Source organism: Mercenaria mercenaria, chromosome 6, assembly GCF_021730395.1.
Source record: "Mercenaria mercenaria strain notata chromosome 6, MADL_Memer_1, whole genome shotgun sequence".
In the NCBI taxonomy this organism is placed as follows: Eukaryota; Metazoa; Mollusca; class Bivalvia; order Venerida; family Veneridae; genus Mercenaria; species Mercenaria mercenaria.
In genome coordinates, this window is record NC_069366.1 from 69653636 (window position 1) to 69725724 (window position 72089).

The 72089-nt window shown below is 34.7% G+C and overlaps 2 protein-coding genes across 2 annotated transcripts; both read left to right on the forward strand.

Moving 5' to 3' along the window:
* The first annotated feature begins 12199 nt into the window (after positions 1–12199).
* Positions 12200–24000, forward strand: LOC123548680 (protein unc-93 homolog A-like). Its single transcript, XM_053546263.1, has 6 exons — positions 12200–13785; positions 14272–14406; positions 15124–15275; positions 15912–16139; positions 21569–21704; positions 22440–24000. Exons 1-6 carry the CDS (start codon positions 13341–13343, stop codon positions 22562–22564), a joined length of 1221 nt encoding a protein of 406 aa, XP_053402238.1. The 5' UTR covers positions 12200–13340; the 3' UTR covers positions 22565–24000.
* A 3629-nt stretch (positions 24001–27629) lies between these two features.
* Positions 27630–38723, forward strand: LOC123550073 (protein unc-93 homolog A-like). Its single transcript, XM_053546264.1, has 7 exons — positions 27630–30782; positions 31765–31899; positions 32539–32690; positions 32864–33091; positions 35485–35620; positions 37747–37878; positions 38344–38723. Exons 1-7 carry the CDS (start codon positions 30338–30340, stop codon positions 38550–38552), a joined length of 1437 nt encoding a protein of 478 aa, XP_053402239.1. The 5' UTR covers positions 27630–30337; the 3' UTR covers positions 38553–38723.
* The last annotated feature ends 33366 nt before the right edge of the window (positions 38724–72089 follow it).

Genomic DNA, 72089 nt, shown 5'->3' on the forward strand with positions numbered 1-72089 from the left:
CTGCGGACAATTAAGGAATTGATTATAACATGTTATGCATGTTCGTAATACTAATATCTTACGTTAATTGTATGTTTATATAAGATATCACGGATAGTTGACTGTAAATATACATGTACAATGAATTGTCGAAGTATCGTTTAAGCAGACATATCTCAGAATAAAATGATGGCTTCTGTTTAAAAAATATTGTTTAAGACGTTAAAAAAAAACAAGATATCTGCAAAGCAATATAAAGTACACATATTTTCATTTAAATAAATAAACATAAATTTACTATATATACAATTGAAAGACAAGAAAATAAAAGAAGAATTTTTCCACAATAGACATATGAAAAACAAAGAAAAATATCAAACAGGGATGCCACGTACCAAAAACGCAGCCTCCTCAAAACGAAACCCCCAGCACGCAGACGCGTGCACCACACACACACACACACACACACACCCAAAGCCAACACATAAGGACAAAACGAACAACACACACGCACACAAAGCCAACACATAAGACGAAACGAACAAACAAAGGAACACAGTGGGGCACCGCCTTGGAACGGTCGGTGGCAAAAACACCACTGGGGAGCTTAAACCGGTTTATGGTGCACCTAACCTCACTCTTACCCCCACCATGTTCCAAAGACATGGGACAGTGTAAATAAAAGTAATCCCCTCCAGGTGAATCTCTTACACACGTAATGGAAACAAAAAGGCATGGCATGTAAAACACAAAAATGCTCGTGTATAAATATATAAAAAACAAACCTTAAGAACCAAAAACGTATGTACTCAATGCCTTTTCAGAAGACAGAGCAACAAGAGAAACACCCTTAAGGGCCCGACGAAACAGGCCAGAAGACAAATATCAAAACAGTTCAGTCCTGGTAGGATTTAAAAACTGCTTATCATAGAGTCCTCCCCCTCTTCCGTCAGACGCAATCAAAGAGGGAAGCGTAGTGTCCAACTGTAAACGGGTTGAACACTAAACAAGCGGTATGTCTCAAAACAGTTGGGTCGTAACCTCTTTTAATAAAACGTTTGATAATCTTTCCAAATACATTTGGAAAATTACCGTGACCCAAGATCTTACGAAGTTTGTAAACCACATCCCCATAAAAAACGGGTTTAGAAATACCTTCTCGCAGAAGTGTCTTTAAATTACTATTGAATTTTAAAACTAAATCAGAATTACGATAATAAAATTTAGCAAAATATTTACGCAAATAATTATTACATTAATTATAAGAGCATCTTTCAACATGATTTTTACATTGAAGATACTTCAATAACTAACATGAAATCTCGAAACGAAAACTGTTTGGAGCCGTAATACTGATAATGTTTTGATACTAATACTTTTCTTTAACTTGACAAACTTCTCGTTTTCAAGACAAGTTGATTCGTCATCTTTGGCTATGCTACATGTATAAATTTACAAACACACTGTATGAGTCTTTTGTGGAGCAGATCAGCTATGCTTAATATATCAAATAAATGAACTGTATAGAAGGTGCTCAGTTCAATACTGTATTTTCTTCCAATACAAGAAAGAAGGGTGGGAAATATAACATGCGGTTCGAGTAATCTTGAGTTCTGATTACTGAACTAAAGTACAATAATTTAGGTTTATTGTCGAAATTTTCCTGTGGCAGGGGAGTGGTTTCAAATTATGGCGTCGGTCAAGATGTTTTTTAAATAGTTGCTGTGTTTGTATCAATATTAAAGTTTTACTTACTAAAAGTAAATTATTCATCATCGGCAAATGTGAATAAAACACCTAAACAAAAAATTGAACTGAATACCGGTGGAGTGGGGAAGGGATCTAATGATCCCATTAACCGCTACAACCGGTTTGAACATCTAGCAATAGATGTAGATATGGAGGAGGAGGATGATGGACGTTCGTCTAAACCTACAATCATACCCACTAAACCTTCGACGGAGAAAAGGATTACTAAAATCCCTTCTGCTGGGAAGGCTGATTAAAGTGACAACCATATCTCCAGATTAAACATTTTTATGGCGAATAAAATAATCCAATGGAACTGTCGTGGACTTCAAGCTAATTATAATGAAATTCTCCTTCTTCTGTCAAAATATAATCCCTCTTTGATATGTCTTAGTGAAACCCTTTTGAAAGAAAGTGACAACTCATCTTTTAAAAATTATTCAATGTATAACTTTATAAATAAAAGTTCAGAAAGGGCTTCTGGCGGAGCATCAATTTTAATAAATAATGCATGTCCACATAGATAAACTGTTTTGGATACTACTATTCAGTCAGTTGCATTACATGTTACTATACATCGACCTATTACATATTGTTCAATATATATATACCTCCAAAGTGTAAACTTAATCTTGAAGAACTTGATCACCTTATCAAGCAACTACCACAGCCTTTTATTTCAATGGTTATCAAGAATTCTGGGGCTGTTCTGACAGCAATACTAGAGGTCAAATTATTGAAACCTTTATGAGAAAAAATCTCTCTCCTTACTAAATGATAAAACCAAAACACACCTTCATCCTGCAACAGGACACTACTCTTCTCTCGATTTATCAATTTGCCAACCAAGCTTTTTTCTTGACTTTGAATGAAGGGTGCTCGATGACTTACATGGAAGTGATCATTTTGCGGTTGACTGATCAAGTATCTTTCACCAAACGTTAGATCACCTCTCTTGTTTTAAATTTAATAAAGCTGATTGGCAACAATATCAGTCTTAATGTAAGAATGATTTGTCTTTGGAGAATTTCACAACTTTTTATGATTCTGTTGATCGGTTTTCTTTTATATTATCAGATATTGCAGACAAGTCCATTCCGAAAACTTCAAGAAATGGTAAAACTAAAAATAAGCCATGGTATGATGATGATTGTAAGACCGCTCTTCGAAAACGTAGAGCGGCCATTAAAAAATTCAATATACGTCCGACAAAAGACAATTTACAATCAGTTAAGGTTCTGAGAGCAAAAGCTCGCAGAACTCTAAAACAAGCAAAGAAAAAGCCCTGACATTCATACGTTTCTAAACTTAATTCTAGGTCGTCGGTTAATAAAGTCTGGGAAATGATTCGTAAAATAAGTTGAAAAGGAAAAACTTCCAATGTTTCTCATATTAAAAGATCAGACCAGTTTATTGCATCTACCATAGAGGACATTGCCAATACTCTTGGTGAAAATTTTTCAAAAAACTCTTCATCAAACAATTATGACCAACGTTTTCAAAACATTAAATCAGCTAAAGAAAGTAAACCTTTAAAGTTTGACTCAAATAATGAGGAAAATTATAATAAACCTTTATCGCTCACAGAATTACTGGATTCCCTAGACAAATGACATGATACTGCAGCTAGTCCAGACAAAATTCATTATCAACTTTTAAAACACTTACTACAAGAATCATTAGACCTCCTGAAAACTGGTATTTTTCCAGACTCCTGGAGAGAAGCTATAGTTATTCCCATACCAAAACCCGGGAAAGATAACAAGAACCCCAGTAAGTGTAGACCGATTGCACTTACTAGTTGTTTATGTAAAACTCTAGAACGTATGATTAATTCTAGACAAGTTTGGTATCTTGAATCTCAAGGCCTAATTACGAACTTTCAAAGCGGTGTTCGCAAGCAGCGCAGCGCAGCACAACTGACCATCTTGTCCGACTGGAAAATTTTATTCATGATGCATTTGTTAAAAAAGAGCATCTTGTTTCTGTCTTTTTCGACTTGGGAAAAGCTTATGACACTACATGGAAATATGGTATTATGAATGACCTTGACGGCTTAGAATTAAAAGGTTGTCTTCCAACATTTATATCACAATTTTTATCTGATCGTAATTTTAAAGTATGTGTTGGTTCAACCCTTTCCGACTCTTTTGAGCATGAACAGGGCGTTCCGTAAGGTTCTATTTTATCTGTCACACTTTTTAGCATCAAAATTAATAATATTGTAAAATGCTTGTTACCAGGTACAAATTGTTCACTATATATCGATGATATTTTGATATGTTATCGTTCGAAAAATATGCGTAGAATTGAACGCCAATTACATCAGTGTTTGAATAAAGTTCAAACTTGGGACATGAAAAATTGTTTTATATTTTCCAAATCGAAAACTCAGTGTGTCCACTTTTGTCAATTACGGAAACAGCACTGTGACCCTGAGCTTATAATGGTACAAAAATACCCGTTGTTGACGAAGCAAAATTTCTTGGTGTTATCTTTGATAAAAAGTTTTTTTTTTATACCACATATAAAAGATTTGAAAGCCAAATGTCGGAAGTCATTGAAGCTTTTAAGGTAATTTCAAATACTGATAGGGGAGCCGATCGAAAGGTTTTATTAAAACTTTATAGAGCTTTAATTAGATCTAAGCTAGATTACGGTTGTGTTGTTTATGGTTCAGCAAGAAAATATTATTTACCAATGTTAGATACCACCCATAATCAAGGTCTTCGTATTGCTCTCAGTGCATTCCGAACATTGCCAGTTGAAAGCTTGTATGCTGAAGCAAACGAACCCTCTCTTTACACACGCCGAGAAAAACTTTCATTGCAATATGCTTTGAGAGTGGCTGCAAACAAATCATTTTTAAACCCAAGTACTTCGATTCATATAAGAAAAAACCAAAACAAATCAAACCGTTTGGATTTCGCACAAAATCTTTTATGAATGAAACTGACTTTGAATTTGACGGTATTAAAGAAAATTCAATTCCAGATACACCACCATGGACCCTTAATTCTCCTATAGTTCTTTTTGATATGAAAACCGCCTTTAGAAAGTCTGAAACACACCCTGAAATATTCAAGTCCAAATATAATGAAATCAAGTCAACTTACAAGGACTACTTTGCAATTTACACAGACGGTTCAAAAGATGAATCAAAGGTTGGGTGTGCTGCTATCAGCCACCTTCATCAATCATAACGTTTGCCAAATAATGCAACAATATTTTCAGAAACATTTATTATCTTTTCTGACCCGCTTTCTGTTTTACAGTCAATTCATAACCGAAATATGTAAAATCCTTTCATTCAAAATATTCTTTTCAGGGTTCATGAACTATCTTTAAAAAAGTCTATCATATTTTGTTGGATTCCCAGTCATGCCGGTATTCATGGAAAAGAGGATGCTGATACTGCAGCAAAGAAATCCCTTTCATTATCACAATCTAATTTGAAATTACCACATACCGATTTTAGGCCAGATATAAACAAATACATTTTATCTAAATGGCAATCGTCATGGAACAATGCTTCATTCAATAAATTTTATGATATTAAACCTACTCTAGGGGAATGGCACCAAGGGAACGGACTGTTCGCAGGGAAGAAATTGTTCTTTCTCGTTGTCGAATATTTGTCTATACCTTTATCTAAAATGTTTGTGAATCATTACGTTTGGAGGCGAATTTGAACGAAAATGTGTTTTCCATAGCAAACTGTCAATAAGTGCCTTTGTCCTGCTTAATCTCCTAAAATTGCTGCTCAACAGACTCTTTGCTAAGCAGGGCTTTGCACTCTAAGGGCTGATTAATATGAACAACGTCGTCTAATGATACTGATGTATGGCATTTGAAATCAGGGAAAATGCCAACATTTCCTTGATTCTAAGGGGACAGATTTGTATGCCTACGTATAGTGGTGATCCCAGAAGTGTAAATAGTGTCATTTTGAAGCTCACACTGCTCCCATATTTCAGAATAAAGCATAAGTGTCACTTCCTTGTTTTGGACGGATCCGGGACGTGCTTCAGAATTTCGAAACACCCGCTTCCGTAAATTTTTCGTCGCTCAGTAATTATGTACCTTAGAGAGAGCATGCTTAACCAAATGCAAGCACTCTCACTGTTCATACAATACATCGTTCTATTTATATATTATAAGTGAAAAAAAAGCTGTATGCGCAATTATAAGGAATACAATAGTGCAATCACCTGTTAGATCTGGCAACTCAGTAGTATCACATGGTTAATTACATTTTTAATTGATGTTACTCGTAATGCTATCCCTCATCCCAGTTAGATAAAGATGGCAGAATGTTGAATTAATTCAAGGACACACGTTCTAAACCTTTCAAAATACTACTTTTTCGGCAAATGCCGTACTAAAAACGAATCCGTGACCTGGAATGATCAATCCCACGTGACTGGAGTTCTTGATAACACAGTATAGATAATTTATCAAAATGAACGATTTATACAACACTTACTGATTGGACGAGGCTGTCTATTTTTTCACTGCTGATTGTGCAACGCTGAGTGAAATGACAGACAAAGCGGTTGTCCTTAATGGCTCTCTTTTTAGTTTTAAAGCTTCTTCACTTTAGAAACTACGTGTCTGTAAAGTCTAGGTTTCAATTTCAGACTTCATTTGTGTGTCTAATGGCAGTTACACTATCATGCCAAGGTCATTTGACTTTCCTGATTAAGATATAATATGATAATATGCATACATATAAAGATATCAAACAGAGTACCCTTACGGTATGGCAGATGAATGAATATTTAAGAAAGAATTTATTTAATATTTTGAAAGTAGGTGAAGGATATGAGATGTTAACAGGAGTAAACTACGGTCCTTATTATAAAGAGGATTCATGAAACGTGATTCATTGATTGATTGCAGTACGGAAAATTATGCAAGTCCTTTTATTTTGATTCTTTGGTTGCCTACAAATGTGTTTAAAAAGCGTGAATCATATACCAGCAAATCCGGCAGGGGACGTTTATTGCCTGGCAATAGTCTTGTTTCATAATGCTTTCTACTTGTTAAGTTCACATTTACTCGTTAGCATAGAAGTTACCAATCATGCCAATATTTAGCATTTTATAGAATAAGCCGGGTCTCCGAGCGAGTAAAATGCTTTAGAAAAGTCAAGTAAACGAATGCAGTAAAAACAGGCTTTTTATTTAGAATTGTTTTAATTGTGTAAATTTGATCTGTTTTCATATTAGAACAAATAGGAGTGGGGGCAGTGGATAATTAATTTAAAAAAGCATTTATACCGATGCGATTCCGTTGCGAGGAATGTTACCGAATGGTAAAACAAATGTATAACATACATATGGTGGCAAGTTTCTGCCACGATATAGTTGGGTAGCCATTGTGATAATATCTCAAAAGAAAGTTTCATGGAAATATTATTGCGATAACTTAAATTTGTTGTCTGGAGACGTTTTTCGTAAGTGTCCCAGCCCACAGCTGCCATTTATTAGTTAGATAGCTACCTTGAGTCCGTTAGAAATTCTCTTGATACTTTGAACTTTACTGAAAAGTTTATCTCACTAATCTAAAGGTTCCTGGAAATAAAAAAGCATATCGAATATAAAAGAAATATTTCGAAATTGATTACACAATTTTGCTGGAAAGCTTATATCTACCAACCATCTCGCGGCAGTTTCAAGCATTAACGCGATATTTTGCGCTTAATCATTATATCACAGGAAATAGAATATCTAGAATATCTGGAAAGTTTACAATTTTAACATGATAGCTACCTATCTATCTCATGGCAGACATATGCCACCATACATATACTTAGCAATTTAGGTAGCAGGGTACACTTTGAATTTTGGCCACGTCAATATTTGTAATAATTAGAACTTCGTAATTTTGGATGTCTGTAAATTACTGTGACAGATAGCTAATTCTTTAGAAAATCTAAACAGCTGATACATGTAAAATTCTGATATCAGTTGTAAAACTAACTGCTGCTATATTTGTATGAACCGATGAGTCATCTTCGGTGCATCAAAGAGTTCCATGCTTGTTGATTGACACTATAGGGTACACTTACGCTATTTTGTGGAAAAAAAAAACGAGATTCCATTAATATCCTGTAGTTTAGTAGGACTTACTAAATTAAGAAATGCAAAATTATTGGACATTGTTCCTGCTACGGAATCATAAACAATAGCTGGTGAGAAAATCGTTTCATAACAATTTTCTTTGATCGCAATTTGAGTAGAATCTAGATGACTTGTTTGACTGACTTCCAATACTTCAGGTATGATTTTGGACCAAACCGTCTCTCAGGAAGTAGGAAATTCGATCGAAGTGTTCGTTTGTTTTACTCAACAATCACTCATTCGGTAATGTAAACAGTATCTATTTTAATCAAGTAAAAATAAAATAAACATCATTGTAACAAATATAGTTAGGATAAGGAAAAAGGTTATAAAGTAGCTTATCTGAATCCTTTTCCTGGCAATTTGTGTACACACAATTACACTTTATTGTTATCACAATGGCCGATTTTCTAACATTTTTGTCAAACATATTTCGAACTGGCAACACAGTCTGGTAAAATCTGAAATACGTAGTATGCTCAATAAATAGCATCTGGGCATGGCTTGTCACAATTTACAAACAGTCGTTGTAACAATCTAACGCCAGTTTATTTCAAATATAAACAGTATTGGTATCGGGCGTGTATCCGAACAGTACCAGTATCCGAATTCTCGTAATTTCTCCTTTCATGTAGCCCTTTATAAAGGGAGTTCTATATATTTTGGAACGCTGTTTCACAAGCAAGCATCGAGCGAAATTTCGTTATCAATGGCAAGTGTTTACAGAGAAATTCTACCTTCTTTATTAAACAAAACGCCTATATACCGAGTGTACAATGTATACAGTAATCAAATAAACTACTGTTTACAAGCTAGACAAATACACAATGTGAAAGGTGCTTGTCTAAAGTGTTGCAAAATATGATTATACAGGTGCTGTACGGTACCGTACGTAACGGAACGGAAGATAGCCACACCCTGTACGATTTATGGGGAAAAGTAGTAAAAGTTAATTACATAATTTAAAATCAAAGTTATAAAAGATTTTCAGTCATAATAATTTTAAAGCTGCTTACAAAACCATTTATCGGAAACTGGTACTGTAGATAAACCAATTAACGTTAATTAGACTGCCCTTTCGGAGCGCCTGTTTTAGGACGCATGCGCAGATAAGGCCGGTATTGTTTACATCCTTGCAAAGAGTAAAGACTAGGGTTTAACGATTTGTAGATTATTTTTGTAAACAATTTGTATTTAAAAATAAATATAATGAAAACCCGCATTTTTTATCGGAAACTGGTCTGAAACCAGTACATGTATTAACAAGGCTTTCTGATTATGTCTGGAAGAGGTGGAGGACTCTTTGATGAGCAGTTTTTAAATCCCACCTTTCGATTCTTGTCTTCTGGCTTGTTTTCTCGGGCCTTAAGGGTGTTTCTCTTGCTGATCTGACTTCTGCAAAGGCATTGAGTCCATACGTTTTTGGTTCTGAAGATTTGCATTTTTCATATAATTATACAGGAGCATTTTTGTGTTACATGCCATGCCTTTTTGGTTCCATTACGTGTGTTAGAAATTCACCTGGCGGGGATGACTTTTATTTACACTGTCCTGTGTCTTTGGGACATGATTTGGGTAAGAGTGAGGTTGGGTGAGCATCATAAACCGGTTTAAGCTCCCAAGTAGTGTTTTTGCCACTGGCCATTCCAAGGCGGTGCCCCGCTGTGTTCTTTTATTTGTTCGTTTTGTCCTCGTGTGTTTGCTTTGTGTATCTGCGTTCCGTTCCCGGACAAGGAAGTAATGTCTTTTTTGCTCAAAAAGCTTTTACATACATATGCCGTTTGTTTTGAAGCAGAATGAAAATAATTAAGAACTATCCTTGCCTGATTATTGAAAAACAAATAATTGTCAAAATATGCAGTACATAGGTACCATCACTGTTTTCTTCGTCCCCATTGGTGATTTTTAAGAATGTTATTTGTTCTACTGATTCAGTCCTTATAGTTTCCTTCAGGGAAGACTGGAGTAAGCCCAATACACTCTCCTTTGCTCTGAAATATGACGTAGATCAGTCCGAGCCGATAATGCACCTCAGTAAATGTAGATTTGTATTATTTAGTGCAAGCTACCCTCACACAGAGCATCTTTCAAAGACCAGTTCATTAAAATATCCCGGAACTAATTAAGACTCATTTTTAAATTAATGTTAATAAAAAAAATGCCTACAATTAGTGATGTCACTATAAATCAAAACCGTTTGAGAAGAATTGCTAAAGATTGAATACCCCGGATTCCGTGGCGCATTAGTGTCGGACATCGAAATTTTCCTTCTGTTTCCTTAGTAATTCTGAGAATGGTCATGCTTTAAGGACCCGGCTAGCAGGTGTTGTTCTATCAAGATGTATGGCAGGTACAGGATCCGGATTTACTGCAGTAGGCTGACAATCAACAAAATGCTGAAGATCAAAGAAAATATTAGCTTTTCGTCTGTCAAGTGAGGGATAAAGAAGATGGAATAAATCCTAATTTAACCACTTTAAATTCAATATTGCATAGAAAAAAGAAAACATTACAATGTTTAAAAATGATTAATCGTAAAATTATGAAAATATAATAGTTTGATATATCAGATTTTGACTTTTTGAAATGTTTTTGATTTCCAAAAAATGTGTTTTGGGTTTCATCAAAGAAGTGTTTGTTCCTAGTGGACTGAAGTGCAGATTGCATGTACATTAAAAAAAAACTTGACCTACTTGTTTTGCAGACATTTGGACTAGGAAAAAAACATGTTTCAATCCATGCTTTTTCATCAATGAAACTTTCAATATTATTTGTATATCTTTATTACTTTACATTCTGAAACAAAACACTTAAGATTACTTTTTTCGGTTTTTTCTACATTTTGTACATGAATACATAAACTTAAAAAAGAAAAAAAGTTAACATTTTTCTGCCATTTTTAAAGGAAATTCTGATAATAAGAACACTCCGCCATTAAAAAAAAACATTTTTCTACCATTTTAAAAGGAAATTCCGATAATAAGAACACTCCGCCATTAAGACAACATTTTGAAAGAACCGTAGGTGGTCTTGTTAGCTGGGTTCTGCTTTATTTGACCGTCTTGAAGGTGGCGACATTTCAATTATAAAGTTTTCGACTTTTCATAACCTTGGTTACGAGTTTTCTTTATCGTTGTCTCTCTTAAACATTGCACCATTGTTTCCACATTTCAACATCGTAGAATCACAATTTCATTGTTTCCAGTGTCTATGTACGACCGAGGCCCTTTGGTCTTTACTTAAACTGCCATTTCGCGATATAAATGGCAATGTCTCACAGAATAAAGGCATATCGTCAACTCCTCTGAAAGTTTCGCGGCCATGATCCCAAGTCACCTACTGCTAACCTTGGATTCAGCTTCTTATTGCCCTTTTCTGCGTTTTTACAATAATGCCAGTCACAAGTTAACACTTGCATTTATTACAGGGTACACTATTTGTGCAGTTGCTTGCGAGATATATCCCAGGTATTGAAACCAGAAAATCAGAAGTCTGACTTTAAGCGTGCTGGTATATACCTACTAAATAAAGAAATCATACCAAGACAGGACTTTATTTCTGCTGAAATTTACTGTAGTGACAGTGACTCTGATGCATCTATTGAAGGTGTTATTTGTATATAGGATATTTGCAGGTAAGGAAAATGACCTTAAAATGTATAAAGCAAAATCATACTGCTAAGAAAACAAACAGGAAATTATGTAAGTAACATTGTAGCTAGCAAAAAAATTATTGACAACACTGTGCCTGCAAAATCAGCTACTTATGAAAATGACAATCTGTGTCAAAACCTGTAAAAAGGTTAAGTCGAACTTCTAGCACGTGACCTTTGCTAGCTCATAGTATTCTTCCCATTAACTCAGTAAAAGCAGACTTATTCTCTTGATGTAGTAAAAACGGGATTATTCAACTTTAAGTAACATACTGACGGATTTTCATGAAACAAAATAAAATTGCCCAATCGTCAGGATTTCTTCAAAAACTACGGTTGTTGCCCTTAAATAGTTTTACAAATCATAAATACCTACATAATTAAGTGATCCGTTGATGGATCTTGATAGTATACATCACTGTAGGGCAGATGTGCACAGAAAACTTTTGTCAGGATATCTTAACTAACCTTATAGTTATTTCCCTTAAAATGCTTAATTCTAACATTAACCAAGTAGCCAATAAATAAATGTAGTATTTAATTAGAAAGTTTTTTAGGACGAAAAAAAGAAACACATATCTACCGATCGCGGGTCGTGACTTCGATTCCGTGGCGAGGCGTTTGTTCTTCGTGACGATTTGATAAAAGACATTGTGTCTGAAAACTCTGGTTTGTAGTTACTTCCGGAGGACAGGTTTGTACTGGTACTAAATCCAGGAACACATGTTAGGTTAACTGCCCGCAATTTGAGAAACGACGTTAAAACGAGGACATTGGGGCCTCCGTGGCCGAGTGGTTAAGGTAAAGACTTCAAATCACTTGCCCCTCATCGATGTGGGTTCGAGCCTCACTCGGGGCTTGAATTCTTCATGTGAGGAAGCCATCCCGCTGGCTTACGGAAGGCCGGTAAGCCCGCCCGCTTAGCTCAGTAGGGAGAGCGTTGGTCTTCGGATCACGAGGTCGCGAGTTCGATCCCCGGGCTGGGCGTATGTTCTCCGTGACGATTTGATAAAAGACATTGTGTCTGAAATCATTCGTCCTCCACCTCTGATTCATGTGGGGAAGTTGGCAGTTACTTGCGGAGAACAGGTTTGTACTGGTACAGAATCCAGGAACACTGGTTAGGTTAACTGCCCGCCGTTACATGACTGAAATACTGTTGAAAAATGGAGTAAAACCCAAAACAAACAAACAAAATACGAAAGATCAGTGGTTCTACCCAGGTGCCCGCCCGTGATGAAATAATGCACGGAGGGGCACCTCGGGTCTTCTCCACCATCAAAGCTGGAAAGTCGCCATATGACCTATAATTGTGTCGGTGGGACGTTAAACCCAACAAAATAAATAAATGAAACGAGTACATGACGGGCGGCGAATATAAGTTTATTAAATTTGCTTGCTGATAGAGACGATGTATTAAACTGCGAGATGTCAGTGAGACTGAGAACAGTGAAAAGGGAGAAGAGTAATGAAATCGGATTCTGCTGACTGTATGTATTTTATTTAGATTACTGCATGCTATATGACCATTTGTGTCGATTCGCCGTAAAACCCAACTCAGTCACTCACTCACTACTGCAACAGATACTGTTTGTAGTAAACCATGGGACAGATTAGACATAATTAGGTCATAATATTGATAAAGTTTAAGACGACTAGCTGTTATCGTAAGTCGTTGTCCGATCCTAGGTGCTATTTATCTACTTCAGTTCACGTATTTGTGTAAAAATAGAGTAAGAGGATACAAAAATATTTAACAACGTTTAAAAGCTAAATCCCAGACCTACGCGATACTTCAAAGAAAAAAATATCTCACTGCCACGTATAGCGTTAAAATGGACAACAGAAAAAAAGCTGCAGAAGCGGATACGGATGCTGAAGAATTAATGTTGGCTAATATATCTACGAATAATGATGACGTTACTGCGAAAACGATAGATGTCACAGCAAACCAAGTGTTGAATAAGATGACTAAATTCGCTATCTTTAGAAATCTTCTAACCGTTAGTTTCGCATTTATGCTTCTTTTCAGTGCTTTTCATTCCTTTGCAAATTTGCAAAGTTCATTGAATAAAGAGGACGGACTTGGAACTTCAGGGATGGCTGTAGTGTACGCAGCTATGGTATTAACTAGTTTGTTTTTAACTCCTTTTACAATGGAGCATTTCTCTTACAAATGGATAATGGTCGTATCAATGAGCACATACATAATTTATGTATCGACTGGATTTTATCCCGCCTGGTCTACCATCATTCCTGCTTCACTCATATTAGGCATGGGTAAGTATAAAAATGTTGACCTCAGTTATACTTCTTAATAATTATTCATAGAGATTGTTCTTTGCTGTTTAAACAATTATAAAAAAAACCTGAACAGATGAATATCATGATACAAAACCTTTAAAATCTATGTTTCTTTTGATATTCTGAAGTAACATTAGATATTCTCTATTGATACGAGAGGTCTAGTATAACATGGTACAAACCGTCAAACATCATTGCAAGTCACGATACTTGGCGAATATGATCTTTTTATCGGATTTCAATATATCATTTAGGGATGTTTCTTAGATAACATTTACCAAGATGTCAAAAACATATCCTCAAGTAACAGAGCTTTTTCTACTTGTGTGCATATTTTCTTGCATAAAACTGTTTGTTTGATTTATTTCCGAGGGCGATGTAGTTAGCGCCATGTTTATTTTTCTAAAATCGTTGACGCCATTATATTTATATGAGCTGTGAATCACGACATTAAATTTACAGGTGCTGCGCATCTTTGGCTAGCGGTGCAGGCTTACATCACTGATATTGCTAAACGGTATGCTTACATCACCCAGACAAATGTTCAAGATAGAGTGTACCTGTTCCTAGGAATATTTTATGCTTTCCTTTATACAGGTAAGAAGCAACAAATGTTTTAATTGCAACATCTGTTTCATGATATGTTTAGATCTGTTTACATATTTGATTAAGTACTAACATGACTAACAGAGATATTGTTTCTTTGTAACATAATAAGGTTCACAGTTTCTGAAAACAGTATTTGAAGCGCTAAAATGTAGCAACTGTTGCTTTGTATATGTCATGCTTTCAAATATACTCATGTTATGCTTTTGAATTTGTAACGACTCCATGTTTAATTGTAGAAACTGATGCGCTATATTCAGATAACATATTCTTGGTCCTACCAAGTCCCTGTCCATATAGATAGGGGGTTGTGTGACAAAAGCATTGTTCAGTGAAACCTTACTTTATATCAAACTATTTGCTTCTATATCTGCAATGAGAAAAGGACCCAAACTGGAAAAACCATATTCAGAGAACTCAGTCGCCCATACAGAACTCCATACGGAGATACATATATGAATATGTGTAAATGTATGCAGATAGCAGCAGATAAATGCATGTTAACATTAAGACAAACGAATGAAATAATAATGAAATAAAAGTAACAAACGAACCAAAAAAAACAACAGCAACGCACTGTTTTGGAGCGGTCAAGAATAAGGTACTTACACATCAACTGTCAGTGAAATTCGACAGAAGTGTGAGAAAGGTGCACAAATGTGTTTTGTGCGAGGTTTTTATATCTGCATGACATGTTTTTTTTTTCAGGCAATATCTGGGGTAACCTAATATCGTCTTTGGTATTTCAACGTAAATCTGTAAACACCACATCCAAAGATACGCTTGTCTTGTGTGGATCAAATTTTTGTCCATATAAAGAGATGAATGATTCCATTATAACACCGCCTTCTCGGAGACAGGTATGACATCTAATCGAAATATAAAAAACAAGGAGCTGCGTTCAATAAACGCTTGATGCCCCCGGTGGCATTCTTGTCGATACAAAGCAACCTAAGTCCAAAATGAGGTCAAGGTCAAGGTCAAACTGAGGTCAGGTGATGTTTGAAGATGAGGAATGGTCACAGGTTACATCTGTATTAGTATCATTTCATTCTTGTAGGCGGGATTGATGCTAGACGAAACGGTCCCATTTGGTCAACCAAGAGATGGCCCATATAAAGCAACCTAAGTCCAAAATGAGGTCAAGGTCAAAGTCAAACTGAGGTCAGGTGATGTCTGAAAATGAGGAATGGTCACAGGTTACATCTGCATTAGTATCAAGTCATTCTAGTAAGGGGTATTGATGCTAGACGGAATGGTCCTATTTGGTTAACCTCGTACGGACGGACGACGAACAAACGAACGGACGGACAGGACATCACTATATGCCTCCCGCATCAGTAGATGCCGGAGGCATAAAAACGTGCTAATACTGTATAACAAGGACACAAAAATAAACATTTTATAATCATATGTTGATAAAAAAGAATGTGAACGACAACATTGTTTATATTAATATATGATTGAAATATAATTGAACGTTTTATATCTTATAGGTGTACATATATACTGGATTTTGTTCAGGAATGTGCTCTCTTGCTCTACTTCTTATGCTATTGTTTTTGACCGACACATCCTCTGGTGGGCAGCAAATCATCTCTATATGTAAAAAGCTTCGCCAAGTTACAGTGCAAATATTTACTTCTAGAAACCAGATGCTGCTAACGTTTGCAACATTACTAAGTGGTTTAGGAGGCGGCTTCACAGCAGGTGACTTCACTAGTGTAGGTACATATATTGAAATGAAATCAATCTGAAACAGTACAAAAAATTATAGAACAGTGTATGTATTTTTATTTGTGTCTGCAAATACAACTCTGAAAATTGTACCAATTTTTGTTAGCTTGCATTGTCGTGTTTAGCCGCGACGACACGATTAGATCATACGGGATAAACTTGATGCATATTTAGGAAGAAATTCTGCTTAAACTGATTCCTTGACTGGTTATGAACAGACCCACTCAAATTGAATTTGCATTTATTTGTTCTGTTCAATTCTATGCTTCAAAGCCCTTTCATGTTGACGTTTGAACGTTCTAGGCGCTAAGGGAGTTCTTTCATGAATATCGTAAATTGATAAGTTAGAGTAAACAAAATCGATTAAATATGTGTAAGAATTGTTGTGAAAATTAATATAAGAGGCCCGTGAAAAATGATGATGCCATTGAATTTGTGTACAACAGTATGCTGTAAATTTCACTATACATGTATATTACTTTGTTTATATATTTATAAAGGTATATTGATCATTGTGGCGTCGTTAAATGTCGCACCACCGTTAAATTTCACAAAATCATCTGCCGCTATATGTCGTACCTTTAACGCTAAATGTTGCAAGAATTTGTCCACCGTTATATGTCGCATCTTTAACGCTTAATGTCGCAAACCAAAAGAATTGCAACTTGGATATTACTTTCAGTTAAATGTTAACTTATGCACACATGACATATTTACAAACATACTAGTAATAAAGTGAGGAAATAGACAGACACAAGAGATAATTACATGCATCATCTCAACACTACCATTTATTCATATGCAAAGTTTCATGCGTCTTCGAGAACATATTCAGCTATCACAGGATCCAGTTTTCCGCATGATTACAGACTGATGAAAGGGCAAACCTTTAGTCATCTTGTCACAGACCGTTAGGCGATAAATGAAAAGAGCCAAGATGGCTGTTTATCACATACTTGGTTTCCAGTTGACCCATGTTATGAAGACTGTTGACCAAGTGACATCACATCAATTTGAAGTTAAATGACCAAAATTTAAATGTAACCGTGGTCCTTACTTATTAAACCATTATAAAACTTGACCTAAGTTTTATCTAGATAGTTCTATTTATCGACTCAAAACTGAATTTTCACTTACATGCATAAGGGGTTTCCGTGATCTCTACTGAATTCAAAGCAGTTCACAGTTTATACTTCACAGTTCACACTTCACAGGTTATACTTAATAGTTCACGGTTCAAAATTTACATTTCAGGCTTTATAGTTCACTCTTCACAGTCCATTCTTAACACTTCACAGTTCAGACTTTACAATTCACACAATACAGTTCATACTGCACACTTCGCAGTTCATACATGTCTTAATTTATATATATGTATTTACTTTGTGAAGTATGAACTGCGAAGTATGAACTATGAATTGCGAACTACGAAGTCACTGCAGGGCTTTCGTAGTGAGGATATCCAATTACTGTTTATGTTGCTTTTTATTCTATTCATTACTAAGCCCTATACATTTTCTATTTTGAATATAAAACAGATCATATATTTAGACTTTATAGTTTCTTGTGTTACTATTTCGTAATATAAATAGCGACTACGAAATTTCAACAGTTTGCACTAAGTCTTGCTTTCGAATTGTTATTAAACGATGGAAGTTTTCCGATCGAAATAAGACATCTTGCACTCAAGATAAGATGCCGAGTTCTAGAGCGCACGAAATAAGATAACCACTCGAAATAATATCTCGAGCACTTGAAACATTTTTTCTTAGAACAAAAAGGCCATGATGGTTCTAGATCGGTCACTCTAGTTTCATAGCTCAGACAGATATTATATATTCATATGTTAAAGCAGCAGTCATCTTTTATCACAGCTTTAATAGTGTGAACAATCTTAGTAGAAGGTTCCATGAAGAATCATTTGCAATACATGGTTTTGACAAAACTTAAAAGGAATATAAGTCACGGTCATGACGACCATACTTTAAATTTTAACATAACAAAACGACAGTTACAACACAAAGAAAAATTATCGTTTGCAATTATTAGCACGACATCTTATTCCTAGCGTGTGTCGTCTACACATACCATCGTGCTTTTATGTAGGTGTCACAAAACTAAACATTAATATTTATATTTAGATAGTTGCCGACAACTTCCCCACACGATACCAAAGATAGAAAACATTGATCTTTTGTCAAAATTTTAGGCTTAACTAGCCCAGCACAGTCCAGTCTGACTCATTTGAGTAATATCTGTTACAATATATATTTTTGTAAGAGGAAATGTATGCTATATACGACATAAAATGGCCTTGCCACCAAAGGATCGAACCACGATATGTTGAAATACAACCAGTCGCAAATTGATGCACATGTGAAGTGCTTAAATCTTGATAACGCCTGTTCATATACAGGGGTGCACATGAAAGACTTAAACATGTTCGTGTCACTAATCATACGCCCGCAGCCAGTTAACATAAACAGTGCTTTTGTGTGTTGTACTGTGCAGCTGTAAAAACCAATGTTTTTCCACTAATTGGTCAGGGATTTTATTTCTTTGCTGGAATTTTACAGTTAATAACATAAGGCGACTATCAAGCTTTTGTGGCGGGGGAAGATCCTATGTGCCTCTCCTTACATTATTTCAGGCATGAGCGGGCACCTTGATACATTTTTACTTTAAGTTTCTTGAATGATCTCTTAGTATCACATCATCATCATCCCTGCCCACATCATCCCCCTCACTCTTCCACCCCACCCCACACATTAACGCCCCCTCAAAGAAAATGATTTTTCTTTTTATTATTTGTTGGTATTTTGTCGTGTGTCTTCATTCACCCCCTTTTCAATCCCTAACCCATCTCCACAAACACACAATTTTCTCACAAACCCGTATTTATTTAGTGGGAACTTTTAAATCATTCCTGTCAGAAATTTCAAAATAATTTCAAAACTATTTTTGCATGATCCTCTGCTTAAACCCTCCAAGAAAGCTGTGATACTCAGGTTAGCGATATGGGGTCATCATGGCCCTGTTGTTTCTATATGAACCTTCAAAAAAGTATACACGACTGCCGTCGGGCTTAAATTCAACACAATGTCATTTTGCTGTTGAAGATTCAAGTTTATTACAAAAGATACTATTTAGAACAGAATACACAATGACTTGTAAATATATGTCTTAGATTTAAATACCCTGTGTGCGACATTTAACGTTGGTGTTGCGACATTTAGCGTTATAGGTGCGATATATAGCGGCCGATGATTTTAACGGTAATTGCGATATATAGCGGTGTTGCAAAATTACACGGTGGCACAATTCCACATGCACTGCAAGACTGTTGACATTTGAATGAGCTCCGTTCTTGAAAATGTGGCAATTGCTATTGGATATCTGAAAGTTTTCTTACTTCAGACTCTTTTGAAGTCGCAAACCCGGTAGGTTTAATAAAGTACGTTAATGAAAGATAACGGCCAGTATTGCTACTATTTGAAATTTACGTCTTATAAATGGAACAGTATTATAAATATACATTGTGTGAAATTCATGATCCCAAAATACTGTAAATAAAAACAACACTGAGCCGAAAACAACAAAGACAAAAAATAAAGAGACGCTAAAACAAATCTTCGTAGCATTTTATAACGGTTATGTACAAGACTTAAGATAAGTTAGCACTGTATAACTACTGTGTACACTAGAGAAATACGTATACATAATATAAGTTAACATTGTATAACTATTATGTACACGATAGAGATACAACAAGCTTAGTATAGCATGTAGACAACGTCCAAGACTAATCGCTTTGAATACTGTATCAAGTAAATCTGCATTTATAGAGTATCTGCTCCACCTGAATAATATTTACCTTCAACAATTTATAATGCATTTGCAATTATCTTAGACCTTACTCGTGGATCTGGTCTATTGCGTCTTAATTATCTTGCCTTTTCGTTTGTACTTAGAAATGCAACAAATGTATAAGTTTTACAGTGTTCATCAGCTATATACAATGTTTTATGGCAAATTTGAAATTTGTGATTACAACTTCTAAAGTCGCGCTTTAGTTGTTTGTCCTTTTTTGTTTAGGCAAAGCATAGTTGGGCCTAATACTTGGACATTTGACGTTCACGATGAGTGTTTTGTTTGCTGCTTTTAAGACCTACATCTGCTTTTCATGTTTTTGTTAGCTCGACTATTCGAAGAATAAGTAGAGCTATCCTACTCACCACGGCGTCGGCGTCGGCGTCACACCTTGGGTTAAGTTTTTTGAACCAGTCCACATTTTGACAAAGTCTTTTGAGATAAAGCTTTGAAACTTTCAACACTTGTTAACCATCATCATGGCCAGTTATAGGCAAGAGCACATAACTCCATCAAGGATTTTGGCTGAATTATGGCCCCTTTTGACTTAGAAATCATGGTTAAGTTTTTCGTACCAGTTCATATTTTGACAAAGTCTTTTGAGATAAAGCTTTGAAACTTTCAACACTTGTTTGACATCACCATGTCCAGTTATAGACAAAAGCACATAACTCCATCAAGGATTTTGGCTGAATTATGGCCCTTTTTGACTTAGAAATCTGAGTTAATATTTCGTACCAGTCCACATCTTGACAAAGTCTTTTGAGATAAAGCTTTGAAACTTTCAACACTTGCTTACCATCACCATGTCCAGTTATAGGCAAGAGCACATAACTCCATCAAGGATTTTTACTGAATTATGGCCCCTTTTGACTCAGAAATCATGGTTAAGTTTTTCGTACCAGTTCATATTTTGACAAAGTCTTTTGAGATAAAGCTTTGAAACTTTCAACACTTAGTTACCATCACCATGTCCAGTTATAGGCAAGAGTATATAACTCCATCAAGGATTTTGGCTGAATTATGGCCCTTTTTGACTTAGAAATCTTGGTTAAGTTTTTCGTACCAGTTCATATTTTTTGTAAAGTGTTTGACATATGGCTTTGAAACTTTTATTACTTGTTTAGTATAATAGTCTCTATCTGTAGGAAAGAGAACATAACTCTGTCATCTATTTTGGCTGAATTATGGCCCATTTTGGACTTTGAAATTGGTTCTGTTTCCATACAAGTCCATGTTTTGTCAAAACTATTTGACATATGGCTTTTAAACTTTGAACACTTGTTTATCATTATGATTTCCATCTGTAGGCAAGAGTACATAACTATTTTGACTGAATTATGGCCCTTTTTGGACTTTGAAATTGGCTCATATATTGCCATTTAGTGCAAGACTTATCGAAATCAAAGTAATACAGGAACATTGTTTGTCTAATCTATTTATTTCTTTTGTCTGAATATCCGTGGAAATATTTTGACACCATTCTTCAATCAATTCTTCGAATAGTCGAGCGCGCTGTCATCAGACAGCTCTTGTTTTATTATAGGCCTACATAAGCTGTCCCTACGGAATAGAGAAAGTTGGTTTTGTAATGATAACTTATGGTGTAAGCCAGTCATTGTTCAGTGTATTATTTGGAAAGCTTAATCAATACACTGGACATGTCGCTATCTATATTTTTGGTAAGTTGTTTTTAATGTTGAATTAAATATATATGTGTATGACTAATTACATGTGACATTAACTTGAACCAGAAAATATTGTGTTGGCACTAACAGAAGGCGATTTCATTCGCTGGTCCCACATATGGTTGTAGGATTTTGTACAGTTCAGGACGGAGAATTTACATTCAGTGTTTGCTTGACTGTCAGTTACAATTTGTGTCAAGTTCGCATTACATAGAAGCAAAACTAAATTTGTAGGACACATTAGCATGGAACACTTATTTGTTCAGCTGCAGAATAGACTAAACCATTAATGTCATGACATTCATAATATTTCTCAAGAATGGTCATTAACAACACCAGACCTAATGTGGTCAGTTGTCTGTTACATGCATAGCAACGTTGAAATTTCAACATGAATTATTTCAATAAAACCGAGTTTTACCAAGTTTATAAGGAAATATGCTTTAGATATATTTGATATATGGATAAGTTATTTTTATTTTTACAGAGACAACAATATCTTGCTAATACCGGTTCTACATTTGAAATGGAACTCGCATTAATTAAAATGAAAAGAAATGTAATGTCAATACTTGGAGAAATATTAGATGACGATAGCTTTATTGACATTTTGTGTTCTCTACGTTTTAATTTGATTTTAACTTTAAAAAAGTAATGCTTTGCTTCTTTAAAAAGTCATTTATAAGGTTCTTATAGCAACATCTGTTCTTTGAAAAAACTACATTACAGGTTTTATAGCCCAGCTGTCAGCTTACATAACTTTGTTACTATGGAGTCCAAAAAGTTCTGAATATGGAGTTGTCTACGTACTGGCGGCTTTATTTGGAATAGGAGGAGCAATTAACTCGCCTTAGTTTCCGGTAATATTTCTAGTTTTCAGTATTAGGCGTTGTAGCCTGTTATGCATTTGTAACCATGTGATTAACACCTGTAACCTATTCTAGAACAGAGGTTTGTAAGCTTTTTAAACTCTGATTCAAGTTCTCGCTTGTTTTGCGTAAAAATAATTAATAGTATTTTTTTTGTATTTTTAGCTCTACATTTTAATTGTAATATCATGGATTTTGAAAGAAACCTGATCAACCCGACTAGTGATATAAGAAAAAATCTAATTTTAATGAAAGAGTGAAAGCACATTTAATTCATGTTTAGTTATCTCACATTTGATTTTACAGATACGGGTAGATACATTTATTTTATTCTGTTAGGTTTAACGTCGCACCGACACAATTACAGATCAGCTTTGATGGTGGAGGAAGACCCAGGTGCCCATCAATGTATTGTTTTACGAGCGGGCACCTGGGTAGAACCACTGACCTTCGCGGGAAAATACAAATTAACATAAATGTATACCAGTATATCAGTACGATATTTTTCTATTTCAGCCCTATACAATATTTACTTCGAAAAAGATAGAGATGTGGCATTATCAAGTTTTCGTGTTATAAGTTCAGTAGGATGGGCTGTTGCCTTTGGTTACAGTAGTTGGTTGTGTACTGTGTATAAAGTATATACGTTAATATGTGTCCTGGTCATAGCACTTGTTACTATTATACTGCTAGATATAGTGCACAAAAAAGAAAAGAAACGTTAATTACTAAATTGATTGCTTTCAACTATACTGACCCTATATTAAATGACGTTACAAAGGAACGATTTTATCGTCGTCTTGGGTTTAATCGTCTTATATTCACAAATTCCATATTCAATAATTTTATATCGATTGTTTTATTAATATATATCAAAACACTGACATATTATTTTGTCTTTGCTCAGTTTATACCGCAAGTTGGCCATTTTGATCAAGTCAGTGTTAATCTATTGTTCTATATGATTAATTGTGAAATCAAACATTTTGTTTTATATTTTCAAATGACACCCGAATGAACTGATATGACACAATGTTGTTTTCCTAATGGTATCGTTTACCATTACGAGCGCATTAATAATGCATGATGTAGACATATTGTTAAAAGGATCGCTGTATTATGTAAGAAAATATGAACGAATTCAACACTAATCAAGTTCTTCGTTACATAGACCAGCTGCTTCGGGAAAGTTAAGTTGTCTGTAAGCATTTATACACTTACAAGGACGGGCCACCGGAAATTATATGTTATATATAGCTGTATCATTAATTTGTATGTCTGTGCAAGTATGCGTGTTTTCAAATTTAAGAATTTAGTCAAGCCTGAATACTCTTCAAGATTACAATATAAAACTTTGTTAAACAAGAGGGTCGTGATGACCCTGTATCGCTCACCTGAGTAATATGAGCCACATGTTTCAAATGGCGTGTTTTCAAATTTAAGAATTTAGTCAAGCCTGAATACTCTTTAAGATTACAATATAAAACTTTGTTAAACAAGAGGGTCATGATGACCCTGGATCTCTCACCTGAGTAATATGAGCCACATGATTCAAATGGCAAACTAATGATAAAATATTTAGAAGGTAGGTCAGTAGTTCACATTAATAGTAACTGAAAGTCAGTTTTAAGATTGATGTGCAAAACTGTACATGTCATCCAAATTTCAAGGCTGTATCTTAAAAAACAAGAAAGTAGGTCAGTGGGTTATGGTCACAGGCAAGTGATCCCTAATCGCTTGGGATCATCAGGTAATTATTTCAAAACAGTCTAGGAAATATGATCTGATAATTTTTGAAGTATTTTTTTCCTGTATAACTCATAATTATAACAAGTGACCCCGAGGGTGGGACCTCTTTTCACCCCAGGGGCATATTTTGAACGAACTTGTTAGAGATCCACCAGGCAATGCTACATACCAAACATCAAAGGCCTAGGCCTTGAACTTTCAGACAAGAACATCTTTATCTTTTTTCCTATGTAATTCTGTGATAAACTTGGTACCCCCAGGGCAGGGCCTTATTTCACCCCACGGACATAATTTGACAAATTTTGGTAGAGAAACACTAGGAAAGGCAATATACCAAATATCAAAAGCCTAGGCCTTCCAGTTTCAGGCAAGAAGATTTTCAAAGTTTTTTTCCTATATAAGTCTATGTAAAACTTGAGACCCCCCGGGGCAGGGCCTCTTATCACCCAAGGGGCATAATTTGAACAATTTTAGTAGAGAATCACAAGGCAATGCTACAAACAAAGTATCAAAGGCCTAGGTCTTGTGGTTTTAGGCAAGAAGATTTTTAAAGGTTTCTCCTATATAAGTCTTTGTAAAACTTGTGACCCCAGGGGTGGGGCCTCTTTTCACCCTAGGGGTACAATTTAAAGAATCTTGATAGAGGACCATAAGATGATATCACATGTGAAATATCAAGGCTCTATGATCATGATCTACACTGGCCGCTAAGTGAGAATCAGTCGTGTCCAGCATGATAAGGGTTAAGCTGAATCTTGAAACAAATTCTACCAAATTAGACATCAGTCTCCACATTCATGCGAGATTACGGGTTTTGAGCCCCGCCGTAGAGAGAGACAGAGAGACAAAGACACGACACAGAGAGGTCACAGTTTGGGAAAGTGACTGGTCCAGCGAAGAAACTTAGATAGATCTTAAGATGACGATAAGCATTGCAGCTGGTCCGACGCAGAGTTTTTATTCTTGGGAGAGTCTTTAAAATCACAGTGGCTGGTCCAATGCAAAGAATTTATTCCTTTGCGGGATACTTTTAATCAAATTTTTGTCCTTTCCACAAACGAGACTTTCGGACTTTATCGTAGATTTTTATAATTAAAATTCCTATCATATATATACGCCTGCCGTGACAGCCCGAAATAAGTAATGTTTTATGTACCTTTGTCTCCGTGTTCAAACTCAAATGACTACGTTTAGTGCGTCCTATGTTTTCTGTGGCTTATTTTACGAGAACAAAATGGGATGTAACTCGTATATCATGCAATTTAAGGATCTGTTAAAGTATTCTCCCTTACTCAAACCGAAAGTGTCTGTATACGCATTTAGTTTCATTGGTAATTAGGATTAAGGATAAGTTGTTACTGTTTTATTTTTTACTGTAGCTTCTGTTTCATTTGCCGTTTTATATGGTGGCATATTTCTGCCCATTTTCAAACTCGTTCTTGATTTCATCCAGGTTATTATTCTGACCAAATTTCATGAAGATCCTTTAAAAAATATAGCCTCTATCGCATACACAAGCATTTTCTTTGATTTAACCTTATGACCAGTTTTTGAACCCAAGATGACCCATACTCGAACTTGGCCTACATTCCGTCAAGGTCATCATTTTCATCAAAATTCTTGAAGATCAAGAGCAGCCTCTATAGCAAACACAAGATTTTTTTATATGACCTAGTGACCTAGTTTTTGATCCCAGATAACCCATTTTAACACACAAGCATACAAAAGCCAAATGTTCACAGAGGATAGACAGACAGACAGACACCCGATATCCAGCGATCACAATAACGTGAGCTCAAAATGAAAATCACAATAATGATATATCAGGGGATGGTATTGCATTGTTTTTAATGCGCATAATTCTGGAACGTACAAAAAAGAAAGTACAAACCTGACTTCTTTTTAAAGGCCTAGAGCTTTGCAGTTGGCCAAGGAATTTCTGTCTTCACCAGCACAGTTGAGGGCTAATGACTATCACAGTATGGTTCCAATGAATAAGGGCCATTGAAAATTAATGTCTTTCAACTCCACTGCACACATCTTCATGGTCTAGTTGGGACCCCTGCTGTGCTAATTGCTCTCTTACTAGCTACTATTACATAATCGCTGATAAGCAGCAGATAAGATGAGAGTTGTTTATTGAAATTTTGGAGGGTGGTGGGGGGCAAAACAAAACAAAACCGTCTCATTTCGTGTCTTATATCCATCAGTGTGAATACCGAGATTTTTAAACAACTTTAAGCTACTGCCTGTTTATTATCAACGGTTGTATTTTTATGGGATCAAACCTGTTTAAAAGAATTCAACACTTCGAGGACCCTTGCGTGATTGAATGTTCTCACAAGTACTATTCTATTTTATTTTTTCTATTTTTTTTATTTATTTATTTTATTTTTTTGTTTGTTTTGGTTTTCTTTTACGGCACGGGTACGGTGATTAGAAATAACAAAATTGGCACGGTGTTGGAGTAAATATCCACCCATTCAAAAAAAACTACCGCGAGCGCCTCTAAGGAATCGGCTAGCTGGTGTTGACAGGTACAGGGTCCGGTTTTTCTGCAGTATGCTAACAATGAACAAAATGCTGAAGATTAAAGAAAATATTAGCTTTTCAAATGTCAAATGAGGGATAAAGAAGATCAAATAAATCCTAATCTTACCACTTTCGATATAGCATAAAAAGAAAACATTACAATGTTTAAAAATGATTAATTGTAAATTTATAAAAATATAATAGTTTGATATATCTGATTTCGACTTTTTTGAAATGTTTTTGATTTCAAAAAATGTGTTTTGGGTTTCATCAAAGTTCCTATTTGACATAAGTGCAGATTCCATGTACATGCACAAGATTTTTTTTTTAAATTGACTTAATTAATATATTGTTTTGCAGATATTTGGGCAAGGAAAATAACATGTTTTAAAGCATGTTTTTCATCAATGAAAGTTTCAATATCATTTGTATATCCTAATTACTTTACATTCTGAAACAAAACACTTAACCCTTACCATGCTGGACACGATTGGTTCTGCCTTTGCGACCAGTGTAGATCATGATGAGCCTGCACATCCGTGCCGTCTGATCTTGATCTACACTGTTCGCCATTCTGTGAATAACGTGAGTATCTTTTTCGTACGCACCCCTTTTAACAGTCAATGGCACTGTCCAAGCTGGAAGATGGATAAGTTCATTATAGAAATTTAGCATGCATGGTAAGGGTTAAGATTATTTTTTCGGTTATTTCTGCATTTTGTTCATGAATATGTAAACTTAAAAAAGAAAAAAATAAGCTAACGTTTTTTGACATTTTTAAAAGAAATTCCGATATTAAGAACACTCCGCCATTGAAAAAAACATTTTTTCTACCATTTTTAAAGGAAATTCCGATAATATGAACACTCCGCCCTAAAGAAAACTTTAAAAATATAAGCCTATGTGGTCTCATTAGCAGGAATCTACGACGTTTCAGTTCTACAGTTTCCATCTTTTCATTACCTTGAATCTGCGACATTTCAGTTAATATATAGTTTCCGACTTTTAATTGCCTTGGTTACCAGTTTTCTTTATCGTTGTATCTCTTAGACATTGCACCATTGTTTCGAAGAATCACAATTTCAGTTTTCAAGTTTCTATGTACGAACAAGGCCCTATAACATGTGGTCTTTACTTAAGCTGCCAATCGCGAAATAAAAGGCAATGTCAAAAGTAAAGGTAAATTTTATTTACCGTCGCTTTGTGAAACAACATAAGCTCTGTAGAGCTTTTGAGCGACCCTATTTATGAACAGTTAAAACCAATTATACCTTAGCCCCAGCAATTTGCTGGTACCCATTTACAGCTTGGTCGACTGAGGCAATCGTGATAAAGTGCCTTACCCAAGGACACGCCGCAAAGGGAGTAGCCAGGATTCGAACCAGGGGCCTTCATCTCCGTAGGAAAGCATCTTAGCCCTTTCGACCAATGCGTCCACAGAATAAAGGCATATCATCAACTCCTCTGAATTTGCGACTATCAAAGTTTCGCGGCAATCTTTGTTTTCACTTGCATCCCAAATGTGCGACCATGATAAGAAGTTGCTCTACTATGACGTCCTATATATTGACAAAAATCGTGCAGTTTAAACAGGTAAGAACCTTGAAAACGAAGTTTGTAAATCATATCTCCATGAAAGTCTGGTTTTGATATAGCGTCTCGCAGAAGTGTCTTTAAATTGCTATTGTATTTCAAGATCAAATCTGAATTACGATGGTAAAATTTGGAAAAGTATTTACGTAATTTATGATAACATAGCTCTGTTGAAGAAGCTTTTTTGTAATACATAAGTTACGTTCATTGAAATCCTCAGCATGACTACTAGCTTTTGCAAACCGAATTAACTGAGCAATATATACCCCATAAGATGTAGCCTGGGATACATCCCCATCCAAATGAGGGAAATTTGCAATACTGAAATTAAAATCATGCCTCTTGTCATAAATTTTGGTATGAATGAAATTGTCGGAAATAGAGAGATGTAAATCTAGAAGTGAAGAGTTTTATCCGAGAAGTTAGTTTTATTTAACTGCAGCTCCCTGGGATAAATAATTATTTTCCACTAACTGATCGAAAACGGATTATCCATATTAAGTATATCATCCAATTAGCGTGATGCATTATTAAATGCAGTAATAATGTCTGCCTGTGTATCTTGATAAAAACTCAACATAGAATCTCTTTCATAACAATATAAAAACAAATCAGCGACAAGGGGTGTACAATTTGTTCCCATGGGAATACCAATTACTTGTCTGAAAACTGCATTCCCAAACCTGACGTAAATATTGTTCAATAAAAAGGAAGGGGTTGTACAAACTTCCTCAGGAATGTAAAAAGGTTAAGTCGTACTGCTAGCACATGACCTTTGCAAGCTTATAGCATTTTTCCCATTTACTCAGTAAAAGCAGACTTTTTCCATTGATGTAGTAAAAAACGGGAAATTTCAAGTGAAAGTAACCGACCAACGGATCTTCATGAAACAAAATACAAATTGCGCTAACTGCAGTAAATTGTCCCCTAAATTAGTTTTACAAATCATAAATACCTACATAATTAAGTTATCCATTGATGGATCTTGATACATCACTGTAGGGCAGTTTTGCAGAGGCAACTTTTGCCAGAATATCATATCAGCCAAGTAGCCAATAAATAGAAATGTAGTATTTAATTCAAAAGTATTCTAGGACGAAAAAGATACATATCTACAGATCGAGGCGTTTGTTCATCGTGGCGATTTAATAAAATACATTGTGTCTATAACTTCTGGTTGGTAGGTTCTTTCTGAGGACAGGTTTGTACTGGTGCTGAATCCAGGAACACATGTTAGGTTAACTGCACGCCATGTCAGAACGGCGTTAAAACGAGGACATGGAGGCAATATCACTTGCCCCTCATCGATGCGGGTTGAGTCTCACTCGGGGCGTTGTATTGTTCATGCGAGGAAGCCATCCAGCTGGCTTACGGAAGGTCGGTGGCTCTACCAAAGTGCCCGCCCATAATGAAATAATGCACGGAGAGGCGAATACAAGTTAATTGACTTTTCTTGTTAAAAGAGTCGAAGGTAATGCAATACCGACTTTTACAAAGTATCAAACAGAGAGATGTCAAAGTGCGGAAGGTGAGACTGAGAACAGTGAAAAAGGAGTAGAGTACTTAAATCAGATTAAACCTAATATTTATACTGATTGTGTGCATTTTATTTAGACTACTGAATGCTTGACAGATGAAACAAATTAACGTATACCATTTGTATTAAACAATGGAATGAATATACATAATTAGGTCATAATACTGATAAAGTTTAAGACGACTAGCTGTTATCATAAGTCGTTATCCAATCCTAATTTCAGTTCAAGTATTTGTGTAATATAAAGTAAAAGGACGAAAATGTTTAATGACGTTTAAAAAGCTAAATCTCAGATCTACGCGATACTTCAAAAAGAAAATTACCTCACTGTCACATATAGCGTAAAAATGGACAACAGAAAGAAAGCTTCAGAAGCAGATACAGATGCTGATGAATTAATGTTGGCTAATATATCTGCGAATATTGGTGACTTTTATGAGAAAACGACAGATGTCACAGTAAACCAAGTTTTGAATAAGATGACTAAATTTGTTATCTTTAGAAATCTTTTTACCGTTAGCTTTGCATTTATGCTTCTTTTCAGTGCTTTTGATTCCTTCGCAAATTTGCAAAGTTCATTGAATAAAGAGGATGGACTTGGAACTTCAGGGATGGCTTTAGTGTACACAGCTATGGTGTTAACGAGTTTGTTTTTAAATCCTTTTACAATGGCGCGTTTCTCTTACAAATGGATAATGGTCGTATCAATGAGTGCATACATACTCTATGTATCGACTGGATTTTATCCCGCCTGGTCTACCATCATTCCTGCTTCACTCATATTAGGCATGGGTAAGTATAAAATTTTGACCTCTTTTATACTTCCTTATAAATTTTTTTGCTGTTTAAACAATTTGGAAAGAAATTGAGCAGATGAATATCATGATACAAAACTTTTAAAATCTAAAATAGAGAAAAATGGAAACTTCACAGGTCGCTCAACACGACAAAAACGAAAATGTTGCAGGCTCTAAGTTTCTTTTGATATTCCGAAGTAACAAAAGATATTCTCTATTGATACGAGAGGTAGCATAACATGTTACAAATCGTTAAACCTCATTGCAAGTCAAGGTACTTGGCGAGTATAATCTTTTTTTACCTTTAGTTTGAGCAGCAGCATAAAATTTACCGTTCTTATTGGCTCTCGATATGTACCCTGTATTGACCACTCGTATGTCATTATGTTATCGAGTAACATCTATATTCTGTAAAAACAGTGATAGAACGATAGTATTCTTTTAGTCTATCAACAATTTTAGTATCCGTTAAACAATATATACACTGTCTTTAACCAAAGAAATTTGAAACATAAAGAAAAGAGCGCCTTTTTCATCCACTCCTTTTGTAACACTCAAACATAATTCAATCTTGATTAACAAGAGGGCATTTTCCAAATAGTAGCTATACGTTTACTTTGAAAGTTTCTCCTTTGAACCATCAGGACCTTTTAACTGCATTTGTGCAGTATTTCTTCCTTGTGTGGGAAGGGTTGGGGTGAGGTGGTGTGATTGTCGTATTTGACTTTATTCTTGTTACACCATTCTTGAGGATTTCAATGAATCTTTTAGAGATTTTTTTTACCAAGATGTCAAACACATGCCCGAAAGTAACAGAGCTTTGTCTACTTGTGTGCATATTTTCTTGAATAAAACTGCTTGTTTGATTTATTTACTAGGGTGATCAGTCAGCAATGTTGTTAACGCAATGTTTATTTCTTATAATCGTTAACGCCATAATATTTATTTTTCTGTGAATAATGGCATCAGATTTTCAGGTGCTGCGCATCTTTGGCTAGCAGTGCAGGCTTACATCACTGATATTGCTAAACGGTATGCTTACATCACCCAGTCAAATGTTCAAGATCGGGTGTACCTGTTCCTAGGAATATTTTATGCTTTCCTTTATACAGGTAAGAAGCAACAAATGTTTTTATTACGACATCTGTTTCATGATATGTTTTGATCTGTTTACATATTTGATTAAATACTAACCGAGATAGATACTGTTTCTTTGTAACATACTTAGATTCAAATTTCTGAAAAACAGCATTCAAAGCGCTAAAATGTACCATTTGCTTTGTATATTTCAACGATCCTATGTTTGGTAGTAGGAACTGATGCGCTATATTCAGATAACATATTATTAGTCCTACCTAGTCCCTCTCCATATAGATAAGGAGTTGTGTGACTCAAGTATTATTCAGAGAAAACTAGCTTTATATCAAAATATTTACTTCTATATCTGCAACGAATAAAGGACCCAAATAGGAAAAGCTATATTCAGAAATCAGTCGCCCGTATAGAACTCCATGTGGAGATACATATATACATACGTGTAAATGTATGCAGGAAACAGCAGCTAAATGCTTGTTAACATCGAAACAAACGAATGAAATACAACTAACAAACAGTCTCAAAGATGTCTAAAAGCGGTCAGAAATAAGGTACTGACACATCAACTGTCTGAGAAAATCGACAGAAGTGTGAGAAAGGAGCACAGATGTGTTTTGTGCGAGGTGTTTTTACCTATATGACATGTTTTCTTCCAGGCAATATCTGGGGTAACCTAATATCGTCTTTGGTATTTCAACGTAAATCTGTAAACACCACATCAAAAGATACGCTTTCCTTGTGTGGATCCAATTTTTGTCCATACAAAGAGACGAATGACTCCATTATTACACCTCCTTCTCGGAGACAGGTATTGCATGTAATCAAAATATATATCTAAAAAGAAAAACATGTTAATACTGTATAAAGAGGACACAAAAATAAACATTTTATAATTATATGCTGATAAAAAGGAATTTGAACGATAATATTAATTATATTGATATATGATTGAACTATAATTGAACGTTTTATATCTTATAGGTGTACATTTATACAGGTGTCTGTACAGGAATGTGCTCTCTTGCTCTAATTCTGATGCTATTGTTTTTGACCGACACGTCATCTGGTGGGCAGCAAATCATCTCTATATGTAAAAAGCTTCGCCAAGTTACAGTGCAAATATTTACTTCTAGAAACCAGATGCTACTAACGTTTGCAACATTACTAAGTGGTTTAGGAGGCGGCTTCACAGCAGGTGACTTCACTAGTGTAAGTATATATATTGAAATTAAATCAATCTGAAACAACGAAAACACTACAGAACAGTGTATGTATTCTTACTTGTGTCTACAAATACAAGTCTGAAAGGTTTACCATTTTTGTTAGCTTGCATTATCGTGATTAAACACGACGACACCATTAGATAATATGGGATAAAATTGGATATATTGATGCATATTTAGGGAGAAAATCAGCTTTAACTGATTCCTTGACTGGTTATGAACGACCCAATCAAACAGAATTCGCATTTATTTGTTCTGTTCAATTCTACGCTTCAAAGCCTTTTCATGATGACGTTTGAACGTTCTAGACGCTATCAAGGCAGTACTTTGATAAAAATCGTAACGTTGATAAGCTAGAATAAACAAAATCGATTAAATATGATAAGAATCAATGTGAAACTAAATATAATAAGCCCGTGGAAAATGATGATGCCACTGAATTTGCGTACGACAAAATGTTGTAATTTTTACGGTACATGTATATTATTTTGTTTATGTATTTATAAATGTATATTGATCAGTGTGGCACCGTTATATGTCGCACCACCGTAAAATGTTGCAAAAACGTTAAATGTCACAAGATTAACGTTTACTTATCTGTCGCATCTGCCGACAAATTTCGCAAAATCATATGCCGTTATATGTCTCACCGTTAACGCTTAATATTGCACGAATTTGTCTGCTGTTATATCTCGCATCTTTAACGCTTAATCTCGCAAAGTAAAAGAATTGCAACTTAGGTATTACTATCATTGTAATTAACTTTCACTCAAATGTTAACTTATGCACACAAGAAAGGTTTTCATGCATACTAGTAATAACGAGAGGCAATAGATAGGCACAGCCGATAATTACATGCATCATCTCCACACTGCCATTTATTCACATGCTATGTTGCCATTTATTCATATGCCAAGTTTCATGTGTCTTCGAGGACATATTCAGCTATTTCGGGATCCAGTTTTCCATATGATAACCGACGCATGGAGGGCAAACCTTTTCTCATCTGGTGACAGGTCCAAAACCGTAAATAAATGAAGAGAGCCAAGATGGCTGTTTATCGCTTACTTAGGTACAGTTGGCCAATCTTATGAAGACTTTTGACCAAATGACATCAATTTGAAGTCAGGTGACCAAAATTTAAATGTGACCTTGGTCTCTACTTATTAAACGACTATCAAGCTTGACCTAAGTTTTATCTAGACAGTCCTTTTATGATGTTCCATCGATTCAATACTGAAATTTCCGATACATGCATAAATGTTTTCCGTGATCTCTACTGAATAAAAAGCAGTTCACAGTTCATACTTCACAGTTCGCAGGTTATACTTCATAGTTCAAAATTCACACTTCATGCTTTACAGTTCGCTCTTCACAGCTCATAATTCAAAGTTCATACTTTACAATTCACAATTTACTGTTCATACTTCACGCTTCACAGTTCAAACATGTCTTAATTTATATATACGAATTTACTTTGTGAAGTATGAACTGCCAAGTATGAAATATGAATTGCGAACTACGAAGCCACTGCAAGGCTTTCGTAGTGAGGGTATCTAATAACTATTCATGTTGCTTTTTATTCCATTCGTTGCTCAATCTTATACATTTTAATATGATATAGATATATTTTGAATATAAAACTATTTCGTAATATAAACTGCGACAGTCACTACGAAATTACAACAGTTTACACGTGATTTCAAATTGTAATTGAACGATGGAAGTTATTCGATCGAAATAAACATCTCGAGCGCTTGAAATATTTTTCATTAACACAAAAATGCCATGATGGTTCTAGATCGGTCACTCTAGTTTCATAGCTCAGACAGATATTATTATATATTCATATGTTAAAGCAGGAGACACCTTTTTTTTTACAGCTCTAATAGTGTGAACGGACTAAGTAGAATGGTTCAATGAAGAATCATTTGCTATAAATTGTTTTGACAAAACTTAAAAGGAATATAAGTCACGGTCATGACGACCATACTTTAAAGTTTAAAATAACAAAATGACAGTTACAACACACAATGAAAAAATTATTGTTTACAATTTTCTCAAAAAAGTAATTTGGCAGACTTTGTCTTTCTACCGAAAGTGTTCAAGTCGTCTCCTCCACGGACGAGCTTATTATCTTATATGTATTATTGGGATACTTTAAATATCTTGTCTGAATAGCTTTTTCGATTTCAGAATAACTAACTAACTAACCGCATTTATTAATTGAACATGCCATACATTACCAATATGTCTTGGCAAAACATTTAATTGCCACTGATCACACACTTTTGATTGGACATTTGACGTTCACGATAAGTGTTTTGTTTGCTGTTTGTAAGACATACATTAGCTGTTCATGTTATTGTTTTATTATAGGCCTACATAAGCTGTCCCTACGGAATAGAGAATGTTGGTTTTGTAATGATAACTTACGGTGTAAGCCAATCATTGTTCAGCGTATTGTTTGGAAAGCTTAACCAATACACTGGACATGTCGCTATCTACATTTTTGGTAAGTTGTTTTTAATGTTGAATTAAATATATATCAGTATGACTAATTACATGTGACATTAACTTGGACCAGAAAATATTATGTTTGCACTAACAAGGCGATTTCATTATCTGGTTCCACATATGGTTGTAGGATTTTGTACAGTTCAGGACAGGAAAATTACATTCAGTGCTTGCTTGATTGCCAGTTACAACTTTTGTCAATTTCGCATTACATGGAAGCAAAAATAAATTTGTAGGACTCATTAGCATAGAACACTTTGATATATTTGTTCTGCTGCAGAATAGGCTAAACCATTAATGTCTTGATATTCATAATATTTCTTAAGAATTGTCATAAGCAATACTGGACCTAATGTGGTAACTTGTCTGCTGCATGCACAGAAACGTTGAAAACATACGATCATTTTAACGAGTTACTGCAATAAAGCCCAGTTTTACCAAGTTTATAAGAAAATATGCTTTAAATATATCTGATATGTAGATAAATTATTTTTATTTTTACAGAGACAACAATATCTTGCTAATACCGGTTCTACATTTGAAATGAAACTCGCGTTATTTAAAATAAAAAGAAATGTAATGTCAATACTTGGAGAAATATTAGGTGATGATACCTTTAATTGGTATATTTCATTACGTTCTACTTTGAATTTAAGTTTAAAACAAGAGTGCAAGAATGTCACAATATACGCCCGTCACAGCAAATTTCTTTACTCTAGCACCTGTATTTGCAAATGGAATTTTAACTTTGTGGTTGTTTAGTAATAACTAAGTGTTTTGTTTTTCTAAGTCCACAAAAAAACTCCTTACCAGGTAGAGATACCTTAAAATACACCTAAAATTGGAAAGTAACATCTATGTTGTAACACAGAAAAGTGGTCTTGGTTTTTCCCTACGGTCAATTATAAAAAAGTTACAATATAAGTTATTTATAGTAACAACTAAGGGAAGTTAATCTTAAAAAAAAAAAAAAAAAAAAAAAATCAAAAAAAAAAAATGTAAGTCCTCACAAAAATCTTTACCAGGTAGAGACTGGTCAAAATTCACCTCAAAATTGGATGTAGCATGCATATTGTACTACAGAAAAGTGGTCTCGATTTTTCCCTATGACTAGTAATGAAAAAGTTACAATATAAGCTATTTATAGTAACAACAAAGGGAAGTAATTCGAAAGAAGGGAACTGTGCATGACACTTCATCTCATGATGGTGTATAATTGTGTCAAGTTACATCAAAATCCCTCCATGCATGAAGAAGAAATGCTTTGGACAAAGTCATTCTTGTATCTGACCTTTGGCCTCTAAGTGTGACCTTGACCTTAGACCTAGGGACCTGGTAATTGCGCATGACACTACGTCTCGTGGTGGTGAACATTTGTGCCAAGTTATATCAAAATCCCTCTATGCATGAAGAAGACATGCTCCGGACAAGGTTTTCATTCTTGTATCTTTTGACCTCTAAGTGTGACCTTGACCTTAGACCTAGAGACCTGGTTCTTGCGCATGACACTCCGCTTCATGGTGGTGAACATTTGTGCCAAGTTATATCAAAATCCCTCTATGCATGAAGAAGAAATGCTCCGGACAAAGTTTTCATTCTTGTATCCTTTGACCTCTAAGTGTGACCTTGACCTTAGACCTAGGGACCTGGTTCTTGCGCATGACACTCCTTCTCATGATGATGAACAATTGTGCCAACTTTCATCAAAATCCCTCTATGCATGAAGAAGATATGCTCCGGACAAAGTCATTCTTGAATTTGACCTTTGACCTCTTAGTGTGACATTGACCTTAGACCTAGGGACCTGGTTCTTGCGCATGACACTACGTCTCATGATGGTGAACAACTGTGCCAAGTTTCATCAAAATCCCTTCATGCATGTAGAAGATATTCTCCGGACAAGGTCTGTGGACGCCGCCCGCCCGCCAGGGGCGTTCCCATAATACGTCCCGTTTTTCAAACGGGCGTATAAAAAGTAGTGTATCTTAGATATGCCATTTATAGAAGCAGCCAGGTATAGTATCTGGTAATTTTACATGTTTACATGTTACATTTACTAAACAATTTTCCCCCAGCAGAGATTTTATAGCTATTGTACCTGTTCAGTGAAAAACTAAATTTCAGGTTTTCTAGCCCAGTTGTCAGCTTACTTAACTTTGTTACTATGGAGTCCAAAAAGTTCCGAGTATGGAGTTGTCTACGTACTTGCATCTTTATTTGGAATAGGCGGAGCAATTAACACGCCTTTAGTTGCCGGTAATATTTTCTAGTGTTAGGCGTTGTAGCCTGTTTTGCATTTGTAACCATGTGATTAACACCTGTAGCCTATTATAGAACAGGTGTTTGTAAGTTTTTTTTTAATCTGACTTGAGTTCTCGCTTGTTTTATGTAATTAAAAGAGTTTTTCGTATTAAATTTTCTTAGCTCTTCGTTTTAATCGTAATATGGGTTTGGAAGAATCCTGATCAGCCCGATATGTGATATAAGCAAAAAATCTAAATAATTCAAAGTTTTGTAACATGAAATTAAAGCACATTTAATTCTTTGTTAGTAATCACGTTTGGTTTTACGGTTACATTATTTTATTTTGTATGGTTTAACCTCGCACCGACACATTTGCATTGTTTTACGGCACTTCGCTAGAACCACCGACCTTCCCGGGTAAATACAAATTAACAAAAATGTATACCAGTATATCAGTACGATATTTTTCTATTTCAGCCCTATACAATATTTACTTCGAAAAGGATAGAGATGTGGCATTATCAAGTTTTCGTGCTATAAGTTCAGTAGGATGGGCTGCTGCGTTTGGTTACAGTAGTTGGTTGTGTACTGTGTATAAAGTATACACATTAATATGTGTCCTGGTCATAGCACTTGTTACTATTATACTGCTAGATGTGGTGCACAAGAAAGAAAAGAAACGTTGATTACTAAATTGATTGCGTTCTACCATACTGAGTTTTTACTCAATGACGTTACAAAGGAACAATTTTATCATCGTCTTGGTTTAAATCATCTTATATTCACACATTCTTATATTCGATAATTGTAACGATTATTTTATTTGTATATCTCTATGAAATACTATGTGAAGGTGTTTTTATTTTAACTTATTAGTTTGCTGATCAGCTGACAAGCTATATATCTATATAAAGAGTAAATAAGTAGTTGTTGACATATCTTTGTGCCCCCCATGAGTGGTGGGGGCATATAGATTTGCTCTTGTCCGTGCGTGCGTGCGTGCGTCCGTGCCCGCGAAATGATGGTTAAGTGACTTCATAACGGTACTTTCTCTTTGGTCATTCATTCCGTTCTGTTTATGTGACATTTTTCTTTTTATGTGACTGATAGAACAATAGAGAGAACAATAGGGGTGTCACATAAATACCGTTTCGTTAGAACGTCCGTCCGTCCGTGCGTCTGTGCGTCCGTCCGAAGTTCGTGACGCGCCTAGCTCAAAAAGTATTTGATATAAATTGATGAAACCTTGCATGAGTCTTTATCATGATATGAACATGCGCACCTCCTATTTTCGTCTGGCTCCGCCCCTATTTTTAGAGTTATGGCCCCTGAAATAGTCAAAAATGCACATTTTCACCTTGTGACACGCCTAGCTCAAAAAGTATTTGATGTAGATTCATGAAACCTTGCATGAGTCTTAACCATGATATGACCGTGCGCACCTCTTATTTTTCATCTGGGTCCACCCCCTATTTCCAGAGTTATGGCCCCTGAAATAGTCAAAAATGCATATTTTCACCTTGTGACGCGCCTAACTTATAAAGTATTTGATATAAATTAATTAAACCTTGCATGAATCTTTATCATGATATGAACTTTTTATCTGCCTCCACCCTCTTTTGTCAGAGTTATGGCCCCTGAAATAGTCAAAAATGCACATTTTCACCTTGTGACGCACCTAGCTCAAAAAGTATATGATATAAATGGATGAAAACTTACATGAGTCTTTATCATGATATTAGCTTGCATACCTCTTATTCATTTGCTGGCTCCTCCCCCTATGTTTAAAGTTATGGCCCCTGAAATAGTAAAAAAATGCACATTTTCACCTAATTATGTGCCTAACTCAAAAAGTATTTAATGTAAATTCATGAAACCTTGCTTGAGTCTTTATCATAATGTGGCCTTGCACACTTGGCATTCTTCTTGAGAATCTTAGCATTTATTGCAGAGTTATGGCCCTTGAAATAGCTAAAATAGTGGATTTTTTGTTTGTGATGCTCATAGCTCAAGAAGTATGTGGTATAGAATAATGAATCCTTTTCATATTTTTTTGAGGCTATACCCCATTAAGACTGCAAGCATTTGAATTATTACAGACGGAGGTAACTACTTTTTATGCCCCCGAAGGGAGGCATATAGTTTTTGAACCGTCTGTCAGTCTGTCCGCAATTTTCGTGTCCGGTCCATATCTTTGTCATCGATGGATGGATTTTCAAATAACTTGGCATGAATGTGTACCACAGTAAGACGACGTGTCGCGCGAAAGACCCAGGTCCGTAGCTCAAAGGTCAAGGTCACACTTAGACGTTAAAGGTCATTTTTCATGATAGTTGGGCGTGTCCGGTCCATATCTTTGTCATCCATGGATGGATTTTCAAATAACTTGGCATGAATGTGTACCACAGTAAGACGACGTGTCTCGTGCAAGACCCAGGTCCGTAGCTCAAAGGTCAAGGTCACACTTAGACGTTAAAGGTCATTTTTCATGATAGTGCATTCGTGTCCGGTCCATATCTTTGTCATCCATGGATGGATTTTCAAATAACTTGGCATAAATGTGAACCACAGTAAGACGACGTGTCGTGCGCAAGACCCAGGTCCGTAGCTCAAAGGTCAAGGTCACACTTAGACGTTAAAGGTCATATTTCAACATAGTGCATTGATGGGCGTGTCCGGTCCATATCTTTGTCATTCATGCTTGGATTTTAAAAATATTGGGCATGGATGTGTACCACAGTAAGACGACGTGTCGCTCGCAAGACCCAGGTCCGTAGGTCAAAGGTCCTAAACTCTAACATTGGCCATAACTATTCATTCAAAGTGCCATCGGGGGCATGTGTCATCCTATGGAGACAGCTCTTGTTTCTGCAAGCAATTTGATATTTTGCAATAACATGCGTGCATATGATCATAAGACCAAAGGAGATATAGGTCGTAGGTGATGGAATTTAACGAGCTGTAAAATTATTCTCCCTATATCGTCTACAAAATTACTATTTTTTACACAATACCCTGCTAAATTTCTATAATGAACTTGTCAATCTATCGATTCGAACAGTATCATTTACTGTTAAAATGGGTGCTTACCAAACGATGCAGCCTAAATGGCGAACAGTGCAGATCATGATCTACACTAGCCGCAAAGGCAGAGTCAGTCGTGTCCAACATGATAAGAGTTAAAGTGAATCTTGAAACAAATTCTACCAATTTAGTCATCAGTCCCCACATCTTACTCATGCGAGAGTTTTGAGCCCTATCGTAGAGAGAAACAGAGAAACAAAGACACGAGACAGAGAGCTCACAGTTAGGCAAAGTGACTGATCCAGCGAAGAAAAACTTTATTCCTGAAAGATAGATCTTCAGATGACATTAAAGCATTTCAATTGGTCCGACGCAGAGTTTTGTTGTTTCTTGGGAGAGTGTTTTTAAGGCTGGTCCAATGCAAAGACTATTTTCCTTTGCGGGAGTCTTTTAATCAAGTTTATTTTTTCTTTCCACAATCGAGATTTTTGGACTCTATCGTAGATTTCTATATGAAATTTATCGTTGAATCTTTTAAAGGTAATTTCAAATACTGATTGGGGAGCAGATCGCAAGGTTTTGTTAAGACTGTATAGAGCTTTGATTAGATCCAAGCTAGATTACGGTTGTGTTGTTTATGGTTCAGCCAGAAAATCGTATTTACAGATGCTGGATACTTTTCATAATCAAGGTCTTCGTATTGCTTTTGGCGCATTTAGAACATCGCCTGTTGAAAGTTTGTATGTTGAAGCAAACGAACCCTCCCTTTACACGAGACGTGAAAAACTGTCATTGCAATATGCTCTGAGGGTAGCTGCCAACAAATCCAACCCTGCTCATAAAATCATATTTAAACCCAAATACCACGATTCGTATGACAGAAAACCAAAACAAATTAAAACTTTTGGACTTCGCGTTGATAATTCTATGAAGAAACAGATTTTGAATTTGATGATGTAAAAGATAATTTAGTTCTGAATACACCACCATGGATTCTTAATTCTCCAACAGTTCTTTTTGATATGAAAACCGCATTGAAAAAGGCTGAAACAAACCCTGAAATATTCAAGTCCAAATATAACGAAATCAAGTCGGCTTACAAAGATCATTTTCCTATTTATACAGATGGTTCAAAAGATGATTCAAAGGTTGGATGTGCCGCCGTTAGCCATCTGCATCAATCAAAATTACGTTTACCAAATAACGCTACAATTTTTTCAGCAGAAGCAAAAGCAATTGATTTGGCCCTTAATTTTATTTCAGAATATAATGAAGAAAAGTTTATCATCTTTTCCGACTCACTTTCTGTATATTACAATCAATACACAACCGTAATACAGAAAATCCTCTCATTCAAAATATTCTTCTCAGGGTTCATGAACTATCTTTTAAAAAGTCCATCATATTCTGTCGGATTCCTAGTCATGTTGGTATTTATGGAAATGAAGATGCTGATACTGCAGCAAAGAAATCACTTTCATTAAATCAATCTAAATTGAAATTACCATATACTGATTTTAGGTCAAATATCAACAAATACATTTTAACTAAATGGCAGTCCTCATGGAACAATGCTTCGTTCAATAAACTTCGTGAAATTAAACCTACTTTAGGTGAATGGCACCAAGGAAATAGATCTGTTCGCAGGGAGGAAGTTGTTCTTTCTCGTTGTCGAATAGGTCATACTCGGTTGACTCATTCGTATTTGCTGAACAATGAAGATCAACCTGAATGTATACCATGTCAAACACCACTTACTATTAAACATATTTTAATCGACTGTATAGACTTCGATCCACAGCGCAACTCATACTATAATGTTGAATCTCTAAAAGAGCTGTACGAGCAAATTTCAGCCGACAAAATTTTGCAGTTTTTGAAACAAATAGGTATATATCATAAAATCTGAACCTTATTTGATTTTTATTCACCACTTTTATACTTTTTAATGTTTGCATTTGATTTTTTACACTATTTATGTATATACGCTTTTACTTTAATAGTTTTATTTATGCTTTGCAATTAACGTAATCCATTTAACTTTTTCTCGGCGATTTATGACCTTTTTGTGTCGATTCGCCGTAAAACCCAACTCATTCATTCATTCATTATATATTTAGGATTATGGATTATTTGTTTCTATTTTGTTATTCACTTTAGCTTGTGTTTCATTTGCTGTTTTATATCATTTTTGCATATTATGGACTATGGAACGCAGTTAGGTAAAGGTTAATGTTGTAAATTAGCAATTGATGAATTTCAAAAACAAAATTTTAACATATTTGAACGTATTACCAAAAACGCTAGTATACTTGATATAAAAAAGTTTGATTATTACATTACATAAGTGTATGTAAGTGTCGCATTTGCAAAAATATTTCCCAGTGCAGTTTCTACGGTCGACTGAATGAAGATTACTGAATGATTTTCGATGTAAACAACGAATTGATTTTATGTCGATATTTGAAAAACTGGAATCATACGATAGATTTTAACATAAAAAGTGTTTAATTTCACCACTGAATCTCATCAGCAGACATTTCAATGATGACAACAGTTAAAGAAGATATAACATACCGTATTTTCAAATTGTGTACATGATACGACGGGTGCAGACTTTAAGAGACATATTTATTAGCACTTGTACTGAAACGAAATGTCCGCTTCCATATTTTACAGAAAACCTGACTTCACCAAGTATCAAAAAGTAACCGAACTGCAAAGTGATGTAAAAACAAGTGAATGAAGTATTGCCATGCAATACAAAGTCCCCTGCTGGAAGGCACCTAGTTTTCTCTACTACAGTATACCATAATGAACTGATATCTGTCAATGATGTATAAACAATATTGTACTTTATATACAATATGTTATAACAACACACTTGGATTAATTGTTTTCATATTTATTTTTTGGCCGATCATAAAAATCATATAAGTTATTTATAGTAACAACAAAGGGAAAATAATCCTAATAAAATCTATGTAAGTCCACAAGAAACTTTTTACCAGGTAAAGATAGGTAAAAACACACCAAAAAATTGGATGTAACCACAGAAAAGTGGTCTCGATTTTTCTCTACGGCCGGTAATAAAAAGTTACAATATAACATATATATAGCAAAACAAAGGGACGTAATTCTAAAACAAAGGTGCCTCATGGTGGTGAACATTTGGTCCAAGTTACATCAAATCCCTCCGTGCATGTAGAAGAATGCCCCGGACAAAGTCATTCTTGAATTTGACCTTTGACCTCTGAATATGACCTTGACCTTAGACCTAGGGACCTGGTTCGTATGCTGGTGAATATTTGTACTAAGTAACATCAAAGTCCCTCTATTCATGAAGAAGAACTGCTACAGACAAAGTAATTCTTGTATCTGACCTTTGATCTCTAAGTGTGACCTTGACATTAGACTTTGTTGGCCTTTGACTCCCAATTGTGACCTTGAGCTTTGAGCTAGGAGTCCGGGGTTTGCGCACGGCACGTCGTCTCACCATGGGGAACACTTATGCCAAGTCACATTAAAATCCCTTAATGAATGTCAGAGTTATGGACCGGACACGAAACAGACCCTGTCCATGCTCCGTTAATATTTGACTGCAAAGTGTGACCTTGATCTTTAAGCTAGGGGTCTGAAAGTTATGCATGATACATCCTCATATTATGAGGTACAATTATGCCAAGTAATATAAAAATCCCTTCATGGTTGGACAATTATGGACCGTACAGGAAAAAGGCCCTGTTGACCTTTGACCTCCAATTGTGACCTTGACCTTTGAGGTCCGGGTTTTGCGCACGACCGGACACGAAATTCTCACGGACGAACGGAATGACGGAAAAGCGCATTCCTATAGTCCCCGAAGCTGGTTTTCAACCAGTAGGGGACTAATAATCGCTACAAGAAACCGCGAGCGATATAATTTTAAGAGTACATGAACCTGGGCTTTTTTAAGCAACTCATACTGAAGCGAATATGAAAATTCAACAAGAACCATATTCTTGCTGTAGAGTATTCAGAACCATTAATCAGTAACAGCATGAAAGGGGAACCTAGGGTCTTCCTCCACCATTAACATTAAAGCTGGAAAGTCGCCATATGAACTATCATGTGTATGTGCGACGTTAAATCTAAACAAAGCATGAAAATAGATGCTTATTATAGGTAGCTAATTTATCAGTCTCTAGAAATAATGAAAAACAAACAGTACGAAGTCTTAAAACTTACGGTCATGTTCATTTCAAGCAGTAAACGCACAGATCTAATTCTTACTAAATTCTTCATAAATTACATGTTAACTTTGAAACTGTGTAGCAAACTAAGTCACACAGTCAAAAAAATACAAACTAGTATACCTGACCTCTATAAAACATAGTCATAATGATTGTCATCATTAGGTTTAGGTAAACGTGATCATATAGGTGTTACATTTGAAACTGAAACTGATTTATTTGATTAACGCCTACATACAAAAAAGGGGAATGCTTTAAGTTTTATGTAGAAAATATACAGCGTGAATAAAGTTCACAATGGTGTTGAACATAATCATAATAATAAACCTTGAAAATATAAATGTTGAAATGTAAAAACTTTTCACCTGCTGTTATTGCATATAAAACAATTATATAAAAAATAAAAATAGTAATAATGATAATTATAGTAGAACAATGCCATGAAGTCACTAAAATATAGTGTCTTTAGATTTTTTAATGTATCAAGTGATTTGCATAGTTTTAACGACAGTGTATTCCAGTTTGGGACAAATAGTACAGAAACTCATCATTTCGTGGTTTTACATTGTATGTAAAAACAGACAAAAAAGCTGTCCGGATAGATGTTAAACATAATTATATGTTGTAAAAGCAATACTTTTAATACTGCATATCAACTTTTACGGTTAAAAGTCATGAAGGGAGGTAAGCAAGAATAATTAATTCAATAAATCGACCTACAGTGTTCATCAATATTCAAACCTTTGACAAATATTAGAGAAAATTACAATCGCAAGTAGTATATATGCAGAAATTAATGTATTTAATGTTTATAATGGAAAATGTTGCAACCACATTTATGAAGACAAATTATAGATGAACTTAATTCACGCTGTATATTTTCTACATAAAACTTAAAGCATTCCCCTTTATTGTTGATCAAAAAGTGCTTACGTCGGACGACGACGACGTACACAAAACGAATACACAAAGTCACTTATCCACTTTGTCTCAGATGCAAAATTTCTAATGTTGAGGAATAATTTAATAAAACGTACGTATTGACGGTAGATCAAATAGTTTTGGCGACATGTGCAATATACCTTTTTGACGTACAAAGGGGCCGACAAAGCCAAATCTATATCCCCAATGCCATCTGGTGGTATGATCAGCCAGACCTTATTATCATTATAGTAATATTTTCCCACCGCACATTATGTAATTAAATTATGTTGAGATGGTCCCCTTAAAATATCAATCGGCTTTGGTGTCCGCAGTCCACTTAGGCCTAATTTGCAAGTGTCTTTTATACCGCTAGCTATAGCGCACATGAAAAAGAAAAGAAACGCTGATTATCTATTTAAAAGTGGTTACTTTAAAGTTTAACTATTTTCAGTGTTAAACTTAGCGTTAATTCGAAGACGTCACACAGAAACGATTACATCGTCGTCATATTATCATTTTCGAATTTATCTATAACGATTTTTTTTCAGTATAATACTAGCTTCTAGTTCATATCTACATTTTAGTTTACTGATGGCTTAAATAATTATCTAGATTACGATATAAAAAGTAGATTAGAAATAATTTATGTGTCGCTGTTTTTCTGATTGTTGCTCTTTGCGTTTATAGAGTGTCCCATGCTTTCTTTATCTAGGTTATTTCCCGATTATCTGACGAAAGGGGATATAACTCGTACATGAAACAAATTAACGAATTGCTAAACTATTCTCCCTTCGAAGATAAATCTTCTTCATTATTCCGTGTAGTTTATCTTATATAACTTTGCAAAGGACTTCGGACACTATCGTATGCTTCTAGCCTACATTTTGAATGCAATATTCTCATTAAGTATTTAAAAAATACCCAAATCGTTTCGAATCACATATAAACAAATGTGTTATTTAACTTATTACAGCAGAAACTGGTTTGTATATGTTCTTATCAAGATGTTTTTCTTATTTAATCTAGGCCAGGGTATATTTTTGGAAAAAAAAATTTAATAGCCATAAAGATATATGCCACCACTTTACGGAAGTTTCAAAGATAGGAATTCCAATTGGAAAATGTGGCAAAATCCGTTTATTTAAGGGAAAGTAACATTTTAAGATTAAAATCCTATACATAAATAAAAAGAGAACGATATTTCTGCAAACAACCTGTACTTGACTTAAACTTACTTTATTTTCTTATCAATACACTATTCGTATGTTATTGATGCCTTACATGTGTGAATAGGAATGCTACAGATATACATGTAATACATGACCGGTCAGTTTATTACAGTGGTTCAGTTGGTTATTTAAGTACATGTACATGTCTGTATAGCTCTGTAATAAGTGATGGCAGATTTGTGTGTGCTGTATAACGTTAATACTAAGAAAGGGAAGTCCTTTTATAAAGACGGTAGGATAGGTTCTCGCTCGGGATAAGTAACAGTGGCACAGACAATGCTTGGCTTAAACCTGTAATAAAAATGTATCCGAAATGACAGCTTTCCGTTGGGCTTGCTTAAGAAAGCTGTATTGGAAAAAATTAAATCAGGATTGTTCTGACTGCAACCTGCCAAAGATAATGTTGTACAATGCAGGGCTAAAGTTGTGGGCAAACGCATTGGAAATGTGTCAACTGTAGGGCTAAAGTAGGAGCAGGTCACTGCATAAAATTCCGCCTGAAACTCGGCTGGACCTTTAAGTTCGTTTTCGAGTCTAGTCGTATTTGTTTATTCCATCTGCATGGAAAGTGGCCTAACATATCACATCCATGGCATCACACTGAATGTGAACAGTCACTGACATGACCTGTTAAGCAGCTACTGTTCTTGACCTAGGCATCACATGCATATCAATGCCAAGCGTTATTTCTGTTGGATAGACTATAGTCAGGATCAGATTAAAAAAGATGAAAACAAAGATAAGGAAATGAAAAATATATAAAAAGAAACAAACAAAAAAATAAAAGGTGGAAAACAAATAACTTCGTCATCGCTAGTGGCGTGCGCATCGCGTGAAGGGTATGCAGAAGATTGTCTGGTGTGTTGCTTGCTAGTATTTTGTAGCACACATTTGCCAATCTACTGCAACAATCAACAGGATAAGCCAATGAAAATATAACCCAACGAATAATAATGAATTCACAGTATTTGCTTCTCTCACTACTATACATGTATAACATACCTATGTTTACGCTTTGCAAACATTTGTTTGTTATTCGAGGTAACAAACAGATGAAAAAATATGTGACTATCAAATAATTTAAACTGAATATTAAAAGTGTTTGTTGGTTTACATTTCGGAACACCCTGTAGTTTATTTTTTGTTTAAAAGTACTGTTCCACCCCTTTCATCAACACAATAGTCTCACAAAATGTGTAAACTTAATATTTACATACGCTGACCAAATATGCATAGGGGGACATCGTTGTATAAAGAAAGATAGCTTTTATATGTATATAACAGGGTACGTTATTCTATTTAGAGCAAATAATCAACATTATATGAAATAAATAATGAAAACTTGACTTTAAGAAATAATCTCTAATATGTATTTTGGTGGTATTTATAATTGAATATTTATTTCTTAGTTTTTTTGTTTGTTTTTTTCACTCTTGGAGTAGGCAAATTCATACAGAAAATGTCCGAAGTCCTTTTGTTACTTTGAATATTAATATGAAACGCAGTAAGTCATTGGGCGGTTTTATCAGTTCTAGACGAATTCAAGAATGAATTGAAATTGAGTAAACGTTTTAGTGAACGGGTAAAATGTTTAAGAACGCATATTGTAGGGTGTGCTATAAAAATAAGAGTATGAAGATTACATCATATGATTAAATAACACTAGTGCGGAAATAGAACGGCGGCAGTGAAAACTGTCATTATTGATTTCTTGCAGTCTCCAGAATACGGTTATAATAGGTTTCACCGCTTCGCGATTTCAACCTAAAATTCGCAGTTATTTAAAATATTTGTATCTGTTAGATCTTGAAACTGCCTACTTAGTTATAGCTCACTTATATTGAGCCACTGATAATCTTCTGGGAAATTAAAGTAGAAAAGTGAAGTGAAATTTAATTACCCAGAAGTGAATTATTCATTCAAATTTCTTATCACTTCAGAAATTTAATTATCTTTCGATAATTTTACCAAAAATGATTAAGAAGGATGTTTGTTTTTGTTTTGTTTGGTTTAACGTCGCAACGACAAATTATAGGTCATATGGCGACTTTCCAGCTTTGATGGTAGAGGAAGACCCCACGTGCCTCTCCTTGCATTATTTCATCACGAGCGGGAACCTTGATAGAACAACCGACTTTCCGTAAGCCAGTTGGATGGCTTTCTCACATGAAGAATTCAACGATGAGATTCAAAATTTTATGTCGTTCTGCAAACATTTTAGTAAGATGAAAAGATGAGTTCTTAGTTTATCGAAGTGGGTGCTCGTTTTTAATTTCCTAATTTAAAATACGTAGGTCAGAACTAACTGTTACTGCAATGCAAAATAGTTAGAGTTTGAGGGTCTGATTCCAGACTTGATAATTTGTTACAAGTTTCCTAAACTTCACATATAGTCATTTGGTGATTATCGTAGCAAGCCTCATATTTTATTTAATTAACTAAGTAAAATATTGTGAATTCGACATTGATCTATTTGTTCATTATATCTGAGTATTCCGTTAACAGAAACACTGACGTTCAATCTCACAAAAAGCCATTTAGAAAATCATAATGCTTAATTTTCCAGGAGGGTCACCTAGGTTCTTCCTGCACCATCAAAGCTGCAAAGTCGCAATATGATCTTAATTGTGTCGGTGCGACGTTAAAGCCCATTAAAACAAAACACACAACTGATTCTATAGGGAAGAGGCATCGAACGGGTGATAAACTTTACTCATTTAAAATCACATTTTTATTGTGACTGAAATATCATAATGGAAAAACACAACACAAAGGCATACTGTGGCAAAGATCCGTATGTTATTTCTACTGCATCTTTTGGTCCAAGTACGAATTAGTTTATTATTTATTTTAAATGCAGACTATAGATCCTGAAACTTTACAACAGCTCAGTCAACATATCATATTTTATTAAGTACATTCAACATTACTGCAAGCCAGTCTCAAAATAAACTGTAGAATACCTCCGTCCCTCTTATTTTCATTTCATTCAATTTTGAAAGTACAAATAAAACTTGTTGTAAAACTGTTATCTGAGAAATTGTAAAACATAACAATACTGGAGCTGTGCTAACGGTTTCTCTAATTGCAATAGGCTTTGAAAGCGAACAGTATGGATCCTGACCAGACTGCACACTATGTTGTTTTTCTAATGACACAGCTCAATGAATTATCATTGGATGGTATTGCATTGTTTATTGATGTGCTTGATTCTGGAACGTACAAAAATGATAGTTCAAACCTTAGTTCTTTTTAAGAAAAAAAAAAACAAACACGTTCCATTTCGTATCTACAGAGACTTTAAAAAATCTTTTAGCCGCTTTAGCTGCTTCAACTACTTTTCTATAATCAATGGTTGTATTTCTATGTGCTCACAACTGTTAAAAAGAAATCATCACTTAGAGAATTGTTGCGTGATTGAATGTTCTCACAAATACTAGTTTAGTTTTTTTTTTTTTTTTTTTTTTTTGGTTTTCTTTTATTACATGTTTTTCTAATGCAGATTGCCTAAAATCTTATGATTTTAAAGTAAAGTGCAACAATGAGCAAAATAAATGTGTTATTTTCGTCCAGCATTTAGTCCAATAGGATATGATAAATGATATATTCGCTAAAGACAGACAGCGATTCTTCACTTTCTGTTCCCTGTTAATGATGTAGGTACGAGTATGGTGTTGAGAATAGGAAAAACCGAAAACATAGACTTTGTTAGGATTTCTACCACAGTGACTGCGGGAACAAATATGAAATAGCTTCTGCTTTATTGATTAAAGTTGAATTACAAAGCCTTCAAATTAATTTCTGCGGAAACAATAAATAAAGCGGAACAGCTGATAGAGCAGAAGGAAGGATGATCATCATAAAAATAAACTACATTAAATATGAATAAGAAATACGTACCACTCCCTTAACACAGAAATGCAATTTGATTCCGTATTTGCTTTTAGACTGTCGTATAAGATGTACACTTTCATCATGTCATAAAGTAAATTTTTAACTGTAGTTGTGTTTCCTTTTTCTTTCTAAGCTGTTGTAGAGACAGTATACGTTTACACAAAAGCTATTTGTACAACAAAAGAGATTTATGACATAGCTTTCCTTGAGTATTAATAATGTTTGATTCAGACAGACTGTAAAGTAGAATGCTATTTTGTGTAAGGGAAATTACTGGATATAAACCCTAATTAAGGTAGTTATGCACGTTTGGATCGAAATTTTTTCTACAATGTAGAATTTGATTAAACTCTGATTTTTCAAAACTTCAGAATATACCTAGAAAATTCAGCAAATAAAAATGATAGGGTCGTGTGCTTGATTTTTTGCTAGACTGATTCGAAAATTTCGGACCTCGCGCAAGTTTTCATAATGGGAGTCTATGGGAAAATAGCAACTTTCATAACATTTTCGCGAATAGAAAATTTTCCACAATGTAGATTTTAATGAAACTTCTCACAGTCGTAAATAAACATATGGCCTATAATATAGTGAAATAAAATGTATAGGTCCGTGTGCTTATTTCTGAGATATTTGGCCATGATTAAAGTGAACCGCCTATTTGAAGCAGATTTTAAGACATTATTTTGAATTATTTAGCGTGTCAGATGTTTTAATATTATATTTTAACTTTAGAAAGATAGAGACTGTTACAATTTAATAAATTTATTCACAGGTTGCCTTTATTTCATACACTGATTTTCATTTCCGTACGCCGAATCCAGGCTTTATTCTATGTTTTCCGGATAAATGACGTTACGCCATCACTTCCGGTTTATCAAACGTGCAGAACTACCTTAAGTTTAATTTTGTCTACACAGAAACGATAACGACTAGTGGTTGACACGCTTCGTGTAGCGCAGAAAAAAAATAACACCTAAATAGTATTATTTATAATTATACATATTTCATAAATATATGCCTTAAGTAAATCTTCTTGGATCAAAGTTTCGAAATCCATAGATGTGGCATTTTAAAGTGATTGGATGTTTATACCTTGTATTACAAAACACGTATGTCTTTATAGTTTAAAACGTTTGCTGTGAGAGAAGAAAGTTCTTTGAATATTTTCTCATTTTTGCTAGAAAATAGCGTCTATTTTTTCGTCAGTAAAATCAAATCATTTGTCTGCATGTCAACACTTTACTAGGTTCCGTCGTGATGTATAGGCAATTTGAAACTGCACCTTAAAATGTTATACAATGTAGTTATTCGTAAAGCTTGCACAAATGGGAGAATGAAACATATCACACTAAAATGTTAAAAATTGGATTTCAAAAAAGGTGAACTGAACTGACATCTATAACGTACGTTATCAAGTGATTGTCACAACACCTTAAAATCCTTTCATTTTATTAAAAAACAGTTATATCAAAGAAACAAAAAGTACTTTGGTGTAGAATGGAAGCAGAGTCTTCTTTTTCAAGGCTTAATGTATATAAACATATAAACAGAAGACGTGCAATCCCAGTATTCATGCTCTATCGTTAACTTTCTAACATCTTTATGACAGAAAAAATTGACCCCTTCACAATCATCATAAATGTCATAACCGTCTATAATGTCTAATAAGCGAATATAGTATTCGTATGGGAGGGACACAACCAAAATGTCTTCAATTATCTATACTGCTGTACCGACCAGTAAAAGTATATATTTTTGACTGGCCTATAACTATAAACGTTGCGACAGGACCTTGTTTTGGCTGTATAATGTAGGTAGCTTCATAAAGTAATTTTGCACGTTTGATAAACCGGGAGTGATGGCGTAACGTCAGATAATGTAGAATAAAGCCTGGATTCCGCTTACGGAAATGAAAATCTTTTTTTATGAAATAATGGCAACCCCTGAGTAAATTCCCGAAAAATCAGAGTTAAATCGAATTCTATATTGTAGACAAAAATTGAACTGAACGTGCAGAGCTACCTTAAGCTTCCATTTTTATGTTAAGTTAAGTTAATATTATCACTTATGCCATTTTTGTAAGCTTATGGTTTGTCAGAATGTAATGTAAACGTTTATACTTGATCTTTTATAGATAAGAGAACATGTCATTCTCTTGGGTATTGCATTGCTCTTAGACACATTAATTATGCATTATGGAAGATACAATTCTGGTTTATAGCAACGTAAACCTGATAAAGAAAACAGTTATTTCACAAGCTTTTTAGCACTGTATAGCATTTACAAAAATGGACATGTTAGCAATTGTTTTCATAGCGCACATAAATATTTCATGTCACCCTGTCATTTTTATGTCATGAATAGGAATAACTCGCTCTTTGCATAATTACATTTTGTCAAAAAGCAATGGAAAATGTGTATAACCTGCGCTTTGACAGTTCTTTAAGTTATTAGTCACATATTACGGAACTGGTCAGCTGGCAGCTGGTAAACTTAGTCAAATCGTTTTATGTACATTTGGCAGATAGAGAGAGGTATGTTGTTTAAGTTTGAAAACATGCGCCTTACACATGGAATAATGCTGTCGGAATCATTGAAACTACATTAAAAACTTTTTTTCCGAAAGAAACATGTCAATCACATTTCTTGAACTAGCTCGTGTATAGTTACCATGGAACCAGGAATAATTAAAAGTTACTGACGTAAATTCTGATGTTAACGGTTTTATTGGCCTAATCATCATGTTGAACCTGGTCAGATATTTTATCTGCATTATTATGCTTCTATTACGGATCTAATACGAGTTTTGCAGTGATTTCTAAATAGCTTGACTTCCTTCCATAATTAAATCCAAACTACCAATTCCGAGTTATGATCGATATGGCTTTTTCTGCTGTTCTACACTGATAAAAGGTTAATGTAGTGATGAAAATGAGAAACAAGGAAATAACAAAACATATTAGATCAGGCTTGATTGTTACAGTCTGCACATCGTCTCATCATCATTTGTCTACATTCCAAGTTTCAAATCAATATATGTGACTCTTTGTATTTGATATCAATTTGATTATTGGTAAGACATTTGAGCCGCGCCATGAGAAAACCAACATAGTGGGTTTGCGACCAGCATGGATCCAGACCAGCCTGCGCATCCGCGCAGTGTGGTCAGGCTCCATGCTGTTCGCTTTTAAAGCCTATTGAAATTGGAGAAACTGTTAGCGAACAGCATGGATCCTGACCAGACTGCGCGGATGCGCAGGCTGGTCTGGATCCATGCTGGTCGCAAAGCCACTATGTTGGTTTTCCCATGGCACGGCTCAAATAACAATCATCGAGGCAATCAATGCCGCATTTATTGTTTAGCTTCATATCGATCTGTGTCGGCATTGTTTTCGAAATGTCAATACAACTTTCATAAAACACATTGACATCAGTAGAACCCTTTTGTACATATATTATTGCTATAACTTTATGCATATCTTGTTGAACAGTGTTTTCATAAAAAGCATTTATGTGAGATGTTACTGATACATGTTTTTGAGAGACGGCAATTTACACCCACTATCTGATTATAATCATCATACAGACGAGAATGGCGAATTTCGAAACAAAGATAAATAGGAAGCACATCGTATTAAATAGACGTCCGAAATACATTGGATAAAACAAAGTGAAACTAGACCATTAAACAAAAGTAACATTCAGCACAACTATGCTGGCTGAGAAAGAGAATTTTCCTAAATAAAATGCGAATTAACACTGTCCTTAAGTTGTCTAAATAGAAACGTCACTGCTTTTTAGTCAACCAAGTAAAATTTGTTTGCACAAGGAAGCTTATAAAAGATATTTTGTTTTTGATATAGTCCATCCTATTTCAGTTTCTACACATTGTTTACATATTTGTTGTGTGGTAAGAAAAGTTACATAAAGACAAATTTATGCGGAAGATGTAAACGTATTTTTTTCTGATATAATTTAGATAAAAGTTGCTATACATAAACATTAGCACGTGCAATACATAGAACATACCCATACTGCTTACCCCAAAATTTGTGCCGATGGACTGATGAAAACGATTCTAATACAGCTTAGGCATAGGGCATTTGTCTGTTAAGGAGGTAGGTTACCTTGTTACAAGGGTAAATTCAAATTAGTTGAACCGCAGCATCTTTTTGTATTTCGTGTAATATGAAGTTTTAACTGCTAAAATCTCAGTTTCGTTTGTCTCTGTCCCTTCAAGTTCAATTTTTATCCAGGTTTGAAGAACATGACCATCCAAAGGTATTTCATATTGAAAGAAGAAGGAAAATACGGATATTTAACACTTTTCGGTGTATTTTAGTTTCATTGATATCCGTAGAAGTCTACATAATCTATAATTTTACTAGTATGCACGTTAGCTTTCTAAGATAAGCTTAAAATGTATATGTCGCGGGGCTCGTGTTTCCATGGTAACGCATTTTCTCTCAGTTTTTAAACAACTATGTATAAAAATAGGGGTTTTCGACGGCTTCAGTGCCATTCTGTTAATGACCAACATGGAATATTTGGGTAATATTATTAGCAAAATACCAAGCACTATACACGGTACCCTATTTTTCTTAAAGTTTAAGGTAACCATGGCAACAGAGATGTTTAAAATGGCTTATATCTTGCTTTTTGTCGTAATTTATTATAAAATGATATTTAATAAGATTATCTTTCTAGTTGATGTAGCTTTAAAACATATTATTTCTAACGTAAGTTATATTTTCGTGTTATCTGCATTTATTCAAACAAATTTCTAAGCTTAGAATACTTACAGAAGTACCCCTCGTCTGGCATTTTTCATGGAAAAATCGTTCAGCATGCTACTATTATTCTCATGGATATTGTTGAAATGAAAATAAAAAGCCGAAGCTGTGTTTCTTAAATAGACTAGTGTCAACGCTTTTGAATTTTACATTTAGATACATAGGTCACGGGCTTCGTTTCCGTGGTAACATCAATTCAATTCAAGAAACCACAATTTTCTACTGAAATTTGAACAATTTTAGATCTTAGTTTTAGTATATAAGTAACAAATTATCAACGGAACCTGTAAAATAGGTATTACAAATCAAACTGCTAGATTTTTTATTTGAAAATGGCCGTAACAAGTAACCTCTCACCCAACTATATTCCAAATAACATTGGTTATCATCATCCATTTTCTTACATTCCGCATAACATATCAATATAACTACATAAAAGAAGCAAAATATTGGTTATTATTCAGAGCAAAAGACTCATAAAAAATATTTCAGCAAATAATGGTTATTTGAAAATAGTTTGAATAAAGAAAATGCACAGAATTACGTTCTTTCAAGATAAAAGCTGTTAATTTTGCGCGGTAACTGACACGTAACGTCATGACGTCAATGACGTCATTTTAAGGCAACATTGTTTTGAAGCGTTTCTGCGGCAATTTATTCATTATTTCTGCATTATTAAACCATAAAGCGTCAGATCGAAGACAGGTCTATGATTTGTTTTCAGAAGAATGAATATACAAAGACATTTAGTTTGTCGTAAACGTCGTCGTAAATCGACACGCTAGCTTCCGGTTGGACATGCGCACATACAAATATAAAGGTAACCTACCTCCTTAAATTCCATGAAATTCGGTAAGCATTTGAATTTCGTGTTTAAAACGGATAAATCAGCTCTAAAAGCGGAAGTTCTTAAAGTGCGATGATGGTGCATTAAGCAATACGATAGGGCACAAATATGTTACTAATTGTAGGTACGTACTTAATAAACCGATTCGAAACAATGGATACCATTGAACACGGAACAAGGCCATACATGTTTAACCTAAATCAACAGACTCAATGATTGTTAAAATGTTTCAGTATTTTTCAACGGATTTTATGATAGATGGCTTAAAACTAAAAACTTCCTGCATTTTAATTCAGAACTTATATCCCGGAAATTTCATAATTACATTGTCAACCTCAGTTTTTATCAGAAGGTTGTATTGGCCGTCGTTATAATGATGGAAATAGGAGAAGCGTATCATTAAATGTTGCAAAAATATTTTTAGGGCAGTTTGCCTAAACTGACATTAAAAATAATCGGGTATATATATATTTAAATAATTGAATGTCACCAAATTAAAAAAGAAATGCCTTAAAAAGTAAAATTATGAGTATGTTTGTGCATGTTTGTTTGTGCGTGTGTGTGTGCGCGATACAATATAACGTCAAATTTGCAGATTTAAATCATTCATAAAACTGTTAGAATTAAGTTGTGAACCAACTTTAAAAGCTTTCTACAAAAGAAGAGCAATATTCATTGTGCGTGCTTTTATGCTGAACGAAATGTTCGTTTTTTATTTCTATTACACTGAAAGCAATTTAGATTCTACCTTTCAATCCGCATTGATACAATGAATTATTCTAAACTGAACGTGTACTCACATGTAAATTATAACCGTCCTTACCGGTCACTATTATTACGAGCGGACACCTGTCATCAAGGATTAATTAGTATTCCCTTCTGACCTATAGTATTCTGTAAATTACTTCTATTAATCAATCATCTGCCTTCCGCAGTCAGCTGACCACTCCCAGGAGTAAGCAATCAGCTAATTTATAAGGATGCGACACAACGTGGCTGCTTAAGGCATTTTGTTGCTTGTGGAACAGAGCAATAAATTTTGGAAATTAGCTCTCTGCCTTGTTAAAAGGCTAGCAGCTGCTTAATACAGGTAAACGTTCATCCAACAACTGTAATTATATCATGGTAAGCACTTTAAGCCGTTAGAAGATACCAGAGGGTTTGTTTTCATTATTATAGACTACCATATATATCAGGTAAAGTTAAAAGAGTTTTAAATAATTATCTTTAACATATATAACAGTTTTGGTTTAAATATTATTTGGATTTTACGAAAAAAAAGGACATCAATGCATGCTTTGATGTTATAGAATTGAACGTTTATGATATCTATGTTAGTAGAAACAAACCGCGCGATACATTTGAATCTTACTTCTATCAATAATAAGAGAGTCGCGTCTTTGACTAAAGGGTAATTGAATCAAACTATTAGCAGGAAAGGGAAATTATAAAAGATAAAAGGTAAGGAAACCCATTTTGCCTGTGCCTTTAAGAAAATCAACCTTTGAAAACTTTGTAAATGGCGGAAAGATACTAAATCTAGAGCTTGAATAAATGGAGGAGGAATAAATATGCCAATATCTATAACAGAAGATACAACATATTCTTTGATAATGTCAAAACGATATTTTCTTTCACGAATAAAATGTGCAGTAGTTAGCTAGATAAGTATGTGGGTGTTACAAAATGAATCACGAGAAAGCAAGCGAGGGAACGTTTCCTGACATTGAAATACGATTTTTCGAAAATTAAAGGCGCGCGGGAAATGAGTGCAGGTTTAATTTTATCATCTATAAGAAACCGCGTTAAGCAATTTTCTTTATAGATATAAGTTATACTGAATCAATACCTTAATCCATTTGTATATCTAAGTGACATTTATATGAAAAGTATTATTAATTCACGGACATATGATCATGTATGGTCAGTACGTAAAATATATTAATTAGATGACAACAGTAATTTCTGCAAAAAGGAAAATGCTCTTCGTTTTATCCAAATGTGTGATATCTTATGTTTGAAATGTGTTTTTTATTAATCAAAACTCTGCTTTTATGCAAGGAAAATACAGAGATGTTCCGAAACCTCATATATGTATCGTACGGCGTTCCGTTAGGACCAGCGCCTGCTCCCTGTAAACGCGAAGCGCGAAAGTACGACGGAAAGATGGCGAAGCGCGACAGTACGATGGTGACAACACGACAGTGCGATGACAAAGCGCGACAGAACGATTGCGAAGTGCGGCAGTACGACACTGTATTTTTATTATTTTTAGCTGACACTATCTGTATACTTCTAACGTTTCATGGCTTGAAATATATGAGCTGATTAAACAGCATTTTCTCACAAATCAGTTAATTACATGTAATACATTATCATTTATTTTCCACAGAGAGGTTAATTTAGTTTAGTTTATACTAATTTGTTTTATCTCGATTGTGATGAAAGCTTCAAGCTTATTGGAACCACTCTCGAGTCCGCTTCCTGGAAAAACCAGTACTGGTGTCATATGAGAAGTCATGGTCGTGACCCCAGTGGGGTTCGAACCCATGACCCCTGGATTTAGCGGCCGACACAGAGGTTAATTTTGAATACAATGTAATTTTGTTCATAAATAACACTCGGTTGGGTGATATTCGTTTTAATTATCCCTCAAGTAAACAATGTAAAATAGCCATTGAACAACGGAGCCTAATTTGGAATAGTACATTTTAAACAATATTAAGGTATGATATTTTTTTAATATCATCATGCCAGATGATATTCATTTGACTGACACTCTGTCGAAAAAAATTCATTTAAATAACATCAAGTCTGGTGATATTAATTTCAATAATACCCGTGCCGAAAAGCGTGACCGTGCGATGTCGAAGAGCGACACTACGATAGTGAAGCGCGTCAGAACGATGGCGTAGCGTGACACTACGACGGACATTCACCATCGTACTGTCGCACTTCGCCATCGTACTGTCGCGCTTTGCCATCGCAATTTTGTATTACCACCATCGTACTGTCGCACTTCGCCATCGTGCTGTCATGCTTTGCCATCGTACCGTCGTATTTTCGTGATTCGCGTTCACAGGGAGCAAACGCTGACCCTAACGGAACATCGTACCTAACCGAGTGTTATTTATGAACAAAATAACGTTTTATTCAAAATTAACCAGCATAATGGTGAAGCACGACAGTGCATAGCGAAGCGCGACTGTACGATGGTAAAGAACGACAGTACGATGACGAAACGCGACACTACGATGGTGAAGCATGACACTACGATGGCGAAGCGCGACAGTACGACGGACTGTCATCATCGTGATGTCGCGCTACGCCGCCATCGTACTGTCTTGCTTCGCCATCACACTGTCGTGTTGTCTCCTTTGTACTTTCGCGTTTCGCCATCGTACTGTCGCCGTTTGCCAGTATACGGTCGTACCTTCGGGCTTCGCGTTTACAAGGAGCAGGCGCTGGCCCTAACGGAACACCGTAGTATCGACATTTCATCTGTTCGCATATGACATCTGATATTTAATAGCCTGGAAACTTGTGCACACATCTTACATCCTTTTTTTGGAGTTAAACGTGAATTGAACACAATTTTATAATTAAGTAATTCAGATAAGGTTATTATTTCAGGTAAAAGAATTTTATCTCCTTTAATTTTTGTAATAAACATTTTAACAAATTAAACCATCAGTTTTTGCATTGATTTATTAAATCGTCTTATAAAGTCTTATAATGCAATAATACTCTCGCCATATTATCGCACTGTTTGCTAAATGTGATTTATATAATGTTTTTTTTTCCTACATAATTTATTTCGGCAAATGGTATCTCGTTTAATTGATAGAAAAGTTTATCACAAGAAGACACGCACATGTTTGCAGACAATATTATTAGGCTGTTTTAAATTATAGAATCCTCTAATTTTTGATGATACCTTAGCTTGAACGGCGTTCTATCTGACGTCACGTAGCTCCAAATGCTTCAGGATTGCAAAGAATGATTAAGCTCATTTTCCCATTTTTGAGTGTGATCATTTTCAGAGTGTAATAATTATACGCGTTTGATATCTGTCTGATAGGGAACGCAGTCATTTTAAATGATATTGAATAAAGAGTTTTAAGGCACGTGTGTGTCCTTGTCATGTGTTTGTATTACAAAGTGACATACTGTTGCAATTTCATGGTGGTGTTCATACTTTTTTTACAATCTGTTTGCCTGTGAGTTATTGTATCGGTAATAACATTATTTAACAGGTCCGTATAGTTTGTTCCCGTATACGTTGCCAGTGGCTGATATAGAATAAAAACCTGTGGACAGCAATAATTCTATAGCATATATATTGAAATAATGTACAATAAAATGTAGTAAAACATCAGTATGCAATTTCTCTTCATGTTGGTTATAATCCAAACGATATCAAAAAATGATATGCCACAAACTTGTGTCAGAAAATACAGTATAGGATCGATTCTGATCCCCAATCACAACTTTTATTGAAGTAATAATTACTAGCTTTTCTCACAGTAAAAGGAAAATGTGGTCTATGTCTTTTTGTTCTGAATCTGTTTCAGCAAAATGACCTTAGATTTACACGCTAATTAAAGGATACCAAAAGTTACGTTGCTGTGACGTTTATGTGTCTGATTGCAAAGTAAGGGTTTATGGACCTTTATGCTATAATTTGGATTACATTTAAAAAGCTTTCCGTTCTAGATTCACATGCGGATATATATCATCCGTGATATTTGTAAGGATCGCATCATTATCAATTCAATTATTTGCTCTTTGGTTAAATAATTTGAAGTCAAACCGAGCCTGCAACATTTTCGGTTATGTCTTGATGGGTGACCTGTGGTTTTCCACTTTTAGATTTTGTAATCACAGTATTTATATAAATAATATGCACATTGACTTTAATGTTAGCATATATTAAATGTTTATCAAATGTGTTATTATCAAAATTCGATAGATATCACTTACTTACGGATGCATTAGCGTACTACATTTATCTGCATTATTTATCTGCATTATACTAGTAAGTGGAAAAACGTTTTAAATTATGCTACATTTTCCTGCTCAAAATGTTTGGACCACTTAAGGAGATAAGAATGATAAAATATAAAGCTAGCTCTTCCCACAAAAAAGTTTTGTGTATTCAAATTTTGTTAGTTAATAGTAGCTCCTTTTAAAAGACAAATGCAAATGCACATATAATTTGCCAGTATTTTTTTATCCGGCACTAGCATTAGATGCTAAATGGGTCGTGTCTCAAGGGACGTATTAAGTATGTGACATCATCAATGGAGAAAAACAAACCTGTGATACAGGTCAGTGAGAATATAAAAGTACCTCGATTACGCCGATTTTTAAAAGCTGTTACTTGTCACTAATATTCTTGTGTATTTCCATGATGATAATTATACATGATTTGCATGAAAAAAGAGATATACAAGTATTTCCGAGTCTGCAATTTTCACTGTTTGCCTTGTTCTCGGTGCTTCCGAGGGATCTACTTTCCGGATTACATTTAGTTACAAATTGACAGTGACATATATTAGACCAAAACAATGTGAGTACTGTCTTAACATTTTATTGAATTACTGTAGCAATATATACAGAAATCAGTGTAGACAGACAGTCAGGGAAATTAATTGGAGTCACAATTTTGCTTCACTATTGCCTGCAGAGATGTGGCCGTACCATTATCTCATCTTTCGGGAACGATGTTTCAGATTTCATTACGCCACATCAACAGACACAATCAAACCAGTCCTGCTCATATATTGCTTGCTTGAATTCCAATCTTCCAAAGAATTGTTTGAAAGCACCGGCGGGATTTTAACTAGAATATAGCGTAAATAAAGCTCCTTTGGATGTTCATAAATGTTTCCAGATATTTCAGCTTATTATTGTTATCATTAGGCTTTGTCTCAACGGTGAATATGTGATAAGAAAATCTCGTCCATTGTCCTTATCATTGTATTTTTTTGATAATTCGTAATTGGATTGTCGTCACCAGGCTTTGTCTCGACTGTTAATCTCTGACATGACAATCGTGCCCAGTTTCTTCGCCATTAAATACTGTAATATCTGTTTGCGCGTTAACCCGTCTACGTAGCGAATTACAGATAATTTGATAAAATAATATAAAAAAAAGAAAAAAAAACCTTATGATTTGAAAACAATTGGATATAATTTAAACCCGTTTATATATAATTTGTATAATTAGTCTCTGTTAATGGTGCACTTAAAACACTAAGTCAACGTCTATATCCTAATTTACACGTAAGGAGATTTTAAAGAGACGTACAACAACAAGGAAATGAATGTGTTGTTTTAGTCCAGCATATTTAGTTCAATAGGATATGATAAATAGTTTTTTGAGCTAACCTCGTTTATTTCTTATAAATTCTGAGAATATAACATACTATAACAATTACATCAGCAATTTAAAAAAAACAAGATATTGTAAATAACTTTTGTTAGTCACATTAGTTTAACTCTTACTCGAAAAGAAAAAGCAAGTGATAATATAATGACTAGTATATGCTTTAAAGTCAATGAAACTGTTTCTTTAACACAGAAAGAAATGATTTATCAGTTTTCCATAAAAACTGACTTAACACAGAATCTTTTATAGACAAATATACATAGTTTTCGTTCAGGTGTATAAATAATATTGTTCGTTAAAGAAAGACTGCGGTTAGTGTGCGTTTCCCACTCCATGTTCATTGTTAATAATGTAGGTTCGAGTATGGTGTTTAAAACAGGAACAACTAAAAAAAATATAGATCGGGATTTCTATCACAATGACTGATGGAACAAACATTTTAACAACTTCGCTTGCCTACAAAGCATTCAAACTCATTATATATATGAATGAGAAATACGTACCTCACCAAGACAGAAATACAAGTTCAGTCGGCATTTAATTTTAGAAGATTATATAAAATATATACTTCCGTCATGTCATAAATAACTGTTATTGTGTTTCCTTCCTTGTTGTTTCTAAGCTTTCGTGTCGCCTTTGATATCGCTAAATGCTATATAGAGAGTAAATTATGTGTACAACAAAAGAGATGGGTGTTAGATATAACAGATACAGACACATTTCTTCTCCATGTGTATCGCTTAGTGTTTCTGGAGCATTAATAATGCATGGTATAGATAAGATTGTAAAGTGGAATGCTGTTTCGTGTAAGGGAAATTACGGAATATAAGCCCCAATTAAGTGATTGTTGACAGAGAAATGATAATGCCACAATGATGATTTTTCCAAAAGCTGCAGAGGAATTGTCATACATTTACTTCGTCCTCACTTTTGATTCCTTTTAACTAAGCAAGACAAGAACTGTTATGTATTACCGACCATTTAGAGAGTTTTGTTTATTTGTTTTAATTAACAGGTCAACTGGTAAACGAGATAAAGTTCAAATAATCTTGAAAGCTACATAGACATATAGTGTCTTTTGTTTCTAAATTTTGATGACGTGCCTAAGTATTTAACTTCGAAATTTCCTATTATAATTTTTAAAATATGACTTAATATACAGAAGAGAAATACTTTGTTAAAGAGACTTTCTGTTGAAATATAGTGCGAGTTTGAAATACGGACAAATGTACATACCCAAAGCCCGACGAAATGATAACTGAGCCAAAACATTTTTGTTGTAAAAATCTAAGACAGATCTAAGATCATTACACAGGCTGATACTGAATATGGACCAGAACTTAATGCTTTGATCGAAAACCATATACAATCAAGGACCTTAAGAACGCCTCATCCATATGTAGCAGTTATTTCATTCTTGCAACATGTATTTAAAGTGGCATTAAACGCATTGCACTGCACAAAGTGTGTTTTTGGTGAATGTTTTATAAAAGCACTTTTCGGTTGCTGTGCCTTTAGACGTGTTAAATTAACGATAAGTCTGCATAAGTATTTGAAGTTGATGCTTTAGAAATAAAGAAATCGGACTAATAAAATAATAGTTCTTTTCTTCAATCCTCTACGCAGTGATCTCCCTTACCTTTAAGTAGAGATTTCTGAGGACGAAGGGAAGCAACTCCTGCGCGCAGTTTGACATTTTTTAAAAAAAAGACTGCCCCAGTCAAAATAAGAAAAGTCATATTTGGAAACTTATTATTTCGTACTGGTGAAAGGAAAAGTTTGGTATAATGGGTTAAAAGCTATAATTCGCTCCACCCTTTTTAGATACATATCTGTTTCAGCTGGATATTTACTTGAAAAAAGCACATAATTCCACTTTAAATATTTTTATATTTATTAAAATCTGATCCAATAAGGTGGTTTCTTTTGTGATACTTGAAGCGTGACCATTATCGCTCGCGCACGTGCATCTCTTGCTGTAAATTACGTTGTACAAAACTCACAAGGCGTAATTATAACAAGTGAATGTTATTACGTGTTGAAATCGATTTCAATCGTATGGACAATATTTTAATCAAAATTTCATGACTTCTCTTAAGTATAAGACCTTTCCATTAAAGTCAATTGATTTTTATTCTTCTCCGATGTAAGCAATCCCCAAAACGTTTTATTGAAACGCTTTGAAGCTAAAACATCAAACACTAATTAGTTATATTGGTATTGGACATTAACCGATATTACACTGAACAGACTATGGTTCTAGGGTTACACATTTGACACCTCCACGTGAACGTTTGAAATTACGTCAACGCCGCCGTGTTGGAAAAATTCAATTTATCCTTAAGTTTTATCATTTGACAAACTGGTCAATTTGGTTAATATGAGGAAAGATAATCGCCTCTATTCACTGTTTCAGTAAATGTTAAATATGTGTTTGCATGTCACTTTTCTGGGTTCTGTCGTGATGTTTCGGCAACTAGAATTTGCACCTTAAAGAATAATTATAGTTCTTTGTAATGGGAGAATGAAGGAACCATCATATCGTACTAAAATGTTAAAAATTGGAATTAAAAAAGGTGGACAAGTAATTGTCACCCTTTAAAACACTTTTACGACTCAAGAACAGAAATTGAAGAGAACAGCATTTTAATGACGAAAAATCCCAAGTGCCTGAAGTGGGGTCGTGTGTGTGGAAGTCAAATGATCTAACCACTGAGCCAAAGAGTCGACTCCTGACGCAGTTGTCAGAGCTTGTTTTAAACGTACAATCTTGCCTAAGCGACTGTAACACCTCCACTCTTCAAGGAAGCCATCATTTTATGATGACGTAAATGCCATTTCTGGCATAGAAAGTGCCATTTTAGGCACTAGACATAGTCCATATCCCGGACCTGTTACGACTTAATAGCGTAACAGAAATTTAAGAGGACAGGAATCTATGACGAAAAATCCCAAGTGCCTGAAGCGGGATTCCCACCCGGGTCGCACGGGTGGAAGGTAATGCTCTAACCATTGAGCCAAAAGAGTCGACTCCCTGACGCAGTTGTCAGAAATTGGTTTTAAACGTACAAGCTATGCGAGAGCGACCATAACGATACTTACATTTCTTAATCAAACAGTTATATCAAAGAGCCAAAAGAAAGTATCTTAATGTATAGTGGTATCAAATCTGTTTTTTATGCAAATTATATAAATAAAATATTGTTATCAATATTTAGTCGGTTATTTTCTGAACAGACAGTATTCATACTGTCCCTTACATCCTTGTGATAGATAAATTGTCCCCTTCACAATCATAATAATCGTAATAATCGTCTATTATGCCTAATACGCAAGCATATTCCTAGCACAGAAGGGACACTGTCACAATGACTGCACTGGTTTGACTTGTGTATAAACTTTGCAACAGGTCCTGGTCTAGTATTTCTTTGGCTATAATGTAGGCAGTTTATAATCATTAGGCTTCAATTTTATATGACGTTAAGTGGATGGTATCACTTTTGTCATATTTGCAAGTCTTACCTTGTATCAGAATGTAATGTAAACATTTTTATTATATACCTATATAAATTCTGCCAAAAATACAGGCATTGTTTTTCACAAGGAAATACGAAAAGGCTAAAATAAAAGTACTGTACATTCCAAAAATCCCATATTGTACCTCCCGTATTGTATATTACCGGACTACTTTTATAAATATGCATGAGCTGACACAGTTATACTATACAAAAAGCGCACAAAACATCACTCATTTCATTTTAACATCAACAAACATTTAAGATTTCGTTCGATTACAAATAAACAAACAAAAAGATTGAGGTATATAATAAAAGGGCCATTACAACAGTAGCTAGATCTGGAATTTTCTATTGGGCTCTCGTGGATTTTGCAAGGACGGATCACACTCGGCGCGCATCCCTGATCGAGCTACTGTTATAATAACCATATTAGATTATATATTTTTACAGATTTTACCCAAATATTTGTCACCCTGACCTTTTTATGCCATTAATCGAAATATACACGTAATATAATACATAATAATATAATATACACGTACTTTGCACAGATACAATTGTTTTCAAAAAGCCACGGTAAATATGCATCATCTTTGTTAATTTTTACAGCTCATTAACTTATTGGTCGCTTATTAAAGAACTGGTCAACTGCAACTGGTAAATTCCATCAAAAGACTTATTATTTTATGTACATTTCGCAGATAGAGAGCTTTGTGTTGTTACCATTTCAAAACGTCGACCTTATGCATCTATTAACACTTTGTTAAAAACCATTTTCTTTAGAAACAAACATGTCAATTATTTTCCTGTGTTGGCTCCTGTATAACGACCACGGAATCAGGAAGAAATCGATTAATTGGACTAATACTCCTGCTGAACTCCGTCAGATCTTTTATCTGCGTCATCCTGATTATTTTAGGGCTATAATACGTGTTTTCAATGATTTCTACATAGCTTTATTGTCTTCCATTATTAAATCAAAACTGCCAATTTCCGAGTTATATGTCTTTATCTGCTGTTCTACATTTGTAAACAAGGAAATAACAAACATCGTACATCAGGCACGAATAATGTAAGTGTGTTATGTCAGAAGCTCTGTGCTTGCGAGAAATCTTCCCTTACCTATTATGCTTTGTTCAAAACAAAAATTTAGAATATAATTTAAAAGGCAAAAGTAACTGATCCAAGCGATTCATAATTTAACCATTTTTAATTGTTTAAGGCATGGAAATGGCGTGTTTTTTTTGTTACGGCGATATTCTTACTTTCTGGTGACCTGAGGGTATAAGGAATATAGACGAGGACAGTACCAGGGATATTAACGACGAAAAATAAAACTACTTTACATGCCTGGTATTTTTTTTGTTTGAGAATGGACGTCATGTTTAATATATAATATCGATAATTAAGGCGGAGAAATCACACTGTTTATTTTAACTGTACGAATGTAGTGTGCCCCAAAGCAGTTGCCTTGGTCCGTCGCTGTACCTCACCTGTGCTTGAACTTCCTAAATCCATATCAATCTACGGGTTTGCTGATGATCATTTAGCAAATAAAAGCTTTTGTCCCACATCTGCTTCCGTAGAATCATAAGCGGTGATCTCGAACGGTGCGTGGTTACAATCAATGACTGGATGAATAGAAACAAACTGAAAATGAACGCTTCAAAAACTGAATTTATTATGTTTGGAAGCAGACCTCAATTGAACAAATGTTTTACAAATTCGATTAACATTGATGTTGATGATATCAAACGTGAAAGCACAATTAGATATCTTGGTGCATTTCTTGAAATTTGAACTTTAAAGATCATGTAATTCGCAAATGTCGTGCAGCCATATTTAATTACCTACGAATTAAGAACATCCGAACATATTTGACCAAAGCAGCCACTGAAATTTTAGTTTGTTTTTAGTTATTTCGCATCTGGATTACTGCAATGGCATGTTGTATGGTGTAGCTAACGATAAGGTGCGTAAGATGCAATGTTTTCAAAACATGTGTGCACAACCAACCTGTCCTTAACAGGAGGAACATTTGACAGTTCTAAACAAGCATTGTATGACTTACATTGGGTGCCGGTGAAAACAGGACTGAGCTTAAGATCCTTTCTTTCATGTAAAGCTGTCATATTGGCAGATCACCTGTGTATTTAACAGAACCGCTGACATAGTAAGTTCCTAGTAGACAATGATAGACGTTTCTGTACTATTGGTCCAAAGCTGTGAAATGAAGAACCGTTGCTGTTAGCATAAAGCAAAGGTGAATGACTTGACACATTCAAACACAATCTTAAGACTGTATTTTAGAGACTTTATGGCATTGTTTTAAAATGATTGATAATTGTTTTAAATGCTATAACAGCATGTACATGTATTTGTTTTTTTCTTAAATTTTTGTGAGATTTTACATTTCATTTATTTATATTTTTAAGGCTTGCTAAATTAAATTTATAACGCCATTAAATACGTCATTGTATAGAAATAGACGTTCAATCAAATTTATCAGTTTCAGTTTCAGGATAACATGCTGATTGTACTGCTGGAAATATCATTACATTCAAGAATGTAATTGCATGTAAATCAACTTAAATCATTAAACCCTCTTTTACTACTATATATGCTTTTAGCATACAAAATAAAGTTACATTGATTTAAAACATTTTTACACGGGTCTTGGCTATTTCAAAGCAATTTCGACACGCCTCTGGTGGAAGAGGATGACTTGTACAAAGATGCCATCCAGCCGGCGTGAAGAATATCAAGAGGTCTATATCAATTAACAAGTGCAGTATTAGAGGCATACTTCATTAAAAAGACCAGGCAATATTGTATGCTTGAAAAATAACAATATATCTATCATGTAATGAATATGGAAGTCTTAAGACCAGAACTGTTCAGACCATTAATACTTTCAACAAGCATGGATCGTTCTTACTCCAGACCCGTTTCAAAAAGCATTATATTTCAATATGTTTTAAAAAGAGAAATGTCCGAGATATGATTTTAAATGAACACCGCTCTGCACATTATCTTGCGGAACATCTATGTTTGCTTCAGATATTGAAAGTTGAAGTATGCGGCTTGAATACATAGTGAGATTTGACTTTGATTAACTGGCGTCGTTGGGTGCTACTGTGCTATTCATCTAGAGAAAAAATAGTAAGCGGAGTGGTTATTTCAAATCAAAGATCACTATGCACTGTCGGTTGACGATATAAAAAGAAGCCTTTAAGCTGGCTCGATGAATACCACGGGTCCTGTTTGGGTGTATGCCCGTTTTTGAATATTAGCTATATTATTAACTGTGTCGTATTAACTTTACAGCTTTCGACACAAACAAAAAGATAGAGTATTTGCAAATGCTACTTTGTGCTTACTTAACATTTGACGTAACAAAATATCTGTCGTAATGACTAACTGTTGATTAAATTGTCTCACCATGAGGGTAAACAGTTGTTGGTGAAAGTAATAAATTTTACACGAAGATTCATTTGATTGATTGTAATGTATGCAACACCTGGGGCCCGGTTTAAGAGGAAACATTATGTGGATTTGAAACAGAAGAAGCAGAAAATATAAAAAACATTGGTTCCAATTACCCGAAAACCTTCACAACCGTCATGCGGCACTTAAAGGCTTATGTTGTGGTAGTTGATAAAATATACAAGATGATCATTTGGAAACATGAACGCAAATATGCAAAATCTTGTACCCTTAATTAAGGTATTAGGCCCGTAATATTAATGTTTAAAAAATTGCATTTGCTGGGTATATTCTTACAGTTGACCATGCTTTGCACTTAATTGCAAATATTTAAAAACTTCTACCGTGCTGTTTTTTATAAATTTTGTGTAATTTATGGTATTTCCTCATGCTCAAGTAGAGACAAATTTCGAAGTGGTGGCCTTTATCCAAAACGTTTGCAGAGAATTCATTATACCATTATTTTTTATAGAGGAAACATCAAACTATTGGTAAACAATTATAAAACTTGAAATAAAAACTGTCAATATCATTTTTCTAGGGTGCCTCGAGTAAACGGATTTAATGAGACAGAATTCTTATTCCAACGTTGAAAAATTAAGGTCGAATCCTCTGGGTCTGTTTTGAATTTTGCTCACTTCATTCAAAAATAACCTTGGGGCAGAAGTAAAACCTACCTACATTTCTTCCACAATATGTAATCTAAAGAATGAAGGCAAACTAGAGAACTTTTACCGCATGTAACTCAGTATTTTTAAAGATGTCTAACTCTACCCCTTCTGTTTCAGAGGTAAATTCACTTTGAACAGCAAGAAATGATTTTTCCCACTTTTGTACAATAAATCAATAACAAGTCTTGAAAGAAGTAAAAACTTACTAGAAAAAAAGGAAAATAAGGGGAAAAAATTGGTCCTAGTGGGGCTTGAACCTACGCCCCTCTGATAATTGCAGTCAAAGTAGGTTTATGGTAGGAATTGAATACTCTTCAAAAAAGGAGGTACTCCATTATGGGCCTAATACCTTATTTGAGAATCTTTATTAGAAGCCACATTAATAAGATTGATTTCAGGTTATAATTGTGAGAATGTAATTGAACAGCCATTTTATACCTACCTTAAAGATGCTGCGATTACTAATACTTTCAAACGAATAATAAAATCTATCAGGAGAATCTATAAACTAAGAAAAATCAAAATATGACATGAAAGTTATTAGAATGAAGAATAAAATTATTATGCAAATTATAATCTGAAGCTGATATTTTAATTTTTTATTGTTAACAATAAGCAACACAAGTGATGCAAAATACGAAAAGAAGACAGCCAGTGCACTTTGAAAATATTTTTTCTCTTTGTATGCATCATTTAATACTCTACAAATTCTGTAGGGAACTTGATGAATAAAAATCAATGTCGAAATGCAGACATGTAGGCAAAGCAATTGCAACTTTAATAAGCCATTCTATAATAAACTACAGCACCTGTCTATAACTGTGGGATATGTGATACTTGACAAGTTCCTGAGTTTATTGCACGACAGTACCTTTATGTAATGTCTTAAATAAATATCGTTCGTAAGACAAAATGTATAATATGAATAAAAATAGTCTGGCTCATTATGACATCCACCTTTTCCGAAAAGATAGTGTTATAACCATAGTTTCCAGATTAGGACACAAATTCTCATTTATCTTATTGGTCTATACATGTGGGAAATGGGAAGTAAAATTCTTATAAAATAATTACATACAAAAGTGTCACCAGTGAATCAATGGCGGCTGTGGCACATTGTTAACACATCCGATCTGATTTCTTTCTACCACTTGACTGTAAGTCCGATATTTTCCTTCTGTTCAATACATTTCGTGTAAGTTTATCAG

Coding starts and splice junctions, on each gene's coding strand:
- LOC123548680 (XM_053546263.1), top strand. CDS start 13,341: ATGGACAACAGAAAAAAAGCTGCAGAAGCGGATACGGATGCTGAAGAA. Junction 13,786..14,271: donor TTCACTCATATTAGGCATGG/GTAAGTATAAAA, acceptor TTAAATTTACAG/GTGCTGCGCATCTTTGGCTA. Junction 16,140..21,568: donor CAGCAGGTGACTTCACTAGT/GTAGGTACATAT, acceptor GTTTTATTATAG/GCCTACATAAGCTGTCCCTA.
- LOC123550073 (XM_053546264.1), top strand. CDS start 30,338: ATGGACAACAGAAAGAAAGCTTCAGAAGCAGATACAGATGCTGATGAA. Junction 35,621..37,746: donor TGTCGCTATCTACATTTTTG/GTAAGTTGTTTT, acceptor ACTAAATTTCAG/GTTTTCTAGCCCAGTTGTCA. Junction 37,879..38,343: donor TAACACGCCTTTAGTTGCCG/GTAATATTTTCT, acceptor TTTCTATTTCAG/CCCTATACAATATTTACTTC.